General features: G+C 39.5%; 4 protein-coding genes and 1 long non-coding RNA gene across 8 annotated transcripts; 1 reads left to right on the forward strand and 4 right to left on the reverse strand.

The window, feature by feature from the left end:
- Window positions 1-1,581: 1,581 nt before the first annotated feature.
- LOC145431412 (uncharacterized) lies at window positions 1,582-2,160 on the reverse strand. Its single transcript, XR_013911719.1, has 3 exons — window positions 2,022-2,160; window positions 1,805-1,850; window positions 1,582-1,714 (listed from the first exon to the last, which is right to left on the reverse strand). It is a non-coding gene; the product is annotated as an uncharacterized LOC145431412 (long non-coding RNA).
- A 5,881-nt stretch (window positions 2,161-8,041) lies between these two features.
- On the reverse strand, window positions 8,042-19,852 carry nf2b (NF2, moesin-ezrin-radixin like (MERLIN) tumor suppressor b). The gene is made up of 17 exons (XM_026181736.2): window positions 19,493-19,852; window positions 19,128-19,241; window positions 18,328-18,453; window positions 17,422-17,544; window positions 17,181-17,264; window positions 16,784-16,852; window positions 16,544-16,626; window positions 16,321-16,396; window positions 16,083-16,220; window positions 14,322-14,396; window positions 14,113-14,226; window positions 13,882-14,004; window positions 13,556-13,773; window positions 12,689-12,791; window positions 10,929-11,068; window positions 10,669-10,840; window positions 8,042-9,320 (listed from the first exon to the last, which is right to left on the reverse strand). The coding sequence occupies exons 2-17, from the start codon at window positions 19,215-19,217 to the stop codon at window positions 9,273-9,275; spliced, it is 1,782 nt and encodes a 593-aa protein (XP_026037521.1). The 5' UTR covers window positions 19,218-19,241; window positions 19,493-19,852; the 3' UTR covers window positions 8,042-9,272.
- Window positions 19,853-19,899: 47 nt separating this feature from the next.
- On the forward strand, window positions 19,900-29,787 carry mettl27 (methyltransferase like 27). 4 transcript variants are annotated; one of them, XM_026181739.2, is made up of 6 exons: window positions 19,900-20,249; window positions 20,623-20,756; window positions 21,250-21,378; window positions 21,612-21,747; window positions 29,105-29,200; window positions 29,314-29,787. In XM_026181739.2, exons 2-6 carry the CDS (start codon window positions 20,637-20,639, stop codon window positions 29,514-29,516), a joined length of 684 nt encoding a protein of 227 aa, XP_026037524.1. In that variant the 5' UTR covers window positions 19,900-20,249; window positions 20,623-20,636; the 3' UTR covers window positions 29,517-29,787. The 4 variants fall into 4 exon arrangements, with proteins under 4 accessions (XP_026037524.1, XP_026037525.1, XP_026037526.1 ...); XM_026181740.2 differs by having other exon boundaries at window positions 20,626-20,756; XM_026181741.2 differs by having other exon boundaries at window positions 20,121-20,294; window positions 20,626-20,756.
- A 2,422-nt stretch (window positions 29,788-32,209) lies between these two features.
- LOC113030351 (claudin-4-like) lies at window positions 32,210-33,485 on the reverse strand. Its single transcript, XM_026181737.2, has one exon. The coding sequence runs from the start codon at window positions 33,331-33,333 to the stop codon at window positions 32,356-32,358; it is 978 nt and encodes a 325-aa protein (XP_026037522.1). The 5' UTR covers window positions 33,334-33,485; the 3' UTR covers window positions 32,210-32,355.
- A 2,377-nt stretch (window positions 33,486-35,862) lies between these two features.
- Window positions 35,863-36,773, reverse strand: LOC113031074 (claudin-4-like). The gene has a single exon (XM_026182955.2). It carries the CDS (start codon window positions 36,629-36,631, stop codon window positions 35,999-36,001), a length of 633 nt encoding a protein of 210 aa, XP_026038740.1. The 5' UTR covers window positions 36,632-36,773; the 3' UTR covers window positions 35,863-35,998.
- Between the last annotated feature and the right edge of the window lie 29,383 nt (window positions 36,774-66,156).

Here is a 66,156-nt window from a genome sequence, read left to right on the forward strand (position 1 = left end):
AGGAAGAATAATGACATGAAAGTGAAAACAATAAAGTAACATGATCTCTAACCAACTTTATTATAGTTAAACAAAACTAAACTAAAACTTAAACTGAAATTGAAAATGAAAATTTACTTAAGTTCAGCCATTGGATTACCCACTTCGGCTTAGACATTAAAACTGCTTGTTTAGGGTTTGTGAAAAACAGAGTTTCAAGTAAAATTCACCCTTTCACATCATTAAATCACGTCAGCAGGCTATTCAATTCAGGTTTATTTATATAGCACCAAATCACAACACCAGTTGCCTCAAGGTGTCCTATATTTAAGGTAAAGACTTTACAGTAATACAGTGAAAACAGAGAAAAGGACAACAATTCTTTGACTCCCTATGAGCAAGCATTTTAGCAACAGTGGGAAGGAAAAACTCAATTTTAACAGGAAGAAACTTTAGTGAGAACCAGGATCAGGGAGTGGAGGCCATCAGCTGAGGGGAGGAAGACAAGACAAAGTAACACTGAAGAGAGCCAGAGATTAATAATAGCTCATGATTAAATGCCAGAAGTAAAAAAGGTGAGTGAAGAAGAAACACTGAGTGCATCATGGGAATTCCCCAGCAGCCTGCACAAAGAACCATAAGAATGGCTAATCTTAAAAGTCCAGGCTAATGTCCCATTTCCAGTCAGCTTCTCCAACATTTCCTGCATTATCATAGCTAAACTTCCCCCATCTGTAATGACACCTGGAGTACAAAGCTGTGGTTGCAAAAAGACTTCAGGTATTGTAGAAGTCTATGGGAAAACGGTTCTCTGACTTGGCCTCTGTAAACACTTTTCCATTGAGTTTCTGCTGTCAGTCATTATTGGTCACACTGAAAAAAAAACAACATTAAGTCCATTTAGTAAATTTTGATCATATTACATGTCAAAAAGGCAGATTACCCAGGGTAGAGTCACTGGCTAATGACTTATAATTGATAATACATTAGCCAGTTAGCGTGGCGTTTCTCGGTAATACACACCCCTTGCTGGCACATCCTCATTACAAGGTTTCAAAATGGAACTTCAGGATTTCAAGGATTTTTTTTTTAATGGAATGACATGGGGAAAAGGGAAAAGAGGGGATTGTTCAGACTTTACAACATGCTGTTTTACAGATTTGTATCACAGCAATTACCATTATGTTGTCAAGTTTGGGCTAAAAGAAGACTCAAAGAGCAGACTGCACATACCCACTGCAGTTTTGAAATTTTAATTAAAAGTCAATAAAGATCTTGCAAACAGAGTCACTGCCAGAGAGGAGAAAAGTTAAAGGGTGCTAGGTGTAAGGATCCCGAGATCAGGTTTAGTGGCCTTACTTGGGTAGGGATTTCCTCTTTCAGGTTTGGAGTTCAGCAAGATGTTTCAGGTGAGTGTGACTAACATTGTTTACAAAATTCCTCATTAGAACAGGATTCTTGGGAAACTGGTTCAGCTTTTAGAGAAGTGAAGTTACAAACTAGTAAACTAACTTCAAAGAGAGCCTATTTATCAACTCTGGCAGAGAGCAACTGCACCATCCAGTCCTTAAATAGCAGGATCTTGATGGATTAACTCAGAATGGGTGCATAAGGGAAAATCCAGGAAGTCAGTCTCCACCCACAGGCAAACCAGCGAGAGACACTTGTGCACAACTCCACCTGCAACTCCAACTGGGAGCAAGAAACACCAAGCCTGCCAGGATCAAATTTACACCTAGAAGACATCAGGAGTTACCACACACAGTAAAAACAGAAATAGTAGAACCCTAATCCTAGTAATACTAATATTTCTTCCAATATTTACCTGTAGCTGGATTTTAAGCATTACCTACGGAAGAGGATTAGGGCCACTGGAAGAAAGAAAAAAAAAGCAGGAACGTCTTTTTTTTTTGTTTATCCATACTCTAACTTTAATCTCAGAATTCTGAGATTTAAGTCAGAATTTTTGAGATTTCAAAATTTGTTGACTTTCCCCCCCAGAATACTGGAAAAGGGAAACAAAAAAGCTCATCTCCACTTACCTTTTTTCCCCAGCGGCCCAAACCCTCCTCTGTAATCACCAGTGTTGATGAACCCCACATTGAATTTCAGGGTGATATCTGTTTTGTTGGGTTTAGTGTAAAAGTCATTTGTCAGAGTTGTATAGAAGGCCTCTCTAACACAAAAGGGAATGCATCATTTATCTTAAATCGGGTTAAATGAGTTATGTAACGTATCTGTGATGAATGAAGAGATGAAATCATCACCTGCATTTTCTCTCTCCAGCTGATCAATCATGGATTTGAAAATGAGAAATTCAATCTCACTTTGACTCAGTCTGTGCATATTAAATATAAATATATACAGACTCTAAAGTTTTGTAAATTTGATAGGGATTAATCATGGTTATTAAGATGAGTTCAATTTTGATTTTGGAATGAGAGCTGTTAGTCAGATTTTTTTATGCTTGATATCAGAGTTTAAGACCTCTGTTCATGGTATTGACCTAAAGATCTTACCAGATGGTCATCGTCCACTTGTAGTACAGTAGTGTCGGCAGTCCCAAAGTTATCCCTTCCTGGATCCTTTGCCTGTAGTTATGCATCTGTGCATTCCCCTCTGTAGAAAGATATTGGAAGCCAGCTACTAGACTTACCTCCTTTTCTGCCTGACCCACTCTCATCCCACCTACTACAGCACTGGAGCTCTGCTCTCAGGAGAAAAGAAGAAAGGAGCTGGTTTAGTTCCCTAGCATTACCTGTGTTTAATCCCAGTCCTAGAAAGACAAAGAGACTCTTTGGTAACCAACCTGAAATTGCTTACCTTGTTTTCATTCTTTCTTTTCATGAAACCTTTTAAGCATTTTCAAATATTACATGTCCTAGAGGCCTAAAGTATAATTTTATATAAAAGTGTAGTTGGTCATATGTTTCAGCTAAAATGAACTGAAGCTGTAGCTTAAATATCACCAATTTCTTTATATTAACGCTTAACAGAAAAATTTTCTCTTGTGTGGGTTTAATTTACCTTTTGATTAGTCGGCTCAGCTTTTAATACTTTCACCTTCTTGCCATTGTCCTTTAGTCTGTCCTCCATGTTCCCAAGCTCTAAACTGGACTCCACCACCCCATCTCTCAGTGCTCTGACTTCCTCCCATATGTCTGCTATAGATCAACTCTCCATGCCCTCTTCGATGTCTATGATACCAGGAAAGTTGTTATTTTTATGATTTCCAAACTGTCTTGTGAATAAATGACTGTGGAAGCAAGTGATTTAGTTCAGCAGTTAGGAAAAGATTCAAGGCCTGATCTCATATACAGTCATAGCTGTGCACATGTTTAACAACACACCATGAAAAGCAGTGAACCTGATACCTTTGCTAGTAACTGAGGGTTATCTGATTTAAGACTAAGAGAAGAACCCTTTTCTTTTGTCTCTCGTTCGAAATATAAAAACAGTGATAAACAATTTTTTAAAAAGTCTTTCCTTGGGTTTAATCAAGCTTTGTTTGATTTGGTTTGTCAGTCAAAAATAAACTCCGTCATGTAGCGCCCTCTGGTGCTGACAAAAATAATTATTTAGTTTACATCCAGGGATTCTTCAGATTAAGACAGACGTTTTTTTTCCTGCTCAACACAAAAACATTTTAAAATATTTGAACACCAAACTTTCACATGCATTCACTTCTACATGCACTAATGTGCACATGAAGTCTTTTACTGACAGAGCTATCATAAAAAACGCGTTCTGTCTGTGTGTTCCTTGATGTGGCTACCAACACAGCTGTGGTTTGTTTTTAAAATTCTAATTCTTATAAATAACACAAATTTAAAGGAACCCACCCGAGGGATTAATAAAGTTCTATCTTATCTTATCTTAGTAGGAGTGGCCAAGGTGAGTATGAAAGGTAATATTTGTGATTTGGTTCTGGAGTCTTAGTTGCTGGCTTCTTGGATTGGTATCCTAAGGTGTGACTGGCTGGCAGGTGGAATTCCAGAGCTGCAGCGAGTACAACGGTAAAGAGTGGACTTGAGTGAATTAATAGAAAGTATTTTTCATTTACAGGTACAGAGAACCAAGACCTGGGAGACCATGTTTTACAGCCAGGTTTCAGACAGATAACCTGGGTACAGATGGCACAAACAGGAAAGAAACTGCCAAACATGCCATCATGACATGATCTTTGCTTTCAAAGTGCTCTCATTTGGTCATAGATGTGCAAACATAAAGAAGCACACTTCTCATTTATCATGTTCAAGAGAATGTTTTTCACTCAGATGAAATTATGATAAATGGACAAACTGTTCTCTGTTAGTAGTGTTTTATTCATAAGCTTTAGGTTTTAGGATTTTTAATCACTATGGCCTTTAGAAAATTAATGTGTGTTGCCCTGCACCCTCTGCTGCTAACATACATATTTGAAATTAGTTTGGATTTTGATCACACATTTTTGTATTGTGACTAGATCTTACCATCAGTTCATCACCACTTACTGACTTTTGTCCAGGTACTGAATTTCTTTTCATATTTTCAAACAACTTTAGTATTAATTTCTAATGTGAGGAAGATTGATACCCTGAAATATGATACAAAAACATGACTTATATCTTGCTGCAAGTTTATAATAGCTTTATTATAGTCCCCAAAATTTAGGTATCAAAACAATTTGTTAGATTGATGAAATGTTCCTTATTTTTTGGATGTTTGTCACACTTAAATGTTTCAGATCATCAAACAAATTTAAATATTAGTCAAAGATACCACAAGTAAACACAAAATGTAGTTTTTAATGGAAGGTGTTTATTATTAAGGGGTAAAAAAATCCAAACCTACCTACATGGCCCTGTGTGGAAAAGCAATAAACTGACTGTGGTGTATCACATCTTTGGAAAGCTGTTCTTCTAACCACACCCAGGCCTGATTACTGCCACACCTGTTTCCAATCAAGAAATCACTCAAATAGGACCCGCCTGATAAAGCAGAGTAGATTGAAAGATTCTCAAAAGCCAGACATCAAGCTGTGATCCAAGGAAAATTAGGAACAAATAAGAAACAAAGTAAATGAGTCTGGAAACGGTTATAAAGCCATCTCTAAAGCTGTGAGACTCCTACTCTGTGGACTGACTAGACAAAAGTTTTTGGAACGTGCGTGTCCCATTACATCTGGCGTAAAAGTAACACAGCATTTCAGAAAAGGAACATCAAACAAAGAGTAAAATATGGTGGTGGTAGTATGATGATCTGGGACTGTTTTGCTGCCTCAGGACCTGCAGATGGATGGACCTGATGGTGGAAATGCAAAGGCTGCAAACCTGTAGACCAGGAGTTGTTTCTCCTACTGTTTAATTTATTTTTACTGCCAGTTTGATTAAGGGTGTGCAAAACTGTTGGTTAGGTTTAGAAGATTTTAGTTTGTCTCAAAATACAGGGATTATTAACACAAAACAGTCATGTCTTGGATTATTCTCACCTTCAAATCATCAAGTGTTGCTATACTGTTTCATTACATAAACATCTTTCCATTGTCTTAATTTTTTTTGCTAATATTTGATTGCTGTAATTATGACACTGACAATTTGTCAGTTTCTTTTAAATGCCTTTTTAATTTCATTTTAGCATGGTTTAGCTTTCTGTTTTAACTCGTTTCCAATAAACAAAATAACATAATGCACAGATAATTTCCACACCTGCATCATCAGATCTAGCAAACTTTCATTTATTGTATCACACAGCCTTAGCTGCTTTGAAAGCGCTTCCTCACGCTTAAATTGCTGTGTATATGCCTGACTCATAATCTATGAGAAGACAGATCAGACAGGACAGTCACACTGTTGTATTATCATTGTTATGAAATAATATACACAAAATAACTTGGTTACAAATCAGTGACAAAACTCATGAAACTGTAACATTTTGTCACTTCAAATTAAACATAACCCAACATTTTTTGATGTGAAATCATTCTTTAACACTGGATTTGAATCTCATTATAGAAAAATAAAAGACTAAATTACAAACACCCGCTCTCCCCCCAATAACAGATATCAAGCAAATGTGACGTTAATTGAGGACTTACAGCACAAATAAATAAGGTAAAAACAGAAAAAACAAAGCACTTAAGAACACTTCAAAGGAAAATACCATTTACACAATACCAAGGTTAGTGTAACGACCCCATGTTGAGCCCATAATTTAATCTCTCTGATAGGCTGGTCAAATAAACAAACACGATCAATGAGCACATCCAGCCGCTGCTTTTTTTCAGAATATAAAAGAAGTCTAAAGATCGCTGCATTAGTCTTCTACATGCGTATTATTATTAAACCTAATTTAAACGCTGTTAGATACCATACTGCATCTTTGGTGGTGGTGACGGTGAAGGCGTGGGGTGTTTAACACTAACCCTGAGAAGTGTGTGATGTGGGGGAAAAAAAAAAAAGCCATCCATCTGCCACTCTGTCAAGGAATTAAGAGAAAGATATCAAAGTCACCCTAATACTAAGATCAAAAAGCACAACGACACCAAATAAAATCTTAGTGTCTTAAAGTGTAACAGCAAAAAATAAAATAACATAAAATTAAGGCACATCAGCAGTAAAGTACAAAATATAAAACCTTGAAATGGCAGAGCTCAAGATTTTACAGCATTTCTATTAAACAATACAGGCTCCTGTGTGATGATTTCATTGAAGGCATTTCACAAACCAAGTAAAAGAAACACGTAGGACCACCAAAGGAGTCTCCTGACTTGTAATGCGGCTCAAAGTCTCTTCTGTACATAAATTTATATTTCTGTCCATTTCTTTGTGCTTCAGGTACACTCGGGCAGATTTTTCTTTTCTTAAGTACTTAGAAGTAGGGCTGGGCCATATCATACCGTTCACGGTAATACCGGTGTAATTTTGGGCAACGACAGGAAAATGAAATATCGCGATAGAATATGGGTAAAACGCGCATGCGCAGTGCCTTTGTTTACATACGCACATGGCGGCGACACAGAATGAGAAGAGCGAAAGTGGATCGTTAAATGAAACGGATGAACCAGAATTGGTTTGTAAAAATGCTGCAACTTCAGTGGTGTGGGACTGGTTTGGCTTTCATCCGTCAGATACATAACAAAGCACTATTTGCGGTAGAGCATGCTAGCGGGCCGTCGTTATTACCGTGTTGTTTGGAAAATACGGCACACTTAAAATCAATCCTTTGATTTTTCTGAAAATCGACAGCGCCCCTCATAATCCTGTGTGCCTTATGTATGAATTCTGGTTGTGTTTACTGACCTCGAAACGATTTTATGTGGTACACGGCGCTCAAAAATCTGTCAAATGTTTTAGTACGACTTTGCTAAGCTATGAACCCGCACTGCTTGATGGATTGTCGGAGCATTACGGCTATCGTAGGCAGGAGCCTCGCGGAGTGATACGTACTGTGCTTCAACATAATATTACCGTATTGTGTGTGTATAACCTCTTTTTAAGTTTTGTGGATATTATACATGGTCTGTTGCCGATATGTCGGCCAATTTCCACTGGAAATGCCTTTTGGTTAAACTGTCAGCAAGGAATTTGCATTTGCACTGTTACATTTTTATATAACTTTAATGATACTAACCCCATGTTTGCCTACTGGTGGTGGTCAGAGGGCCCGGTGGCGCCAGTGTCCGGCAGCCTCGCCTCTGTCAGTGCGCCCCAGCGCAGCTGTGGCTACAATGTAGCTTGCCATCGCCAGTGTGTGAATGGGTGTGTGAATGGGTGAATGACTGAATGTAGTGTGAAGCGCTTTGGGGTCCTTAGGGACTAGAAAAGCGCTATACAAATGCAGGCCATTTACCATTTAATGCACATAAAAAGCTGCTTGTTTAAGTGAAAATACATTGATGGGTTTTTTTTGCATTAATAAAGTTGTGGAGTTGTAAAGTGTTTTGTCTAGTGTCAATTATATCGTCAGTTATATCGTTATCGCAAATTTTCAAATGTATATCGTGATAAATATTTTTGGTCATATTGCCCTGCTCTACTTAGAAGTACCTAATAAGAACACATACAACAACAGTAGCCAAATATCATTCTCAGTTCAACTCTAATTTATTACATTAATAAAAACCTTTCCATTTTTTCCTCTTTAGCTAATATAACTTAATGTTAATAACAGCGACTGAACATTAAGTTAGCCTAAAGTCAGATTACTGATGTCGACATATCAAATTAAACATGTTTAAAAGACTAAAATAATGTGAAACAACTTTTCACTTGTGGAAAGTTTTTCTCTGTTGCCTTTGTTTTGGCATTTCTTTCACTAAAACATCAACAAAAGTGGACACAAGTCTGGCATTTTATGCATGAATAGGTCAGCGATCTTTGTCAGATCTCCTGAGCCAGACAGTAGGAGCAGAGAAGCATCCACTGGCAGCACCACCATGTATATATGTTCATGCCTTTTAAAACCAGGCATTTTAAGCAAGAGGAGGATCTGAGTGAGTGAGAAACCAGACGCACTACATCCTCGTATGACGGTATTTTGTCAGTCAGAAGGAAACCACACTGTAAATCACATGCATTTTATCATCTGTTACACTCTAAATGGGGACGTTATTTATAAAGCACAAAACAACCTTAGAAGCTAGAGTGAGACCATAACTTCATCACCAAAGTGTTTAGGTAATAAAATAAGATGAGCAGCAAGATTGTTTTTCATAGATTTCTATATATTGGGGCCAGAGCCTTTCGTTTACATACAGTCTACGTTCAGAGTGTTACTGAACAACAGTTGGTAAATCTGAACTCTAACCCATGCCTGAAGAATATCTTGCTTCTGTGGAAGGAACCCTGTTTACGACATTCATCGCAGCTGACATCACAACTGATCTGAACTTTGCCAACGTTGCAGCGTAATTTCTTTTTTAACACAATCCCAGTCTTAAAGTATTTTAAGGCACAAATGGATATCTCGACATTAAGCAGGCATAGTTCTGTATTTGACCACATTACAGCTAAGTATTCATTAAAACCAAACAAAAAGCATGAAATAAAAACTCCTCAGCAACATATCTTGAAGAAGCGCTCATCCAATAATGCACTCTTTCTAGATGCTGACATGCTGCAGGTGTTGCAGGTGGCAAAACTTAATCTAACAGTCTGCGCAGGAAGCCACACAAGTGTTATTAGTTCATTTCAAAGTCTTTCCAAAGAACATAGAGTTTCTGTCTGTTAGCTTCAGTCAGGTAAACGTTAACCAAACAGGCTGAGGAAGCAGAGCGTCACAGCAACTGCTCCCTCAATTTTAAAGGGCCAGGATCACACTTCTTCAAAGAAGGCCATCTGAGACATGTATGCAGAGTTTCTCTGCAAAACAAGAGAAGCATGAGCAATCATGGAGTAATCAGTAATTCTAAAAATACAAATGCAAACATTTTCAAGTATTTCATATTTGCCACATAAATGCTTTTGGCATTACAAAGTATTTACAACAGTAACTATTTACCAAGTCTGCTGATCCGGTATATCCTTAATTTAACTGAATCATCAGTATACGGCTGCATATTACATCCTGCTATCTTCAGGGCTAACTCGGTGAAACAGAAATGCGAGAATTCGAAGTGCAACGGTTTGTGTTACATGTTAAGATGCAATTTGAAATCATTTTCTTCTATGTGGTAAAATATTGACATAACAAAAGCAATTCCTTTGAAGATGTTTTCACATTAGTATAGTCAAAGGATTGAATTTAATATGAAAGAAAGCCAGGACGATGGATAACCTTTGAGTACAGTACCACTCCACTTTAAACCTTATTTGTCATCATTATAACATTTTCTTTAATCTAGACTTTTCTTAAATTCGTGTTCGAGAGATATTGTGGTGCTCTGGTTGTCCTTTGGATAATGAGATCTGAAATTCCAGCAGTGATTCAAGCTCAACAGGACAAACAGTAATTACCAGTGATGCAGTGAGTACACAGGCCAAATAAAAACTGAATTCAACTGAACTGATTGTGGTGGACTGCGTGTTTCTTGTAAACCTAGTTTATGCTGAAGAGTTTTTAAATTAGAACATTTATAAATGTGCTACAAATGAAAACAATCAATGACCTTAGGAGATAATATAAGATAAAAATAAATGATAAACACAATCTGCTTTTTGCATGTTAATGTTAATCTAGAATTTTTGAAATTTTAAGAAATATTACCCCAAAAAATTACATTTTGCACTTAAACTGTCCAAAATTTCATTTTGAATGAAAAGGTTATGTTTGGATATCAGATGTTTGTTCACAACCTGATTAACCTCCTAGGACCTGGCATCCACATATGTGGGCATCACGTTTTGGGTTATTTAGACCAAAATACTCAATTTTGCTCTACAAGGGCCTGGTATCCACTTACGAGGACATTATACTGCTACTGTTCTATCAAAATTTTAAACGAATATCCTCATATGTGGCTCTCATTTTTCTTAAAAACAAAAATAAGGTAAAAAAAAAAAAAAATCTGGTAATTCTTTGTTTTTACATTCATCAGGTCCCAATCAGCACAAATATCAAAGAAATTCAAAATGCATGCTGTGGAAGAGTTTGGGTCTTAGGATCATTAGTGGGCGTGAGCTGCAGTTACTGGTTTGGTTATACTAACACTCTGACACATAACTAAGCATCAATAAAACTAATGACATTACATGAATGGCTCATACGTACGTTGCTGTGAGCTATGTAGACGGGCTCTGGGATGTACCCCCTCGCCTCACTGTGCAGGTTGTAGAGACTGGCCTGTTGCTGCTGCTGCTCCTCCAGCTTCAGAGACTCGATCTCAGACTTGAGCTCCTTCAGCTGGTCCTGAAGATGTTTGCTCTTCTCCATGTACTCCAGCCTGTATTTATGCATGCCACAGTATCATCAACAAACAGCCAAACTGTCACTCTAAAGTGCCGTTGCAGGGGATTTAAACCCCGGCTTACCTCTCTCTCTCAATCTCCATAGAGAGCCGTTTCATGTCGGAGTCCTTGAAGTCGAGGCGTGCAGGTGGTGACTCGCAGGCAAAGTCGGCTGCTTCAGGAGGAGCAGGAGGAGCAGGGGGAGCAGAATAAGCTGCTATGAGCTGGAAGACAAGCACACAGATGTCATTTAAGTATAAATATTCACAAAGGTAAAGCACATTACACTTTTAAAATCTGGGGTCATATGAGGGCAAAAAACCAAAATAATTCACTGAATTATCATTATCAAATCAAATTCAAATTTTATTTGTCACGTACACAGTCATACACAGTACGATATGTAGTGAAATGCTTGGACAACTGCTTGTGACCTAAAGAAAACAAAAAAGGAAAGGCTATGAATAAGATAGGAAATAAATATGAAAAATTAAAAAGGGTAAATTTAACTAGGAAGGAATAAAATATAAATTAAGGTTAAAAATGAAATAACTGTACAACACAAATTAGAATGAAGGGTAAATTTAACTGGGAAAGAATAAGATAAAATATATAAATTAAAGTTGAAAATAAAATAACTGTACAACAAAATACACAATACACAATATAGAACTATATAAGAATGTATGAAGAAATCTAAATATAAATAAATATATACACAATAACAGCAGCTGTACAAGTATTAACTGGAAATGAAGAATATAGTGACCAGTGTTGTGCAAAAACAAAGTCCAGAAAGTCCAGTGTGTGTGTAAGAACCATATGTGGCTGTAGCTCAGGTGGCAGAGCAGGTCAGCCACTAATCAGAAGGTCGGTGGTTCGATCCCAGGCTGCCTCCTGGCTGCATGCCAAATATCCTTGGGCAAGATACTAACCCATGTTTGCCTACTGGTGGTGGTCAGAGGGCCCGGTGGCGCCTGTGTCCGGCAGCCTCGCCTCTGTCAGTGCGCCCCAGGGCAGCTGTGGCTACAATGTAGCTTGCCATCGCCAGTGTGTGAATGTGTGTGTGAATGGGTGGATGACTGAATGTAGTGTAAAGCGCTTTGGGGTCCTATGGACTAGAAAAGCGCTATATAAATGCAGGCCATTTACCATGTGTGGGTCAGTACTGTGTGGTGGTGTGATTGAGAGACCGTATCGCCTGCGGGAAGAAGCTCCTCCTCAGTCTCTCTGTGTTGGTCTTCAGGGAGCGGAATCGCTTTCCTGACCTCAACAGAGAGAACAGTCTGTTGTTGGGATGGCTGAGGTCCTTCACGATCTTCCTGGCCTTGGTCCAGAACATTCAGTTTTGTGTGTAATACCACTGCTATTTGAAATCCCTCATTTTGAGCAATAACACATAAAAGCATACAGCTTTCTCTAACTTGGTTACTAACAAAGTCCATTTATAGTGAATGATATAAAACACATTAATGTTTTGTGGGTTTTTTCTCGTCAATTATCCACACTAATAAATATAAATCTGCAATACTAGTAACACCCACAGATTTCGCACCTCTTCTCTTGCCATTAAAAACATTCTGGGAGACATGAAATCGCTAACTTCAAGAAATAAATGAGGGAAGTTATAGAACAATGATAATCCTCCCTAAAAAAATAACTTTGAAGATCTCAAATTGATGGTCCATATTAAGCTCATAAATTACCTAGAGCAGCTAATCAATGGCCTTTGCAGCGTAATAACACGGAGATCAGAGCTTTTATAATGAAAACAAACTCCTTCAATCTACAAAAGAAATCCAGGCATCACAGAGATCAGAGAAGCAGTAGTGTGATCAACGTACAGGGTAGGTTGTTTTGGTGATCTCCAGCAGCTTCTGCTTGGCTCTCCTCTCAGCATCCTTTGCCTCAGTCAGGTCCTGTTTCAGGTGATCAGCTTCCTTCAACCTGGAATCAAAGATTTAGTCAGTTCAACTAAGAGTAAAGTAAATACATGTGATTATTATCAGAGCAGTACTTTTTTCTTTTCTTTTTACAACTTATTCTGAAACAAAAGGAACACAAATGAAGCATTATAGGCTTCTTATCAAAGACATGAAGATCATCATGTGTCTCTCGATGACATGACAATTGGGGGGCTTTTATCCTCCTATCGAAGTGATTTGCAGACCTATTTATGCATAGCACAGTTAGCACATTTATATATAGCAGTTTAGGTTTAGGTTGAGTTTAGGTGATTTCAGTAATTAAGTTTAAGGGATCATGTGCCTTTGAGTTTAACAATGCATGTTTAAACCCAGCCTTAATGTTATAACAGAATCAAGATAATGACAGAGCAACAGACCCAGTTTTTCTAACACATTCATTTTAGAAGTGAACCCCAATGCTGTTGGTGGTTGAGGAGGAATGCTGGGTTTTGAGAGGGAAGAAAACTGGATGGAATCAAAAGCATATCTCGGGTTTCCTGCATCTTTTTTTTTACTCATTTTGAAAATAGAATAAGTGGAAAACTCTTTTTAAAATTACCACCACATGCCAGCTTCGGCTAAATCTTTGCAGGTTTATGTGAAATATTTTTAGAGGACTTTTATTAATAGTGTTTCATTTATTTAGTTACCAGTTGATAAATGTTATGCACGGACAAAAGTTATAAGGGGATTAAATTTTAACTAATGAAAATATCTCAAATAAAAACTCAAATGATTTCAGACCTCCGCTCAGACTGCTCCACCAGTTTTACAGCCAGCTGCTCCGCCTCCCTCATCTTCTGCTCCATGAGCCTCTTCTCCTCCTTGGTCTTCATGGCTGTGACCTCTAACCTCTGCCTCTCTTGCTCAGCTTCTGCAGCTTTGTGGGCCAACAGCTTCGCTTCTTCCTCAGCAATCTGAGCTTTCTCTGCCAGCAGGTCTGCTGTCTCCTCAGATCGCAGCTGGACAAAATTTATTTAACATTTAATCCAAATTTTTACAAAGTTGCATAAGATAAACTCTGAAAATCCAACAGTTATCTCAGGTACCGTAAATGACAATATTCTCACCAGTGCCTCATTAGCCAGTCGTGCCTCATCCTGCAGCTGGAACAGCCTTCTTTCCATTTCCTCTTTTGCCCGTTCCGCTTCCTCCCTCATCTGTTTCTCCCGTGCCAGGATCTGGCGCTCCATCTACATGGCGGACCATTTAAAGTTTGTTAACCACAATAAAAGATTTATGATGGATCACTGTGAGCATCCTATCTAATGTGATGTTCCAATGGAGTTGAGACCACAGACCTTCTTGCGGGCCTTTTCCTCTTTGGCTTGAGCTTTCATCTGCTGCACTTCAATTGAGTCCACCTTCCTCCTCCTCATAAACAAATCATGATTCCCAATGCACAACTGCAGGATCTAAGGAGTCAGGTGAAACATAATCAGCACAAACTTACGACATACAACATTTAACCTTTAAGTAGATGACATCACAAACACAGAGGCAAACCAACCAGCTTGTTGACACGCAGCTGAGATGAGTAGAACTTGAAAACATCTTTCTTCTTGTCCAGAGGTTTGATTGTGAACTGGAACAACATGAAAACAAAAAACAAAACAAAACATGCAGATTAACCGAGAGCACAGTTTACAACAGATCAATATGAAAGAAAATATGACACTGAAAGAAAGCAGTTTCCAATATACAGCTGTAAGGCTGTAATAATATAACTAAAAGGCAGTTCAAAATCAAAACCAAATGTCACACAGGCACGTTTGTTAACATACAACTTAAGATGTACATGGAAAATGTTACAAAAATATAAATAAGAAAAGTTAATTATCTGCATATATTAAATAACAATGCCCCTTAAATAAAATGTTATTTTCTTGCATACCAAAGACTCACATTTGTGCAATCAAGAAAATGCAACGCTTGCATGCAAAAGTATGAAATGGAATAAAACGAGGAAAATTCTATCCCTTTTTCTAGCCAGTGAGTTTCTTTGTAAAAACTGGGAATAATTATAAAGATATATACATATAGATATATAAAAAAAAAACAACAACAAAACAGAGCAAGATGCCCTGTGACAGGTTACATTGTTAAGCTGTAACTGAAAAGCTTTTCATAAGGGTGTCTGGTAGCTGACACACAAAGATCATTTTTGGCCAGGCAGTTCATTGCTGGATAGCCAACTTTATGTTCCTTCCACCATTTGAGAGAATCAGCATCACAGTCTATGTTCCAAGAAGCTTGCCAGTGATCTTTTCTTTTTAGTCGAATGTGCTACGGCTGCTCATCCGAGTATAATTTTAATGAAACATAAACAACATTGTCTCATCCCGCATCCTTTTTAATATGTCTTAAAAACTCAATATATTGTCCAGACTTACACTCAGCTAGTATTTAACGAGTGTTTCCAGGAAATCTGGTATATTTGCACAAACTATGGTTGAAAAGAAAAGGAAAATATTAAAATTAAGTGAATGTCTCTATTTAAAAAAATAAATAAATCATGATGTGATATTATAGAAATCTGTTCACTACTTTTATTACAAATTATAGCAGTAAGGAAGCTGACTAAATATTAACTGATAATTTATGGCAAAGGGGTGGGATTAAATAAGCGTTTACTTCTTCCCACTCCGTTTCAACATGTAAATTAATCAGAACGGTAGCTATATTGAAATGTATTGATTTTTTTTTGTATATTATTTTTTCTTTCTTATTTTCTTTTCTAAATGTACCTGTATATTGTTTACATGTTTGAAATAAATTATGAATCAAAGTGTCTGTTAGGACCCAAAACAAATTGCAAGAGAGTTTCTAGTGCAGCAAACCTTGTAACGGAATTCATATAGTAACAGCCAGCAACCCATGGAGGTTGCTGGCTGTTACTCACTGTTGATCACTTTCACTGTTACTGAATCTGTACTCACCAACTCTTCCCTAGGCCAGAATGACTGGATGACATTAAAATGTTGAAAATACAAATTTGTTGGAATAGGACCAAAGATGTGGAATACAATCCAAGCGTGCCCATGAATGCTGCATTTATGTTTTTAATGGATTCTCAGATACACAGACACAGTAATACAAAACAGCCATTTAAAAATACCCACAAGTGTTTCAATTCAGGTGGCAGGAACGTAATGAGAGGCAAAAAAATTGCAGACAAAATATATCAATCTAAGAGTATTTTAAGCATATTATTTTGGATGTGAGCATTATGCCCAGTTTGTCTGCAGGACAGCCCACTCCTTGCCCTTACCTCCTTTTCACTATAGGAGATATTACGGATGCCGCTCCAAGGAAAGGACTTGTTAGGGGCGAGTTTGCTGTTGGGGCTGTAGATGTGAAGACCCTGGGCATCAACTCCAAGTAGGAGGTTTGTGTCCCTCTTATTTTGCTGCCAATATATGTAGAAACACAAATGTTAACCCAAGAGACAGCAAAGTTAAATGTCAGATTCAAAAATGTGAAATCAAGTCATACTAATTCACACTCACAGTAATTTCAAAGTAGCTGACACCATACATCTCAAGATCCTGAGCAATCTTTAGGTATTCCATCTCAGCTTCATCTCTATATGGACGATGTGAAAATAAGAAAGGGGATCACACAATGATACACCGATTACACTTAAACTACATGATCTCGTGCAATCTTTTGCTAAAGGTGTTAATAAGTCTTCACATGCTGGTCTTCAGCAGCCCCCTGGGTCAGCTGTACCTGGCGAGGCCTCTGTGCTCGGCATACCAAGCTGTGATCTTCTCCTCCCACATGTCTGCTGTCATTTGGTACTGCATCACAACCTGGGATAAAGACACAGGATCACAGGGAAAATGTTAATACACTGAATGCACAGATGGTGTCTGACAAACTCGGCCAGAAATGACTGCTAACAAAAGAAAATAATTCTGGGAAGCACCAGTTTTCATAGGTCAAATCTGCAGAGACCTGTATACTTACTGTTTTTGGCAAAAGCTCATCTTGTGCCAGGAAGCCTGGTTTATGGAAGTTTGTATCAAAGTCTCCATACTGAAAGGGAAACAACAGTAAACAACAAATCAAACATTAATGACACACAGAGGAAAATATTTATTCAGAGTTTGGTTGAATAACAAAGGTCATTAGGATCTGTGCAGTAAATAAGTTGCCCTTTATCAAATTTTAGCCCTTTTGTATCTCATGAATGCACTGCTCTTCATGCTGTCCATATAACTAATCTGCATTATATTGATTTTGTTTCATATTTGCATGATGGTCTCCAGCAGCAAATGTACTCCAGGAGACTAATTATTTTCAGATAAAAGAAGGCCGAGCAACTGCTGGTTTAGTGAGAATTTGACCCTCCAAATTTTCTTACCTTAGCTTGGACGGCATATGATGCCAACAGAACTGAAGCTTCAGGGGAGCAGAATATCTCTTCATCTAATATCTGTTTTTTTACCTAAACAAGAGTTTGACAACATGTGTGAACATGTACTGAGCTACATAAAAGCTTCTTAGACGTGAGGTAAATGCTACACACAGGTCGAGTTAAAATTCAAAATAAACTAAAAGAAAGAAATTCACCTAAAGGTTTCACCACAAAGTTATCAGAGTACCTGTAAGAAGAAGAGGTGTTGAGTTATTTCTTGAACCAGCTCTTCTTCTACTTTTTCCGGGAAAAATTTAGCAAGGAAATTAAATGTTATGGGAGAGTCCTTAGGAACCTCCTGGTCCAAGACCTTGATGAAAGATGAAAAGGAAAAGTTATTATATTGTGTTTATACAACCATTCAAAAAAAGTTGGGGTATTGGGCAGAATACAGTGATCTGCAGATCCTATAAAGCCATATACGTTTTACAGAAGAACATAGAAAACATCATGTTCCATTCCACGGAAAACAAATTTCTCAACTCATTTAGAATTTCTCTCTTCCAGCATGAAGAAATATTTGCACGCTGAAATACAACGCTGACTGATCTAGCCAATATAAATGTCTTATTTAAGCAACCTGTATAACCTTCCAAATATCCAGGTGACCTCTTTTTCCGGGAAAGCCTTCCATAATTCCATACTTCATAGTAGAGTCCAGGTACTGCCTGGCTGCAGTTCACCAGCTGAAATCATTTGGTACTCCATGGTACAAAAAAATACGAAAAAGCTAGAATATTAACTAGAATATTAACTCTGACAAGAACGGGACAACATTCATCTCCCAGAAATCCAGCAGCGGCTCTCTTCCTTTTCCAGATTTTTACAGGCTGGTATTAAAAGAATAGTGCATGCTTCACAGTGGTAAACATGACCCTGTCCCAACTTTCCTAAAATGGGACATTTTTGCCGTTCAAAGATTTTATATGCATTTATAGTCTATTGTGAATAACATGTGGCTCTATGAGGTCTGTAAATTATTGCGCCATGTTTTTATTGACATTTTACACTCTTTTTTTTTTTTTAATTGGGGGTTTATTTGTTTATCTTTGGATCTCAGAGCCAATCTCCTTAGAATTATTCCTTCACTTACCCGCTTGTCTGGTTTTAGCCAGGCATAGGTATCCTTTACTGTGTACCTAAGTCCAAAAAACCAGGTCTCCCTCAAACCAACAGTTCGACATACCAGGTCAAAGAGGTCTTTACCTTTCCACTTGACCTGAAAAGAAAAGAGTTAGAAAGATATGAGCAAGTGAAAATGCTCAAAGCAAGGGTATTTGCAGCTGGAGCCCTTTAACTGTCCTGTCTCAATATAAAGAAAAATGTAAGAATAATTATTATAAGAATGTTTCAATCCTGGTGTACTGGCAGGGCTCCCTGCAGTGTGTTATAGTGTAGGTGGGACACATCCCCAAGAATCTAATGTATCCTGTGAAATGTAATCTTTCACAGGACAAAAATGAGCTGTGGTTTAAAAAGATAACATATCAATGTTTGTGGGGGGAAAGCAGCGGTATTATTTCACACAGCAGAGGCCCCACATGAGTATAGCCATTGTTGACTGTCATTTACTTGCTCAATCAATCACAAGATAACGTGTGTCAGGATCTATAACTGCTGCTGATAAACTATCTCCTGGGTAAACCCACACATGAGGTTGCATGACATGCGTCTTAGATTACAGCAGTGCCCTTCACGTTTAAAACCAGTGAAAGGCCTCGTACAATTTTGCCCAATTTAACTTTTGCAAGGTGTGATGCATGGACTTTTCAAGCAATTCTTTACTGTTAATCTGGGGGTTCATTTTAAATGAGCCAAAGATTATATATAAAAATGTAATCACAGTTAATTATTATACTTCGACATATCATACAGGCTCGCATATATCCATACCTCGCAGCTAAACTCCATTTCAGCATCCATAGTGATAACTTTGACTTTAAAAGTCTTTGGCTGCTTCTTCTTTAATCCCAGGATAGACATTTTGAAGACGTTTCGGTCAAAAAGCTGTGGAAAAAAATTAACACAACAGATTATAGAGCTACAAATTACATTTAACAAGTGATACGATGAACCAACTCATGACTTAAGTAGCATGTTTTTAATGTAATTTACGGTGTTAAGCGCATGGAAGGAACTGCTTCTTGATCATGTTCTCTTTAGCATCCAAACGATAATTTAGTTTTTCCAGCGGTTTTAGAGATACGAAAAAAATTAATCAAAACAACATGCATTAAAAAGTTAGATGGGGCCATTACCGCTTAATAAAGTTTGAAACTTCTGGTGTCCAACAACTCTGAGAAGAGGCAGGGCTTTTGTGTGGGGAGAGCAATGCTAGGCTAACATTTACTACAACAAACAGCAGTTAGCTTCCCAGCTATGCCACGAAAACCGAGCAGAAAAAGTTGTAGAAAGAGCAAAACTTTTGAGAAACTCCCATGATGAAATACATCTAATTAAGCGAAATTCAGATGTTAAAGCTGATTCAAATAACACTTGGGAACAACTGTGCTAACTCTCTCGGTTTTAGGTGGGTTAGCTTTCTGTTAAAATCTAGGACGACTTTCCAGAAGATTTTTGTTTTGATTCCCAAACACTCTACAGGTGGGAACACGAATAGCAACTGTGGATAACGCTACTGCGCATGAGCAAGCGTGAGTTCAAAGGCCTCCTTCGGTGGTTGTTGGGAAATACTGGTTCCAGGCGTGGTGTGTGGCCGTGAATGCAGCATATAGCAAAGATCACATACTATAAAATAAAATGTATAGGAAAGAAAATAATCTGAAAGAATGTAAACGCCTCTTTATGGCGGAAAAAGAGCAGAGAAAGCTGCCTCTTTACCTGAAAGACTTTACTGAGGGAATAGCCTGCCCGCCCTTTTATACAGTCATTGGTTGCTTCCTGGTGTTGCTGCACAGGCTCTCGGTGTCCCCGATTCAGTTTGCAGCAGTAATCCTGTCTTTATTGTTGGAGTGTGAACGGAGAAAGAAGAAAGATCCAGGGAGACGACCGCTGGTAAACTGGCACCCTGTCTCTGTATCTTGACACGTATACATATATGTATGTATGCAGCAGATTGTGTCTTCTGCAAGCCGAAAGAGCCCGTGTTATTTACTACATTGCAGAAGTTATAATAATACAATAAAAAATAATGATAATAATGTGCAGCTGTTGTGTTAATTGATTAATGATTCAGTCTGTTCAGACAAACGTATGCTGGTTTTAGTTTCCAAAATTGTTCATTTTTGCTCTTTAATTAGGCTAATGTGAAAGTAGTCAACAGATCTGTTGAGTAGACGAACAAATTAAAACTGTATCTGTAATGTGTATGCACACTTGGAGTCTCTGGTTGTTATGATTTTGCTTGACTATGTTTGTTTCTTCTCAGCAGGTGTGTATATAATGTCAGCTGTGGCTAACACATTTGAAAATGTGAAAGCAGTTATTCTATCAGCCCATAAAAACACAACATCAACGGACAAGGTCTCCTTTTACAACTCCTGGGCAGAGAACTATGATCAGGTGAGATAACCTTACCTTTTATATTTTACTAATACTTGCTGATTTTTATTATTAGCCACATCACTGCCTATATGGCTTGTTTTTCTATTCTAGTTCCTTGTAGTTTACATGCTTAAATGTTATCTGTATTGTTATAATTTTAGGCACTAGTGTTACATTTGTCACTCTGTTGTTTTGTATGGTATCACCTTTAGTCTACTGTAATTTTTTAGCAATGTTTGACACGTACTAATCTTTTGGATGGATATCTAATGGATAATAGTGAAAATATTGGTACTTTTTTCCAGGTCAATAAAATAAATTGTTAGCACAGTGCAATTTTATTATAAGAAGAATATGCATCTGAAAATACAATGTTGTGAAATTTATCGTTACATATGTAATATAAAGTAAAAGAGTACAAATTACAGTTCTATAGGATTTATCTGATGGAACAATGTTATGTATGTGTTTCATACATAATTAATGGGTAACTGTTCATGTTTTTGAGTAGGATGTGGCTGTCCTGGATTACCGTGCACCAACTCTGGCAGCAAACTGCATCTCTTCCCATTTCAGTGGAGATCGTGAAGGTGCCGTCGTATTGGATGTGGCCTGTGGTACAGGACTGGTGGCCACACAGGTAAAATAGAAAAAGAACACATGGCCTCAGGGAGAAACTGTAAATCTGCAGTCTTAATGAAGTGATTTGCAATTTAATATCTGACAAATCCTTTTTTGAAAACATTGTTGATATTTGATCTTTTTCAGTCTTAATAAATGTCTAGAAATTTCTTATAATGTAGTGACCTTTTCTTTCTTGATTCTACAACTTAATAACTATGTGTCTGATAACAACCTAAACATGTTGCACAGTTGAAGAAACTTGGATTTGGAAAGTTTGTGGGGGTAGATGGAAGCAAAGCTATGTTGGAGTTGGCAAGACAGAGCGGGTTGTACCAGGATTCGAAGCAGATCATGCTGGGAGAGGAGCCACTGCCTATCCAGTGGGGTATTTAAAGCTTTATTATTATTTTATCCAAGTCATTAATTACTGTGTAATTAAATTTTCGGTTCTCAGGTAAGATGCTTTTAATTAGTGCTTGTGTGTCTCTATTTTTCAGAGCTATTTTAAAATTATCGCATTTCAAGTGATTGTTTTCACGTTTTTTTATTGTTATGAAATCTAAAATCATAATTGTTAAGTCTAATTGTTGAATGTCGCCATTGTGTTTCTTAAATTTGTATAGTCTTAGTTTAAGCAGTAGGATCAAAGCCATTCCTTTGATCCTGACCACCTCTCCAGCCACTCTGTGCTGGGGGAGGTTTTATTGTAGATACATCCTAACTTGAAGATCTGTTTGATGTTTGGTAGAGCTTCCTACCCTTTGTATGGTTTCACTGTGTTATCTTTGGTAAACCATACATTGGGTGTGGGGGAAGACTACCCTCTTTATGACCAAGGATGTTGTTCCTGCTTTTAGGTTTTATGACCCTTTGACCAACACACACACACACACACATTCTCACATAACACACACATTCTCACACACACACACACACTCAGTGTATACATTTACATACAGTGCCTTGTCTTTGTAACCAAAGGGGGGTTGCAAGGGGAGGTGTTTTGTAAACTATTGTTTGAAGTTTGTCAATAAAAGGCAGCGAGAGGAGGCCACCAGTGTGGTCATTTCAACGTGCTGGTCACAGACGAGAGGCCTCCCTTGCGCAAGAAATCGATCGAACACTGTTGCCTTGCTTTTCTTTCATGGGAATAAGTCTTGGATACAGCGGGGTCTGAGTTTAGACCCAACATTTATTTGGTCCTTCGGAGCCGGAGCCTAACACATTGCATCCACCGAGGAGAGGGAGAGGACGCCACCGCAACGTCTGGGATGATTGACGTAAAGCCCTGGTGTTTTTGGCTTGCCACCAGGCCGGGAAGTTTGCGCCTGACCTCCCCTCGGGATGGATGACGATTGACGGGATCCAGAGACTCTTCCCATGAACGTAAACAAACAGTGAGTACAGAAGGCCTTAGAGAGCGTCTCTATAACCGCGTGAATGAATGTGGGATCCTATAAACGCGTCACCGTGATTCTGCGTGAAACGTTTGAGTCCCGGGGAGCGCTGGTCACGAGAGCGCACGTGGACCCAAAACAATAGAGAGCGGCTACGGGCTGTGCGTTAAACGTGAGTCCGGGAGCGCGCTAGCCGCGTGAGAGAGACGCAGGCTTCTCCGCCGTTTGGGGCGTAGAGAGTTCTCCGCCATTTGGGGCGTGGAGAGAACCTAGGTTCAGAGTCCGGAATCTCCGCCATTTGGGGCGTTGGAGAGTGTCCGAAGGTTGAATTCTCCGCCATATGGGGCGTTTGAGAGTTTTCAACAGAGAGCGCTAGCTGTGCGTGCAGACGCAAGCGATAGGCCTATGTTGTGTGTGTGTGCGGGCCAGACGTGGTCTGCGTGAGTGTGGCTGATTGTTGTCTTGTAATGGAGAATAAAATGTGTAAGTCTGCCTTAGAAGGAGATGTAAAATTTATGCAGAAAGTTTTACCAGGCAGCACGCAGTATGTAGGTTGTTGGTATAAGAAATGTGGATTTGAAGGGACATTAGTGGAAGTTAAGTGTAAAATGCTGGTAGAAAGAATAGCTGTAAGTGTAGCAGGTAAAACAGGTAAAGCGAAGCAGAGGAAGGAATTGCAGTTAGCAGTTGGTAAGTTGTGGCTGGAGCAGGCTCAGAAGAGGAGAGAAGCACAGAATGTTAAAAGAGCAATATTGCAAGAAGTAGTTGTGAAACCTGAGGATGAAACTACAGCTCAATCCACTGCAACTACTCTAGAACAACACCGTAGAAAAGCATTAGGAAGAGCAAGAATGTTAGCAGAAAGTAGAGTCAGAGAAGAGCGTGAGAGAGCAGAGGTAGAAGTGGAGGAGAGATTAAAGGCATATTAGGAGCAGCATTGAGTCCAAGACAGACTAGGCAAGAGAGGAGACAGAAAGGAAAGAAAGTGAACACAAACGTTACAACTACATATCCATCCCTGACACAACACAAAAAAAAAAACCATATGGTGTTTCTGTAACAGAGTGTGAAGATGAAGAAAGTTTTTCTCCTGATCAATTCCGCGAGTGTGAGAGTGTCTGACGTCATGGTGTGTGTGAAAGGTATCCAGCTGGGGCAGACGTGATTCTGCATGTCACCTGCCCAGTGGACAAAAAGAAATAAAATAGTTGTGTGGATGAATGATGGCACGAAGAGTGTTTGGTGTTTCTCAGTCTGAAACAGCTGTAATGCTATTTTCTGTTTTGGAGAAAAGTACAGTTAAAGAAAAAAAACAGAGAGAGATGTGTGTTGTTTTAAGCAGTGATGAGAATAATGGAAGTGTGGTGAGAGATGAACACAAAAACATACTGAAAATGCATTAACTATACTAACCCTACATGCATTTACACATAAATGATACTCATGAAGACCAGACAGCATCTTAAGCATGAGATTCTGTTTGTCATCTTGTCCAAGTCACTAGTAAGATGAAAGTGATACATAGACTAGTGGACTGAATATTATAGGAGGACAGATGGTTGCATCATAGAGGAGGAAACAGAATGCTGATGAGAGGTCTTAAATGAGTGAGTTGAGTGAGCTGATTGTGAGTTTCTGGTGTGTGAAGAAGTTTTACCATGGCACACATTTAGTTACATGAGAACTAAAACTTATTATGTGCTAAGACAACAGGGTTATGCTGTATGTTGTGTGTATGGCTGATTGGATGAATGTTTGAGATTAAACTGGCTGTTTGATTTGTCTTTATTACTAAAGTTGAACCTGCCAATTGGGTTGTTACGATTTATCCCCCTGGCATGAAGAACACGTGTCATGACTTAAACAAGGCCTTTCTTTCCATTATTTTCTTTGATTTCTTTTATTTTCTTTCTTTTATTTTGTTACTTTCATGGTGCACTGAAAGTTTTGTTTGATGATCTCTGTTGAGCAGATCTGCACGATTAGAATCGAAGCGTCGTCAAGAAAACTGTTGCAAAGTGAGCTTCTCCAAAATTAAAATGGGCTCTTATTTGGGACAATCAGGAAACAAATTCCTGTCCAAAAGGATTCAACGAGGAAATCCAGTCTAAATTATTTTTCTTTTTGAAATGACGTTGTTTTGCTGAGCGTGGAAACGGATGCGACGATAATTTCCACAATTAGCTAAAGAAGGAATCACTGAGTGAATGAGTAAGAATTTTAAAATAAATGGGGAACTGACTGACTGACTTAACACCATTGTGTGAAGTCAACCCCCGCTTGACAAAGGTGTGGATGTATCTCTGTGTGTGTCTCTGTTACAGGAGCAGAAAGATGATAGCAACATCTGAGGTTGCGTGATGGTTTAACCTTTTAAATGCCATTTTTATGTTTGTGAATCTATCAGAGGTGTGTTATTCATGGGCTTGTGGTACTCACAGAAGTTACTGTGAGAAAGTGTGTACACACCTGCGCAGCGCTAACATTTGCATTTTTTCTTACAGCATTGCAGTTTTTCATGTGATTTGATGATGTGGTTTTTAGCAGAACAACTGGTGGATGTTTGTTTCTTTATTTCAGGTTTTGTTTTCTTTAAGAGTGCATGTAGCATTCAGCAGAAGTGGACAAGTGACATGAGTAAAACAAATAAGAGATTACGATATTTATGGAATAGTTTATTATGGGCTCATTTGCTGGCCACTTTTGGACCCATAATAATATATGAGTGGAGTGACTTTGCTTAAGGGAAGTCACCGATTACATTAATGTTAACTGAGCACATGGGATGATCCATGTTTGAGGCGAATTATGGTAACAATAGTGATTTAATGATTTGAGAAAACCTGCACATGACACTTGTCTTGCTGATGCTGAATGCTTGTTATCCTTGTGATATACTTGTTTATAAGTGTGAAGTTTGATTTTACTTCCAGATCTTGTTTTCCAGGCCATGATGGTGAGTATGCAGGCTCCTGGTGGAGCCAGTTTTTAAGGCAGGGATCCAGGTTTGGTGAGTTGACGCATGAGAGTGTCCATGCGTCAAGAGGTGGGGTCCAGAAGTAACATTAAACAATGTTTACTATTATTGTTGCAGTGATTTGTGTGATTAGCTGTTTATTTACAAGTATTAAACCTATGCAAGTGGTGCATCCATGTTCAGATGAGGCTTTGATGGCCTATAAGTGAAGTTCACTGATTACAATGTGGAATAACATTGAGATGTTAAATAATTTGGAATAAATTATGGGAAAACGTAGGAGTTTAATGAGTTTAGAATAAACCTGCAATGATACTTGTCTCTGTGATGCTGAATACTTTATTACTCTTATGATCTACAGTTGGTTGCGAATGTGAAGTTGTTTTAAATTTAAGACTTTGTCTTCTGTGATACAGGAGCTGGGAGCTAAACAAGCTGAACATTTAAGTGCTGATTAATGTTTTTACACAGGGTTACAGCTTGGAGTGAAGCTGCTCCAAGGGACAAACCCTGGAGATTGTTTTAGGGAGACTGTGCAACATTCTTGTACATGTCTCATTGGGGAGTTGACACATGGCGAAAGCCGTGTGGCGAGAGGAGTGTCATTTTTTCAATTTGTAGATGTCGTGAGATGCCATGATGAGAAGGAGTGACTGAGAGGATCGCCCACAAAATGGAACCTGAGGGAGCGTGCCAAGCTCCAAAAAGTGACAGCGCAGAGGAGGTCCAGCGATGGACTTGTGGTTCTGTGAACAGCACAAATGCAAGGAGCAGAGCCTGAAGTCTGGAGATTGGATGATGATAAGGCCATGGAGAGGAAGTGCTGGTCCAGTCCATGGTGGGAAGGTCCATATCGGATGCTGCTGACGACGACCACAGCAGTGAAGATTGCCGGAAGGAACACTTGGATATATCAAGCGCACTGCAAGAAGGTGACACACATCCAGGCCAGCTCGGAGTAAGTGGCAGGAAGACCGGGAACAAAGGGGGGGGAAAGCCTCCAGGGCCCCTCGTCTCAATCCGGTGAAGAAACCAACTGAGCCACAGGTACTCATCAGAATGGCTGGGAATGTGCTGTGCATCTTCTTGTGCCTGTGGACCCTGAGTGGGATGACAGGAGCGCATTGGGACAGAGCAAATCACACCCAGTACCCGCATGGGTTTTCAACCAACTACTGGTGGCAGTTAAAGAACACAACCGGATAGCATCACTTGGAGCGAGACAGTTTGTTTGGTTGCTTTAGCAACACATCCAGGAACACTGCCAACTTTTCAACTGCTCTGAACCTGAATGGAAGGTTGATTCACCAGTAGCTGGGAAGGTGAACTGCTCTGGTGAGACAGACCTGCTCGTCTGACTCAAAGAATATGACTTGTTGCAGGACATTATACAGTTAAACGAACTGGAAACAGGCCAATTGCCTATGTGTACGAAGGACAATGGATTAGCCCAAGTTGGAGATTAACCATGGAACATGGCAACATCACTTATTCTTTTGTCTTTTGCAAGAAGGATGTAAACAGAGAAGCCTTTTGTCTACATTTACATCATGAACACTTGAGGTTTTGAGCCAAGAAGATCAAAACAGCTTGATCCAATTTCCTTTACAAAGCTTTTTCTGTGGTGACAACAGGACAGGAGAAGAGTTGTAAATGCAGATAATTCACCAGTTGACTCTAACCCCCACAGGATGCCTACAGTGAAAAGATTTGGGGGGTTGATAGGAGTCATAAAGAAGGGTGTTGACCAGGCTGCAGCTTTGAAGTTAGCTGAGAGCCATATGGACAAACAATAAAGTCAACTGATGCGTTTAAATACCTATGTCTGTATACAGTTGGATTGTAGAGACATATGATTTTTGAGAATGATGATTCTTCTTGTTTGACCTTTGACATTCAGTTGTGTACTTGAAGAAATACATAATGACACGACAGGAGTAGATCCGCCACAAGGCTGGATAGCTTGGTTACCGTCTGGTCCTTGGTGGCATCTTCTTTTGAAAATATTAATTCCTGTTTTTGGACTGTTGATACTGATTTGCTTATGTATAGGATGTAGTTTACTGTGCATGAATGAAATCTACACTGACACTGTCAAACAAAGGGTGCATAAGTTGAAATTTAAGTATACAATGACAAAAAGGAGGGAAATGTTAAGTCTAATTGTTGAATGTCGCCATTGTGTTTCTTAAATTTGTATAGTCTTAGTTTAAGCAGTAGGATCAAAGCCATTCCTTTGATCCTGACCACCTCTCCAGCCACTCTGTGCTGGGGGAGGTTTTATTGTAGATACATCCTAACTTGAAGATCTGTTTGATGTTTGGTAGAGCTTCCTACCCTTTGTATGGTTTCACTGTGTTATCTTTGGTAAACCATACATTGGGTGTGGGGGAAGACTACCCTCTTTATGACCAAGGATGTTGTTCCTGCTTTTAGGTTTTATGACCCTTTGACCAACACACACACACACACACATTCTCACATAACACACACATTCTCACACACACACACACACTCAGTGTATACATTTACATACAGTGCCTTGTCTTTGTAACCAAAGGGGGGTTGCAAGGGGAGGTGTTTTGTAAACTATTGTTTGAAGTTTGTCAATAAAAGGCAGCGAGAGGAGGCCACCAGTGTGGTCATTTCAACGTGCTGGTCACAGACGAGAGGCCTCCCTTGCGCAAGAAATCGATCGAACACTGTTGCCTTGCTTTTCTTTCATGGGAATAAGTCTTGGATACAGCGGGGTCTGAGTTTAGACCCAACAATAATTTTAAAAAGTAAAAGAATTACTGTTATTGTCATATGATATTATTTATCTTTATATTTTATACAACACTTACCTGTTATTGCTTTCCTATGTCATTGTCATTCTCTGTACTCATATTAGGAAATTGTCCTTATTTCTGCTCAAGGTAATTTTTATATGTTGTTAAATTATAAATTTAATTGGCTCAAGAGTTGGCAGTTCATCCTGTAATCGGAAGGTTGCCGGTAAGAAGCCCCGGCTCTGACAGTCTCGGTCGTTGTGTCCTTGGGCAAGACACTTCACCCGTTGCCTACTGGTGGTGGTCAGAGGGCCCAGTGGCACCAGTGTCCGGCAGCCTCGCTTCTGTCAGTGCGCCCCAGGGCAGCTGTGGCTACAATATAGCTTGTCATCACCAGTGTGTAAATGTGTGTGAATGGGTGGATGACTGAATGTAGTGTAAAGCGCTTTGGGGTCCATAGGGACTAAGTAAAGCGCTATACAAATACAGGCCATTTACCATTTATAAGGACATGCTTTCATGTTAAAAGATTATGCCCATGTTTTAAGTCCAAGCCTTATCCTTAAAGCACTAATTCCCCTTTTCTACCTTTTGCAGTAGATTCGTTTGATGTGGTTGTGATTGTTGGAGGACTAAGTTTTGGTCATGTCCCTCCTGCTGTGGTCAGAGATCTGTGCAAGTCCACCAAACCAGGTGTGAATATGTTTTTGTTGTTGTTGTTCCAGTGCTGTCTCACCTACAGTTTCCCATCACTTTACTGAAGATGAGCTCTCATCACTTACTGCACTATCATCTCTTTCCACCAGGTGGCTACATTTGCATGACTACCAGAAGTAACCAGGACAATCTGGAGTACAAAGGCTTTCTTGACTCTGAGCTCAGGCAGATGGAGAACGAGGGGCTTTGGACTTGTGTGGAGGTCACAGAGGTGGAAAACTGGGAGAGAGCTGTGTCGGAGCACGAGGATGGCTACATATCTGGCGCTGTATATCTCTACAAGAAACTATAATTATACATATATCACAAAAGTGTATGGTGGTTTAAAATCACACCAGCAAAGGTGCAAAATAGACTTATTAGAGAAGAAACAAAAACTGGATAAAATTGACGTAAGATTAAAAAGGAAGGCTTGATTTTTGCATTTGCAGAATTAAGTAGGCTCAAAGATGGAAAGCTGCTTTCAACCAAATGAGTATCTTGCAACTGAGTAACAGGTTTTTCCTTATTGAAAGTAAATGAACCATTTTCTAAATAAATGGTTGTATAACTTGCGTCTGTAACTGTGTCTCTTGTGCATTAATATCTGCCATCCACTAATAAGTGAGTTTATGTGGTTACATTTTCTAATTCAGTGATTTAGTTGGCTCAGATGTTAGGTTATCCCCTTTGTGCTTAAAACTTTATTAACTTTATTTGCTATTTGTTTTAAATTTTAAAACTAATCAAGTCGATGAGAAATTGGACAATTATGCTTCTGTACACCACCACAGTGGATTTTATGTTAAGCAACCAAGATGAAGTGTAGATGTTTTACCAGTGACAACCAGTGTTCATATCCTTGTGAGACCCAGCCTATCCATCTGTTCCATTCCATTCATCCAGTAGTGGACACAAATCACAAAAAAAGTTAAACTAAACCTTTTTTTTCCTCCTTTCCTCCTTTCTTTTTTATCCTCCTCCTCTGGAGGATAAAACATGGATTCTTCAGACCCGATTCTTAGTCTAGAAAGCTAGAAAGACTTAATTTCATTCACCCAAGGACTAACAATATATTTAAATGTTCTTTTCAAATGTTACATTGTATTAGACTAAAGACAAACAAAAGAATGCAATAAAAATGTAAGTGTGAAGGTGGGGGAGCCAGAGACGAAGAAAAGGACAACAGGTGGCAGTGTAAGCAAGCTCGAACCATACCGCATTTTGTGAAGGACAAAACAGCAATGTGTATGAAATTTAAAAAAAAAAAAAAAAAAACCACGTTTAAAGTGTCACTCAGTATTCCTGCTGGTCCATTTATGCAGAAAATTTCACATCTTTGTCTCTGATATAGCAGTGCTGCTCTGCATGCACTATCTGCGTGCACTATCCATCTGTAGGCTCTGGCTGGATGACTGCTTATCAGTCACCCATTTTGTTATTGGTCATATTTCTCTCTGGGTTTATCGCAGTGCATTATGAGCTGAAGAGATCTTTGGAATAAAAAGAAAATAACATATAAGTCATTTGCTACCTTTTGCCCTAATAGTAAGTCCTAATTTTGCTCTTTCTCTTGGGTGTGTGGATGTTTAATTGTTCGACAATGTCAAGGCTGTGAAATTGTCTGCTGGCTGTCAGGTTTTGCATGATGCAAAGTTGATTTAAGGTCAGTTTACATATGTAGATTATCTTGTTTTCAATCACACTTTCCTTCACCTCTGCAGAATTTTGTGATGTGGTTAAGATTTCTTGAGCTCTTAGTTTTAGTCACATTTCTGTTGCTGTCATGAGAAAGCTGTGCAATGTCAACAGACCTGGTAAAATCCAGTTTAGCCACTTTTTGTTTTTTGTTTTAATCATACTGAATTTTCAGCACTTTCATGCAAATGTTGCTTGAGGGAAAATCTGTAATACAAAATATGATCACTCCTAATCATGTTTCCTGCTTTCTGCAGAAAAAGGTTACCAGGTTACCTTCCGTTACCACCAGATAGATACATTTGCATGGCCTACTGAAATCACCATGACAATCGTCAATGCAAAACCATGTGAGCTGAAGCTGAGGAGTAAGAAGAGCTCTGGGAAGGCAAGAGGATGGGTGCTTATCTGGTGATGTGTAGAGTAGTGCAATGCTTTTGTAGTACAGTGTAGATTATACAAGTGAAGTCATATCAGGTCTTAAAACATGCTTTAAGACATGCTTGCAACAGGCATAACCTTAGAGAAAGCTTTTGTACATGACACAACATGACAGATGCATATTTCTATTTAAGGAACTGCATTTTGGGCAGCTCAAACAACATGCATGATCACATGATACGAGCATGATTCACTGAAACTAAATGTTGAATCCTCAACAAACACACAATGCTTCCTCTTTTAACACTGCACACCTGCCTGTAACTTTACTTTCTGCCAAACCAGTTTGTCCTGTGGCTTTTAATTGCCAGGAACAGGACTGAGAGTCCATGGGGATTCTAAAAGGCCCTTTTCCACCTCGTGCCTCACATTATGTAAAAATTAGCTGGATACTTTTCAGATCAGCTCACAGTCATTTATTGAACAGCAAATGCAAAAGTATCAGCCAACATAGTGCAATGACATTTCACTGTGCCAAATGGCATGATCATTAAAATAACAAAATAACAAAACTTTGTATTTTCAATAATTGAATTTCTTCATAGAGATATTCACCAAAGAGCACATTTAATAATGTAATGCTTTCAATTAATGTATAATATATAATGTGTATGTGTCTAATAAAATATGTGTCTACTCGAAGGTAAAACCCTGCTGCCCATTTTAAACGAGAACTTTAAAAGTCTGAGGTAAACACCAAAAAAAAAAAAAAAATATATATATATATATCTGGTAGCAAATTAATGTTTCACATTTACAGTAACAGAGTTTAAATAGGAATTTGTTAGAAGTTAATTTGTCGCATTCTTCACACATTTCTTTGGCATGTTGATAAATGTACTCCTGAACTTTTCTATCTCATCCTTTAAAAAGGAAGCATCATGGAGTATATTTATACCCAAATAAAGTCAGTACACACTCACAAACAAAGAAAAGGCAACTTATAAATAGCAGTATAGTAAACTGTCTTTTGTGCCAACATAAGTACACATATTTAATTATATGTAATTATATTATAAGTATGTCTTTGGTGGATTTGAGGATAAATCTTCCCCGTCACTCTTAACTGATAAGGTGTCCATTTCTGCTTCTTTCAGCTGAGACTTTGTAGATGGTACATCACTGTGTTTCGATTTTGTCGAGTCTGCCTTTTTCAGTTGTGACTTTGTTGAAGGTGCCCATGATTTCTCTGACTCCTCTTTTGAGCCCTGCTCAGACATATACTGATAGGATGGAGGCCTTGGGTACTGCTGGGGCTTTGAAGTCACTCCCTCATAGCCATGAGGCCTGGGGTAGTCCACTCCAACAGGCAGTGACTTTGCTGATGGCGCCCTGCTGCGATGAGAACCCCCCAGGTTGGACCCGTTGTAGGAGCGAACCACCTGGTAACGCACAGACGTCCTCTTCTCTGTGTCATGGGCTTTTATGGGGCGTGCGGAGCTGATGAATAAACCGCCTCCCAGAACAAGCAAAACAGATGCTCCCCAGCCAATGTAAAGACAGGCACCAATCTCCCTCTTCTGAGCATCACTGTAGGCACTGTAGAAGTTCTTCACTAAAGCCCCAGCCACCCAAGATGTAGGAATCAAACAGAACAGACCTGCAGCCATCAACACTGCTCCTGCCACAACAGCCACCTTGCCCTTTGCCCCATTTCCAGTTTCATCCAAGAAGCGGGTGCACTTTCCTCCAACAAAGGCCATAATAAGTCCTGCTGCACCTACAGTGATTGAAATGACAGTGAGAGCTCTGGCAGCCTGCATGTCACCACTGAGGGCAAGGAGGGACTCGTAAGGTTTACACTGCATCTGACCTGTGCTTTGGACCACGCAGGCCATCCAAATACCCTCCCAGAAAATCTGGGAGGTGACGATGGAGGTGCCCACAAAGGACGAGACCCTCCACATTGGCAGTAAGCAGATGACAATGACCCCTGCCCAACCGAGGAGGCAGAGGCCACTAGCAAACATCTGCATCCCCATCGAGGCCATAATGTAGGTCTGGAGAAAAAAAAATCTTTTTTGTAAAATCCTTGCAGAGTTTTAAAAGGTGACTTGCTGCGTTTCTTGATTTCTGCTGAGTCTCTTTTGCATTTGCTTGTCTTTTCCTCTGGTTGCTCTTCTCTTGTATCTTTCTGTGAGTGTTTCTTTGTCAGTCCTTCTCAACATGTGCGTACTGTGCGTACTTTTTCTTGCTACTGTTGCAGTGTTGTAAACTATGTATGTCAGGAGAGCCTAGTCTGTTGCAGTTGTTGTCCTGCCTACAGTTTTTTGCTACTGGGATTGAGGCGTGTCTTACTTAAGCCTCACTTCATTTGTTTACAGCATATGTCCCTCCCCTTTTGTACCATGCCTTTCTGCCTCTTCCTTCTTTACTTTTTACTTAAGCACCTGAGAGCATTCGTTCTTTTTTGTCACCTGAGCAGATGCCTATGTGGTACTGAACAGGTGTAGACAGTGCCACACCTACTCTGTAGAAAAAATAAAGAACTGGAAGTTGACAGAGAGAGAGAGAGAGAGAGAGAAAGAAAATGAATAGGCAATGACATCACCCTCGCTCATTATCTTTGCCTCATGAGAACATTTTGTAAACAACAGCTATGAAGTAGGCAGAAGAGACAGGTATAAACCAACGCCTACCAATGGTCTGTTCTGATGTTAATCTGTCACATACAATACCTCTGCGAAAATGCTGCATTTGATTACCAGGTGATTTAATTTGATTAAGAACTTAATACATGTGTTAGGTCAGAGGCCTCTTCACGCAGCTAATGTATTTGAATAATGTGCGCATGCAGAGTATGTGAAACAGAAGGAGGGTGGAAAGTTTCCTGGGAGAGGACAGGACAGAAGTTTCACTTGAATAGCACACAGTGCAGAAAAACCTGTTCGAAATATGCAAAACCCCCGTACCACACAAGAGAACACACACTTATGTAAACTTGTGTGGCAGAAAATGAAACCTTTTTATCAAGATCGAAATCATTTTTAATCTCTATGACTTATAAAGGTTAGACTTTACAGGGGCTATAAATTATTTTCGGAATTAATTTTATGGTTAAGCCTGATACAACACAGTGCATTTAATTTGAAATCTTTTTAAGGTTTACCTATTTGAACAGAGATATTTTGTGTAGATAAGCTCATGTATTGTAATTTGTACCACTGTGAATGACTTTTCCCCCCTTGTTTCCTCAGAAACAGAAACTATGCACGGTTTTAATGATTAAGCTGATTCAGGAAAACACATTTGAACATTCTTTGAGTCTAACTGTCCTGGCCTTGCCAGTCCCCTAGACATCATAGAGGACGCGGGTAAGAGCTTGATGATGCCCAAGCTAATGTACATTATGGACAACACCTTTCACCCCCTGCATACAACTGTGGAGTCCCTGTGCAGCTCCTTCAGCAGTAGATTGTTACTACCGTGGTGTAAGATGAAGAGCTATCACAGGTGCTTCAACAGAGCGCACAATACCCACACAGGATAAGTACTGTTTAAGTGTATTACATGTGTATTACTATCGGTCCCACTGCACATTATGTACATATAAAAAATTGGGGTATATGTTACTGTATATACTACATATCTACATAGTATAGTAGTTTTTGCAAATTTGCAAATTAAAAAAAAAAATTCTAGTATATTTTTAATTCACTTTTTCTTTCTGTCCCTTGTGCTACTGTAACAAGGAAATTTCCTTCGTGTGGGACTAAATAAAGTCTCTTCCTATGTATAATTAGCTCAACTTTATATCTACTGTCTGAGACAATAAGGATTTTAAAGGAACTGAAACACTGGTTTAATGTGCGTTCACTAAAAATGCTACACATTATTTTTTTTATGTTTTTTAACATCAGATACAAAGAGCCAAGTTTTCAGTGCTGTATTTAAGAATATTTTTTATCCTGATTTTGGTGTTTAATTCAGAAATCCACAAAACTAAATAAAGAAATGAACACATACTAAATAGCATTACATAAATGCTAGCATCCAGTGTCTGTTTTTCAGGCTCTTTGATGAGAAGGAAATGTCCCAAAACCAGTTTGTAAAGATTCTTTCAAGGACACTCGCAAAACCAGATCTTCTGTTTTAATTTCTTTACTGTTTGTCACTAGTGTGACTCATGATGAAATTAAAAAAAAAAAACACAAGCAATGTCACATGCACATTTAATACAATTTTATTGACATACAGTCATCCATAATACATATATATATGTACATATATATATATATATATATATATATATATATATATATATATATATATATATATGTATCCATCAGTATTCCACTAGTTTAACAGAGAAAGCAGTCAAAAAATGAGGTCTAGAGTTACAAGGGTGTTAATACGGATTTACAATGGTTTTAATTAAACAAGCATCAGATTTCAGACATAACCCTGAAAGAAAGTATCCCATATTGATATAAAAAAGAACAGAAAATAAAAATGTAAAAAAATCTCTGGTGGTAGAAAACATAAAAACAACAGATATATTCAAAAACAGGCTGAAAATACTGTATGTGTGTATATTTTGAAGAAAAAAAGCTTAAGTTACACAGTCTCACTCTAAACATTTCGACTTATTTTAATCACAGACATTGTAATTCTAAAAGGTGGACTCTTTAAGATATCCAGCAGAATGCTCGCTATCTAAACATATTCCTTATGACTATCAATAGAGCGAGCCTTGGAGTACCTAACGTCATAATCAGTGGCATTGTTGGGGGGACAAGAGCTACAGAGCAGGCCCCCTCCCAGGATCAGAACCCCTGCAGTTCCCCAGCCGATGTACAGAGATGCTCCCAGCTCTCTCTTCTGTGCAGCAATCAGGGTAGGGTTGTAGAAATCACGAATGACGGTGTTAGCGGTCCAGCAGACTGGAATAAGCACCAAGAGGCCGGCAATGATGAAGACAATTCCAGCAGCTACTGCCACTCTGCTCTTTTGCACTTCGTCTTCGACAAAATTTGTGCACTTGCCTCCAACCACCGCAAGCAGAATCCCAAAAACTCCAGCGATGATGGCGATGACAGTGAGTGCTCTGGCAGCCTGCAGGTCTTGAGCTAATTCTAGCATAGAATCATAGACCTTGCACTGCATCTGGCCTGTACTCTGGGTCACACAGCTCATCCACAGACCCTCCCAGATGACCTGAGAAGTGACGATGTTGGCACCAATGAAAGCGGTGACTCGCCATTGTGGGAGTCCACAGGTGATGATCGACCCAAGAAAGCCGATGACTCCCAAAAATAAACCAACAAGCTGTCCACAACCAGCAACCATGTTGATCCTGTCAAAGAAAAAAGATTGAGCGTCCTTGAGAGCTTTGTGTGTGAAACAAAAGTTCAGCAGGTAGTTGTTTCAGCTGATCACTCAGAGAAGAAGCTGACTGTGAGTTCCTTGCTCAGTGGTTAAAATTTTAAAGGAGGTGACAGAGGAGGTGTTTTTCTAGTGCTGTATGCAAGGTCAAACAGGTTTGTGAAGAAATGTCACCCAACCAGCTTTTTTCAACACTTGTAGAAAAGATAGCAGTTTCATGTACATAACAAAGGCCAATATAATGGGAAAAAAACACCAAAAAACACCAAAACGAGTTACACAGAAATACAGACTGCCACCAATGTCATCAATTTATTATTTTCTGTGAAACAATAAAATGAATATTTTGAACTGGCATATTTATGAGAACACTATTCACTTGGGTGATACTAAATACCAAACAGGGATTTACCAAATGAACAATGCTAGAAAAATGATGCACATGACTTTCAGAGTGAGCTCATTGTCAACCGATACCTGTAGCTCATAGGTTAATAGATGTCAATAGATGTAGGTGTTTCTACACTGAAACTGTCTGTTCTTGTGACTGAGTGAGATGAAAAATTGCATTTATCGAGCTCAGCTGTGCTTTAAAGAGTGCTTTAAAGTGTATCTGTGAATCACACACACTTACAGCCGAATCCCTTAGGGTTGCCATACAAGGTCCTGACCTCCTTAGGTTGGAGGACCCAAAACACCCCCAAAAAACAAATGTCATACAGTACCAAATCTACATTTGTGGAAAGAAAATTAGAAGCTTTTGATTTCCCTTTATGGAATTGTATGAAAAATAGACTTGCTAATTAGTAAGGAAAAATAGATGGTTTGAATGCCATTTCATTCTTTTCTTTTTTTTCTTAATACATTTATAATATAATATTTTGTCATGAAATCAATATCCTTAGTATCCTTATTTTCCTATTATATTGTTTTATGTACTTTAATAATGAAGGCTTGTGGAGCAAGGCCACTATTGACTCACAAAGTGCTCACCCAGACTAAAAAACAGGAAGTTTTAGTGCACAGGCATATTAATAGATAAAGACACAGAAAAGAGAAACTTTCCATATAAGCAATGTTTGAAACAGTGTGTGACGTGTGTCACGTCTGAAGTACAGAAATAATACCATATAAGACAAATGTTGAGCTAAAAATGTTAGAGCTCTTGCAACTGGCGTTTGAGCTGTGCAGGGGTCTCTCTTCCGGAAGATGATTGAATAAAAAGAAATATAAATGTTTTAACACACTATGAGTCAGTTTTCTCTGTTCTATCATGGGGACAAAAGAATCTGGGTTAATATTTGGTGTTTCCGCTCGGTTCGTCATGCAACAGAGAGAACAAATGTGGCCGAAGGTTGGATCTGATATGAGGCGAACAGGAGACCAGTCTAAAAAGATTTAAAGGTAGGCACAAACCTGTTAAATAAGCAAATTTGTGCAAATGGGCTGAATTATAAATTATCTGGTCGCTGAGTAGGTGATCTTAACTATCAAATTGGCTCAGTAGTGGTAAAACTGAATTCTTGAGAATAAAGTAAAATTTTGAAGTAATGAAAAGCTTTGACGTAAGAATAATGAAACTTTGAGAAAAAGACAGTACTGAGATAAAAGTAACATGAGATGTTATGAGGAAATAAGAGAGAAAAGAGACCAATGTGTGATTAAAGAATAAGAGAATATAAGAGTTATTGGTCAGTTTATGGTTCAACAAGCGTTAGTCATGGAGTTGAAGAACTTCCCCCTTTGTAAAGACGTTTACTAAGATTTTACTCAGGTGTCGCTGCTGAGATTTGTGGCCTCAGGATCAGAAGATCATTTTAAGATACACTTATTTGTGAGTAAAAAGAGTAATTTTGGACGAGGAAGCCCGACAGAAAACACCTGGTTCTGTCAGGATGTTTAAGTGACACAGAATTTCAGAAAATCGAGTCAGAAATGGTTTTGTGGCTCTTGGTAAACTGATTTTGAAGGAAAATCAGTGTTTATTGTGCTGAAGTAACAGATCCAGTGCAGTCTGAAGGGAAGAATCAGCTGTACAATTCTGAGTGTGCAGCGTTGTTGATATTAACCCAACTATGAACATGTGGATGAACATCACAATGGACATTTACAGAATGCAGAAAATGACAGCAGATGTGAACTACAAGAGGGACCTGTTTGTATCACGATGGAAGAAATGGAAAAAACGCAGGCAAGTTTTTGCTTTTGCTTTAGATTTTGACTTTGTTAACTACTAGAAGACTAGAGGAAATATTAGTTACATTAATGGAAACAAAAACGCACTCCCTACATTTATTTATTTACTTTTCTTTCCTTTTTCTTTTTCCTTATGTATTTTTTATTTATTTGTTTGTTGTTTCCTGTTTTGCTTCTTTTTCTTTTCTTCTTCTTCTTTCATTCTTATTGTATGGATATTTCAGTTGTTTAAATATAGAAAAAAAAAAGAAAAAATATATGTACTGACAGATAGCTGAAGTTGATGGTATTATATAGTGATTCCAAAAATGTCAATAAAAAAATAAAAAATAACAGATCTGGCGTGGTCTGAGGAAAAGAAATAAATCGGTGAATGGTTGATATACTTACATGAATTTTGGTGGATCTGCTGAGGTCCAGAAGAATAATCAATGCGGACTGTGTTGGTTTGGATGTTGATAAATGATCCAGGAAGAATTGCACTGGGTCTGTGTGTGTGTTGTTGCTGAGTAACAACATGTGCAGTTAAAAATTGGGCGCTGTTCCTTCCTCTTTTTAGTTTCAAAACACGAAGGGTTTTGGTTTCATTTTAAGGTTGGATTATGAATTACTGTGTGAGGAACGGTTTCACTTTTGACTAGGGAAATAATATGCTTACTTTTGGGTCTATGAAAATTGAATTACAGAGGGAAGGGGATCTTCTGAAGGCGCAGGTTGTTTGCTACTGTGAGACAGTGGAGAGAACTTACGAAGTTACCTTTTTTCACCAAGTAAGAGTGGAAGATCTCGTAACATTCTGCTGGAGATGCCGGGGTAAAAAGAGTGAGCTCGGACGAGGAAGTCCGAGAAAAAGACACCTTGAGTTGAGCAATGTGTTTAACTGACTCAGGATTTCAGAGAATCGAGTCAGTTGTGGTCTTGAGTTTTAATGGTAAATTAAATTTGAAGGAATTGATTTTAAAGGAAAATCAATATTTACCATGTTGAAGTAATTCTGAAGATATTACTAGATGTGCTGTGACACAAGTGAAGAATCAGTTGTGTACATGAGGATACACAATTGTGTTGATATTGATGGATCGGCTGCGGTCCATCTGATAAGTTTATGCTGGGTGCACTGAGACAAGAAACTGTTTTTAAATCATCACTGGCAGCAGTGATATGTGCTGAAGATTACTGGACCCGTTGAGGTCCATTTGATGAAGTTCTTGGGCAGATAAATGACAGAAACAGTTTTCAAGTGTGCAGAGAATTAAAAAAAAACCCCGAACTTGCAGGTTCTCCGTAGTCGGCGCACTGTGTGGACTTATATCAGAGTTATAAGACCAAAGGTTACACACACAGTTCTTGGGTGTGAGTTACTTCCTCTTTTAATTTTAAACTGTGACACAGGTGTTCATTGAACTAGAACTTCAGCACTGAATGAGACAGGATTTAGATTAGGTCTAGTTCTGGTAAAGTAAAAGATTATGTTCAAAGTTTTATGCCCTGGAGGCCAAGAGTTGTATATAGGGAAGAACATGACTTAGAAAAGGACATTTAAGGTCACATTTTGTCTAAGATGGGGAGAATTGTCCCATATGAGTTTATTTCTCTTCTCTTTTAAGAGGACATACGCACTTAACTGGGTGCGGTCTACTTCCTCTTTCTGATTCTAAAAAGCATGTTTGATAAAATACTCTTAGGAAAGCGTATTTTGAGTGATTCTAAGTGTGTGAATGTTGTGAGTACTGGATTTGAGTGATTCTGTGTGATTTGTACAAAATAATAAATAAGTAATAATAACACTACATAGGTTCATAGCAGAGTGCGGGAAAAAGAGTCTGAGAGAAGAGAGTGTGTGTGCGTCAAACAGCAAGTCTGAATATAGCTTGTGAGCTGGTGAGATACGTTGCAACATGAAAACAGAGGAATTAGAGACTGAATGTCTTAAGAAAAAGTAATAAAATGATATTAATTACATGTTTTAGTGTGTCAATACAGGTGGACTCTTCTCAACCTAAACACATGGGAACAGCGGCAAAAGGATAGATTAACAGAATTGGGATGAGAAACAGGCAAGGCTTTGGCTTAAAATTTTTACAGTTTGATCTCTCAAACCATTCTGAATTGAGCTGTTAGGAGAAGATCTCTGTCTGTTTTTATGCTTATATCTTATATCTTACCCTGGGTGTGTTTAATAAAATTAAAAGTGTTGCGCACACACATAAAGAGGATTGAGATTAAGTAAATAAAGATTAAGTAAAGTCAATATAAAGACTAGAGCCCAGAACATGATATGGTGAAACAACTTTGAATGATTAAAGGAACATTAGATGAACATAGTAGATTAGCGGGTTGTGTAGCAGAGAGAGGCTTTTTGTTTTCTATCCTTTACAGGTGAAAATTTCAGGACCACAGCGACCACAGGGGTCGCGAGAATCCTGGAAGCCCGAGAACGAATGGAACCAACCAGAGAAAGGAGAAGAACAGAGCACAAAGACACCTAGTTGTTTACATTGCAAAGAATATCAAAAGCTTGTTAGACACAGGTTATAATGGGAGCATGAAAGTAATGAGAGGGACTTTAGGAATAGTTGCAGGATTTTTATGTTATGTAAATTGCCCAAACACAGTGTTCAGGCTGGATATGTGCTACCCGTTAAAGGGGGCGAAGAAACCAGGCCTAAGTTTTAAAGATGAAACTGGTTAACTCTATAGAGGATGTTTCCAAAGGTTGACAAAATAATCTAGGACCTTTTACCAGAAAAGCTAATTGTATCTTTTGGAGTTTACAGTGTGCACTGAGGGAAGTCAGGAGTGGTTTTAAACTAGTTGAAAAGGGGGTGTAGGAAGTAGATTTAGGGCAGCTCACAGCCCGGCGTAAATGCAAGGTGCTGTCACACAGCTTGATTTATTTGTTTGATTTATTTTTATGACAAAAATAATAAGGAAACATTGAAAACATACAACCCGTTGAGGGGACAGATAGAGTTGGGCAATTGAAAGATTTTGTTTTGTTTAGCATAATTTCTTTTGTTATATTTTAGCTTTTAACATGGAACACGCCTCTCTGGAGCTTCTCTCCTGATGCTACCCCGCCAAAAACCCCTCTTTTTTTTTTATTTATTTATTTTTTTTTAAAAACCCATCTCCATAGAGACTGTGTCAGCTCCCAAACAGACAAATACAAACTAAAAGCGAGCAAACAAGCAAACAAACCATCACAGCTCTTCACAACTTAAACATAAACAATCACAAAGAAAGAGCAATACATACATCTGAACTAAAGAGTAAAACAGTGAAATGTGGATTATTAAATATTAGGTTTCTCTCCTCAAAGTCTCTGTTATCTCACCCCAACTGGTCGCAGCAGATGGCCCCGCCCCTCCCTGAGCCTGGTTCTGCCGGAGGTTTCTTCCTGTTAAAAGGGAGTTTTTCCTTCCCGCTGTCGCCAAAGTGCTTGCTCACAGGGGGTCATATGATTGTTGGGTTTTTCTCTGTACCTATTAAGCTCCTTGAGGCGACTTTTGTTGTGATGTGGCGCTATATAAATAAAATTGAATTGGATTGAATTGAAGTAAACTTAATGGGATAAATTACAAAGGAGCTGAAAGGTCAAATAAAATGCAACTTAAGAAAACAACAGCAAATAGAAAAAAACGATGCAATAGAATAGAAAACACAACTTAACCGAATAGAATATCATAGAAATTGTAAAAAAAACAATCTCACAAAACACAATAGCTGTTAGTCATCATATTGGAAGAGTAGAGAAACCATTTGATGTGAATGAACTTGCTGCTTGTGGAATCGAAACGTCTGACCCCACAAATGATCCCTTGCACCACATATGCAGGTTACATAACAAAATAATTCCTACAATGTAAATATAGTCTTCAAAGATGTTGCTTTTGAGCCATCTGTAAATAGAAATGAATATCCAAATGCTTCTAAGCTACAAATGGAAATGGACTATATAGAGTGTGCAGTGTCTGAGAAAAACTTATGTTCTCTAATTTAAACTTTAAGAAAATAATGAAGAATAGAAATAAATTCTGGACTCATCACAGAAAGTACAAATATGCAGTGAATATATCAGTTTCTTAAGATAGAATATACCTTTTAAAGTTGTATCCTGCGTATCTAAGGCCTCACTAAATCGGCTCCAAGCGGTTCAAAATGCTGCAGCAAGGCTTTTAACCCACAGCAATAAATTTTCCCATATCACTCCTATACTAAAATCCCTGCATTGGCTTCCGGTTGAGTATAGATATAAGTTTAAAATCCTCACCTTTACGTTTATGTCTCTACAAGGTGAGGCCCCCATCTATATCTCGGAGCTTCTCCAGCCCTATTCTCCAAAGCGGACTCTTAGATCCACTGATAGCGGTCGTCTATCTATTCCACGGACTCGTCTGAAAACAAAGGGGGATCACGCTTTTCAAACCCTGGCTCCAATACTGTGGAACGGTTTACCCTCCTCACTACGCACCATCGACACGGTGGCCTCTTTTAAAAAACAGCTTAAAACTCATCTGTTTAGACAGGCATTTGGGTAATGTTAATGCGTAATATGTTGTTTTATTTTATATTTATATTGTACTATTGCTTGTTTGATATGCTTTTATACTTCCTTTATGTTGCTATATTGTTTGTTTGACATGTCTTCTTGTGAAGCACTTTGTAACAGCGTTTTTGTCTTAAAAAGTGCTATATAAATAAATTTTACTTACTTACTTACTTACTTACCTCTTTAAATTTCTGCTCTGCATGAATATATTCTTTTCTTTTTGTTACATCTACTAATTATCTCATGCAACTAGTACCCCAGGCATTCTCTTGCTTAACCCCTGCAAAACATAAAGGCAGACTATGGACTACACAGTTAAATGTGCTAAACATTTTAGAGGAGTTGTAGCCAAAAATTTCAGTTGAGTGCAATTAACTGTTGACATATATGATGAAAATAGAGCTTCAAAGGATGAAATCACCAAGACTGAATGTTGTGGGCCGGAGAAAGCATCCAAAATGAAACGTCTTTAAGAAACACTTTTCTTTCCTAGCTCCTTATATAAACGCAACACCTTTGTTACTGCTCCCATTCCCCATGGGATGGACGTAGAGACCTAAAATTCATTCCAGATACACAATATAACCATCCCTCCCAAACAGTGGTCACAAATCAGTCCAAATGTGTGGTAGTGGGCACATCTGCCATATTGAGATAATCCATCCCACCTCACAGGTGTGCCACATCAGGATGCTGATCTGACATCATGAGTAGTGCACAGGTGTACCTCAGACTGCCCACAACAAAAGGCCACCCTGGAATGTGCAATTTTTTGGCGCTATTGGGGGTCTGGGGACCCAGAACCGGTCAGTATCTGGTGTGACCACCATTTGCCTCATGCAGTGCAACACATCGTCGCATGGAGTCTATCAGATTGTCAATTGTGGCCTGTGGAATGTTGGTCCACTCCACTTCAATGGCTGTGCGAGGTTGTTGGATATTCGTGGGAACTGGTACACGCTGTCGTATACGCCGGTCACGCACATCCCGAACATGCTCAATGGGTGACATGTCCGGTGAGTATGCTGGCCATGCAAGAACTGGGACATTCTCAGCTGCCATCTGCCCTGAACAATGTGAACCATGATTCATCCGTGAAGCGCACACCTCTCCAACATGCCAGACGCCATCGAATGTGAGCATTTGCCCACACAAGTCTGTTACGGCGACGAGCTGGAGTCAGGTCAAGACCCCGATGAGGACGACGGGCATGCAGTTGAGCGTCCCTGAGACGGTTTCTGACAGTTTGTGCAGAAATTGTTTGGTTGTGCAAACCAATTGTTCCAGCAGCTGTCTGGGTGGCTGGTCTCAGACGATCTTGGAGGTGAACCTGCTGGATGTGGAGGTCCTGGGCTGGTGTGGTTACACGAGGTCTGCGGTTGTGAGGCCGGTTGGATGTGCTGCCATATTCTCTGAAACGCCTGTGGAGACGGCTTATGGTTGAGAAATGAACATTCAATGCACGGGCGACAGATCTGGTTGACATTCCTGCTGTCAGCATGCCAATTGCACGCTCCCTCATTGCTTGTGGCATCTGTGGCATTTTGCTGTGAGACAAAACTGCACATTCCAGGGTGGCCTTTTGTTGTGGGCAGTCTGAGGTACACCTGTGCACTACTCATGATGTCAGATCAGCATCATGATGTGGCACACCTGTGAGGTGGGATGGATTATCTCAATATAGCAGATGTGCCCACTACCACACATTTGGACTGATTTGTGACCACTGTTTGGGAGGGATGGTTATATTGTGTATCTGGAATGAATTTTAGGTCTCTACGTCCATCCCATGGGGAATGGGAGCAGTAACAAAGGTGTTGCGTTTATATTTTTGTTGAGTGTATAATGTAGAACTATTTTAGAGTACCCCTCCCCCACTTGAGCTGTGAAAGTAAAACAGAGAAGAGTTAATGCTGAGTGGAAATTCCCCAGAGGATGTATGGGTGGGGGTCTCAACATTGTAACTGGATACCTGTGGTCTGGAAGTGAGAGGGGTTTTATGACCTCTAGGGAGTTACCTACACCCACAGTGTTTTAACGGTCACGCACACACATCCACACGCACACTTACTCATGAGCACTCACATAGACACAGACACAGAGTTTGCAGCACACCGTAGGGTTTTTTTTAATGATGGGGTCACTTCTATAAAGCTGGCTGTAACTAACAAAGGGGTGAAGATTTTTGCAGAGGGGCACCGGCCTCGTCTTCCCTTCTAGAAGTGCATGCTTAAATGAAGATGAGTAAATGAAGATGAATAAAGATGAATAAAGTTTTGTGAAAATGACTACTGAGTCCGGTGCCATCTCTGGATGCTCGAGGAATAAAAAGAACCGGGGTAAAACTGATTTCTAACATACCACAGGCCTTCAAGCTAGCTGTAGTTAAACCTTTACTCAAAAAGCCATCTCTAGACCCAGCAGTCTTAGCTAATTATAGGCCAATCTCCAACCTTCCTTTCATATCAAAAATCCTTGAAAGAGTAGTTGTCAAACAGCTAACAGATCATCTGCAGAGGAATGGTTTATTTGAAGAGTTTCAGTAAGGTTTCAGAGCTCAGCACAGCACAGAAACAGCTTTAGTGAAGGTTACAAATGATCTTCTTATGGCCTCTGACAGTGGACTCATCTCTGTGCTTGTCCTGCTAGACCTTAGTGCAGCATTCGATACTGTCGACCATAATATCCTATTAGAGCGATTAGAACATGTTGTAGGTATTACAGGTACTGCACTGCAGTGGTTTGTATCATATCTGTCTAATAGACTCCAATTTGTGCATGTAAATGGAGAGTCCTCTTCACACACTGAGGTTAATTATGGAGTTCCACAGGGTTCAGTGCTAGGACCAATTCTGTTTACATTATACATGCTTTCCTTAGGCAGCATCATTAGAAGACATAGCATACATTTTCACTGCTATGCAGATGACACCCAGCTCTATCTGTCCATGAAGCCAGATAACACACACCAATTAGTTAAACTGCAGGAATGTCTTAAAGACATAAAGACCTGGATGGCCGCTAACTTTCTGCTTCTTAATTCAGATAAAACTGAGGTTATTGTACTCGGCCCTGAAAAGCTTAGAAATATGGTATCTAACCAGATTCTTACTCTGGATGGCATTACCTTGGCCTCCAGTAACGCTGTGAGGAACCTTGGAGTCATTTTTGACCAGGATATGTCCTTCAACGCACATATTAAACAAATATGTAAGACTGCGTTCTTCCATTTGCGCAACATCTCTAAAATTAGAAATATCCTGTCTCAGAGTGACGCTGAAAAACTAGTTCATACATTTATTACTTCCAGGCTGGACTACTGTAATCCATTATTATCAGGATGTCCAAAAAACTCACTGAAAAGCCTTCAGCTAATCCAAAATGCTGCAGCAAGAGTACTGACAGGGACTAGAAAGAGAGAGCATATTTCTCCTGTTTTGGCTTCCCTTCATTGGCTTCCTGTTAAATCCAGAATTGAATTCAAAATCCTGCTCCTCACATACAAGGTCTTAAATAATAAGGCCCCATCTTATCTTAATGACCTTGTAGTACCATATCACCCTATTAGAGCACTTCGCTCTCGCTCTGCAGGCCTACTTGTTGTTCCTAAAATATTTAAAAGTAGAATGGGAGGGAGAGCCTTCAGTTTTCAGGCCCCTCTTCTGTGGAACCAGCTTCCAGTTTGGATTCGGGAGACAGACACTATCTCTAACTTAAGATTAGGCTTAAAACTTTCCTTTTTGCTAAAGCATATAGTTAGGGCTGGACCAGGTGACCCTGAATCCTCCCTTAGTTATGCTGCAATAGACATAGGCTGCCGGGGGATTCCCATGATGCATTGAGTTTTTCCTTTCCAGTCACCTTTCTCACTCACTATGTATTAATAGACCTCTCTGCATTGAATCATATCTGTTATTAACCTCTGTCTCTCTTCCACAGCATGTCTTTTATCCTGTCTTCCTTCTCTCACCCCAACCGGTCGCAGCAGATGGCCGCCCCTCCCTGCGCCTGGTTCTGCCGGAGGTTTCTTCCTGTTAAAAGGGAGTTTTTCCTTCCCACTGTTGCCAGAGTGCTTGCTCATAGGGGGTCATATGATTGTTGGGTTTTTCTCTGTATCTATGAAGCGCCTTGAGGCGACTTTTGTTGTGATTTGGCGCTATACAGGGAGTGCAGAATAGTGATGGGATTTCCGGCTCTTTTTAGAGAGCCGGCTCTTTCGGCTCGGCTCACTAAAAAGAGCCGGCTCTTTCGGCTCCGAACCGGCTCTTCAGGTTGTTTTGTTGCTTTAATTAATTTATTATTCACAATAATATAAAATTATGCACAAAAGGAATTACTAACGTAAAAAAGTGGTTTTATTTATATATGTTTATATATAAATATATGCGGTGGCCCCTAGAGACAAAATCCTCTATGCTGTTGCATGCTGGGGGAGCAGGCTGAGGGTCGCAGATGCCAACAGACTTAATAAACTAATCCGTAAGGCCAGCAATGTTGTGGGGATGGAGCTGGACACCCTCAAGGTGGTGTCGGAGAGGCGGATGCTGTCCAAGATAAAGACAATGTTGGATAACACCTCCCACCCTCTCCATGACATGCTGGTCAGTCACAGGAGCTCGTTCAGTGAGAGACTGAGATTACCGAAAAGCACCACTGAACGACACAGGAAATCTTTCCTGCCTGTGGCCATCTCCCTGTACAACGCATCCACTTAACACACTGTTTACTGCTACAACTACACATGTTTCTTTTCCGACTATTTATTTATGAGTGACTTATGTATGTATGTATATATATGTATATATTGTACTATTCTTAGTGTATTGTCTGTCTTGTCTTAATGTTGGTTTAAAATGGAGCACTGTAACAAAAAATAATTTCCCCCAGGGATCAATAAAGTATTCTGATTCTGATTGATTCTGAAAACACGTACAAACTCCAAAACACATTTCTAGCATGAACTGAACTTCCAAAGCAGAGCTACTAGATCACTTAAATTACACAATTGAAAGCATGTGTGTATTGTTTGTGTATTTATACACAGGCACTCAAATATATTCAAATAATTTAAAAAAAAGTTCATCTACCTGTTACTATCACACACCAAATCCGGTCGTTTGGTACTTGCTGGATTGTGTAGCCACAAGATAACAAAAGCTAAACACTGCGCCCAGCATCCTGGAGCACTTCTGTTGTCTTTTGTAAGTGTTTTGAGTTTTTACGTGCTTCGGAGTTTGTACGTGTTTTTACGTGTTTTGGAGTTTTTACGTGTTTTGGAGTTTGTACATGCTTCAGAGTTCGTACGTGATTTGAAGTTTGTATGTGCTTTGTCTCTAGGGACCACTGTAAATATACTTTTATTTATTCACGCCACATAAAATGTAATAAATAAATCATATAATACAAAAATCAACTATTCACATTTCAACTTTTAACTATTTAAATTTTCAGCTGTTTCCTTTTACAAATTTAAAGTGAAAACAACACAAAACACTGCAAAACACAATTAAATATAAATTATAATATGAAAACAAAAATAACATGCACATTCTGTCATATGGGCCCGCATGAATCCGCACTTTCTGAATCCTTTATCATCTGCAACCGAAAATAGTTGTGGATGATTACTATACCTTTCTAATGTGACGTTGTTGTCCCTGGCTCTCTTTCTCTCTCTCTGGCTCTGTTCTTGTGCTACTGAGTGTAACTACCGCCCCTCCCCCCTCTGCCCAGCGTAAAGCACAAGGCTCGCGTGCAGAGTGAAGCGGAAAAAAGTGCGAGACAGAGGCTGAGAGAAAAAAAAAAAAAAACCACGAGCCGTCACGGCTCGCGATAAGGAGCCGGCTCTCGTCGTTCACGTCAAAGAGCCGGCTCTAAGAGCCATTTCGTTCGCGAACGACCCATCACTAGTGCAGAATTATTAAGCAAATGAGTATTTTGTCCACATCATCCTCTTCATGCATGTTGTCTTACTCCAAGCTGTACAGGCTCGAAAGCCTACTACCAATTAAGCATATTAGGTGATGTGCATCTCTGTAATGAGAAGGGGTGTGGTCTAATGACATCAACACCCTATATCAGGTGTGCATAATTATTAGGCAACGTCCTTTCCTTTGGCAAAATGGGTCAAAAGAAGGACTTGACAGGCTCAGAAAAGTCAAAAATAGTGAGATTTCTTGCAGAGGGATGCAGCAGTCTCAAAATTGCAAAGCTTCTGAAGAGTGATCATCGAACAATCAAGCGTTTCATTCAAAATAGTCAACAGGGTCGCAAGAAGCGTGTGGAAAAACCAAGGCGCAAAATAACTGCCCATGAACTGAGAAAAGTCAAGCGTGCAGCTACCAAGATGCCACTTGCCACCAGTTTGGCCATATTTCAGAGCTGCAACATCACTGGAGTGCCCAAAAGCACAAGGCGTGCAATACTCCGAGACATGGCCAAGGTAAGAAAGGCTGAAAGCCGACCACCACTGAACAAGACACACAAGCTGAAACGTCGAGACTGGGCCAAGAAATATCTCAAGACTGATTTTTCTAAGGTTTTATGGACTGATGAAATGAGAGTGAGTCTTGATGGGGCAGATGGATGGGCCCGCCCATATGGAAAAGATATATATAAATCTTATAAAGTTTGTATCTGTCTTGTGTGAAACTTGTATGAAAAGCATATAAGTGTGAAAACAGATATAAGGTCCCTTGAAAAATTATATAATGAAACTTGTAGGTTTTGGATACTTACTAAAACAATGTATGAAAGTAATGAGAAAGTGGCCACTTTCATGAGTAAATCATGTAAGCCTTATATGATTTACTCATGAAAGTGGCCACTTTCATGAGTAATCACATATAAGTTTTTATTATTTATTTTCCGTATGGGCGTGGCTGGATTGGTAAAGGGCAGAGAGCTCCAGTCCGACTCAGACGCCAGCAAGGTGGAGGTGGAGTACTGGTTTGGGCTGGTATCATCAAAGATGAGCTTGTGGGGCCTTTTCGGGTTGAGGATGGAGTCAAGCTCAACTCCCAGTCCTACTGCCAGTTTCTGGAAGACACCTTCTTCAAGCAGTGGTACAGGAAGAAGTCTGCATCCTTCAAGAAAAACATGATTTTCATGCTGGAAAATGCTCCATCACACGCGTCCAAGTACTCCACAGCGTGGCTGGCAAGAAAGGGTATAAAAGAAGAAAAACTAATGACATGGCCACCTTGTTCACCTGATCTGAACCCCATTGAGAACCTGTGGTCCATCATCAAATGTGAGATTTACAAGGAGGGAAAACAGTACACCTCTCTGAACAGTGTCTGGGAGGCTGTGGTTGCTGCTGCACGCAATGTTGATGGTGAACAGATCAAAACACTGACAGAATCCATGGATGGCAGGCTTTTGAGTGTCCTTGCAAAGAAAGGTGGCTATATTGGTCACTGATTTGTTTTTGTTTTGTTTATGAATGTAAGAAATGTATATTTGTGAATGTGGAGATGTTATATTGGTGTCACTGGTAAAAATAAATAATTGAAATGGGTATATATTTGTTTTTTGTTAAGTTGCCTAATAATTATGCAGAGTAATAGTCACCTGCACACACAGATATCCCCCTAAAATAGCTAAAACTAAAAACAAACTACTTCCAAAAACATTCAGCTTTGATATTAATGAGTTTTTTGGGTTCATTGAGAACATGGTTGTTGTTCAATAATAAACTTATTCCTCAAAAATACAACTTGCCTAATAATTCTGCACTCCCTGTATAAATAAAATTGAATTGAAAACAATGTTTTTATCATTTGGCCTTGTTTAAAAAAAAATTTCTTTTTATTTGGCTTTTTATTGTGCTTTTCTTTCACGGGACTCGGGTTTCTCCTCTCCTCGTCCATGTCTTTTTCTCCAGTCTCTCTCTCTTTCAGTTCAGGTTCTGTTTGATTTTTGAAGGTTGGTTAATCAGCTCGTGTTGCTGTGTTTTGGTGTTTAGCTTGTGTCTGCACCCTTAGTCTCAAGCCTACGTGTCCTTGTCTAAATCTCGGTGTTCATGCTGCTTGTAGTTTAATTTTGATAACCTTTGTCTCATATGGATGGTGTTCAATTTTTATTCCTGACGTATTCCCTTGTGTTTCCACTTCCCTAATCACCCTTCAGTGAATTTATTGTCTCTTTTATCTCTGTCCTTTGACAGAACGTCTGTTCTCCTACACTTATGTCTGCAAGTTCCTAATAGTTCAGGTTTCTAGTGTTTTACCAAGTTTAGGTTTTCTGTTTAGTTGCTTATTTCAGTTTTGTGTTCTTATTATTGCACCTTTTTTTTTTTTTTTTTTTGACAACCAGCCTGAATAAACGGCTGGTCTTCAGTTAACTCCTTCCTGCCTGCAGACGTCAGCATTTGGGTTCTCTCTCTGCCCCACATGACTGGACTTATAGACAAAGGTATTTCCTCATACCTTTTGCACCGAGTTAGAAGTACACTGGAGGTTGTTGCACAGAACTTCCATATACCCTGAAAGAACATCTGAGACACAGTGACATTGGATTCAAAGGGATCCACTTCATACAATAATTCAGTGGCTCTTGTTAAGGTTCAAAAATTGAGGAAGGGTACAAGAGGTGCTCGAAGAATAACCACACTGGTCCGGCCGGGTGAAGTCAAACGAAGATTTTAATTCACACGTGGGAAGATCACTAGACACAGCAATTGATCTTCAACTTACTCAAAGCATTAAACAGATATTTATACCGTCAGGGCTTAAATTTAATGACGCCCCTTCAACGTCACAGATACATTTTATACATAGATCAAATCAAAACCACAATGACTTTTGACACCGTTTAAAAGAACAATTGTCTTCTATCTTCACAACAGGTGCTTCCTGTCACTGCCGGATGCTCGCTTGTCATCCTGACACCTCAGCAGCAGTTCTGCGACAAACTGCTCTTTTTGCAACCCCAGCAAAACATGATTAAACTTTCACCTATAAATGATTCTCTAACTAAGTGTGTGTGTGTCTGTGTGCTAACCACAATTGCACCCTGTTTCACCTCGCGACTAGCTCCTAACCTCTAACCAGACAGAGAGACAGAAGCCACTCTGATATGTAACAACTGAGACTATGTATGTGTCCTCTACTAAATAAATGTTTTAATCAAGAACCCCTACTAAAAGCTTAATACAAGAATATGAACATATAAAAGATATTAAAATGAACTGTTGTGTAAGCATGTACTGCAATTCCTTCTATGTTCTAGTTTTCCCTCAGCATGGATCATCTAGACACTCTCACTAGATGAAGCTCAAAACCATTAATGAACCTGAACATCAACTCAAATAAGCGCAGATATGCAATATGTATAAAATAGTTATAACTGCACCTGGAATACAAAGTTAACATCATCATAAACATCTTAAGGCCATCTTAAAGCTATCCGTTACATTGTTAAAGCAATGATCATACTGCAGATTATATTATGCTGGTAAAATACTTTTTGTTCATCCCCACACTCTCCACTGTGGGAGAGCATAGATGAGGATGTTCCCCACAAAGCTGATAGTGGCCAAGGCCAAGCCTAGAAGCGGCATTAGACCAGTAGTCATGATGAAACTCTGTCGATCAATTCAAAGTGGAAAGCTTGTGTTCTCTTGAGTACTGTAATTCAGAGGTGTGGACTCGAGTCACATGACTTGGACTCGAGTCAGACTCGAGTCATTAATTTTATGACTTTAGACTTGACTTGAAAAAATGTTGTAAGACTTGTGACTTGACTTGGACTTTTACACCAATGACTTGGGACTTGAATTGGACTTGAACCGGTTTACTTGAAAAGACTTGATATTTTACCCCAAATATAAAATTTAACATGCATATTATATGGAGATTGAAAATGTGACGTCATTCACGGGTAGAACCGCAAAGGATTCTGGGAACTCGTGGCAAGCGGTACTAGCGCACGCAGGCTTTCAATTAAAATCAGTCACACAGCGATAAAAAGAAACACAAAAATGTCAAGAAGCTGTTGTATTATTAACTGCAATAGCCGGTCGCATGACAGCCACGGGAAGCCGACGGGTAAAGAGATCGGTTGTTATCGGATTACGTCGTTGAAGAGAAATTGTTCGAGCCATGTTTCCGAAGTAACAAAGAGGCGACTGGATTGCAGCCATTCAAAGATCAAATATAACGTCCTAGAACACTCCAGCTCACAGGTTAGTCTGCTCCAAGCATTTACACAAAGGTCAGTCTGCTGTTGTAGTTAATGCGTCATTTTTCTTAACATAATTGGTGATATAGGTTACAAGCAAGTCTGGCGCTGAACAGAAATTGTCGCGCTATGCTCCTTTATTTATTGTGCATAAATAGTAAATTATCCTGACACAATATTGCGTTTCGCTTCTGTTATTATGGTACACTGACAAAAACACATACTTTTATTCACAGGATAAAACAGGTTTTTTGTATCACTAATTGTCCAGTACGATTACAGCATACAATATTATTGTCACTGCTACATTTCTGTGATGCTACCAGAAATTATTTCCACTACTAATTAATTACCGTTGAGCTCAAAGGTTATATTAATAAACGGTTAACGAATGTGTATTTATGAAGACGATTTGTGAGACTGGTAAACTTATGATACGTACGATGGTCTTTCGTTCTACACGGTGCATTTCAAGGTCCTGCACCCATCCGTCGGTAAACTGTACCTGGGCTTGTTGCAGTGACCGGAAGTTACTAAACTTCATGAGTGTATGCACTCACTCCAAGAACCGTATAATTATAAATATGCATATAAATATGCTAAGATGAGATAGCTGACTTCATCTAACTAGCAAATGTTTTCCAGGCTACGTTGGTGATACAGTTTTTTTTAATGTGTATGATATTTTTGTCATGCGATTTTAAAGCTGGTCCTACAACCGCATCCAAGAATAACATGCAGCGTATCTCAGAACTGTCGGTGAAAATTATTCTTGGAGCTAAGTTTAATTGAGCTGCATTTTAAAGAGGTGCAATTTCACAATTTGTGTATATTTTCTAAGTTCACTATTTTGTATGTGTTGAGAAAAACACAGATTTTAAAATTACATGGTCTAATATTTACATTTAGCATATAACTGCAACATTATTTTTTCGTTTGTTTTTTTTAAAGACTCGAAAGGACTTGAAATTCAAAGTTTCAGACTTGTGACTTGACTCGGACTTTTACACCAGTGACTTGAGACTCAACTCTGACTTGCCTGACATTACTTGAGACTTGACTTGAGACTTGAGGATAAAGACTTGAGACTTACTTGAGACTTGCAAAACAATGACTTGGTCCCACCTCTGCTGTAATTTAATTATGAGGAAAGTGCTAAGCAGGAAGTGATCTATATATGTGCGGGCGTTTTTTTGTTCTTAAAGGAGAAGCTCACACACACACACACACACACACACACTTATTCTAAAATTTAAAGGTACTACATTTATTTTTCTTTTGCTTTTTTTTAAATAATTTTATGTGTGCTTGCACTAATTAGTACATTATAGATTTGGTGGTAATATATTTTTTGAGGAACTTTTCATACAGCAATAGTGTAATTTCTGTAGTAAATTATCATATTGGAAAACATGCTTAAAAGCCAGCAAAAACTGCAGAAAAATATTTTAAAAAGCAAAAACTAATAACTTAACAACACCAGTTTATATGGCAGACATAGACTACTACAGTATGTAAACTGAGGAAGAATAACCTGGACCAGAAGTTGCTGCTGGCCTTTTACGACTCCTCATTGGAGAGCATGCTCTCCTACTGCCTGGGACTGAGAACAGGAAGGCTGCACAGTGGGTAATTAACACTGCCCAAAAAAATCATTAACTGCCCTATGCCACCCCTGGCGGCCGGCGCCAGGACCTCTTGTCTCAGGAAAACCAGGGCAATCACAGGTGACCTCTTGCACCCTGCTCACCATGTGTTTAACCTGCTGCGCTCTGGTCGGTGCCTCAGGTAAATCTGGTCCCACACCTCTAGTGTGATGGCTGTGTGCAAGCAGGCAGGAAGAGAGGACCCAAAATGCACGTCAAAATACTCAGCATTATTGCTGGGAAGAAACTGATCAAAAAACTAACTAAACAGGTTGGCAGGCTGGCAAACAGAACACAGTGGAAGTGAGGGTACGACGTGACAACGAGCAGGGGAAGATGCAGACACTAAATACAAGAGGTGAACGGAGCTAAGAGGAAACAGCTGGGAGACATGGCTGATGCTGATTACACTGACGAGACAGGGAGAGCACAAAGCTAAACGCACACACACAGACAGAGAGATCCAGACAAGACACAGAACTAAACAGACGCAGACTCATGAGCAGACAAAATAACACCATGGACAGACAGAAGAAGTAATCACAATTACTTTCATATTTACATATGTCAGGCTATACTCTTCAAATAAGTACCCAACTTTGCTTTGCTGTGAGCTATCTGCATTTTGATAACTGATAATTAGCATTTCATGGGGAAATAATTATTAATGTTCCCTATAGGTTTTTCTTAATATTTGCACACTTAACCCAAACTGTTTTTGCCTCTGATATCCCTGCCAGCTGGTTCAAAATCTCATTTCTTTGTGCATACTCAAATACCCTGAATGGCTTTATAAAGAGTGCTAGTGCCTTTAAATGATCTGCCAACTCTTTCTCCATATGTTTGTCAAAGTCTTGATTGGCAAGTCCAGATCTTTTATATCCCTTTATCAGAGGCGGAGCCAGACATTTGAAACACCCGGGGCTTATGCATGTGGGATTTTTTTTTTTTTTTTGGGGGGGGGAGAAATGACTGAAAGATTAATTGGCCCTGTTTTGAGTTTTGTTCAAAAAAGAATGAGTTCATATAGGGAAAAATATATATCACATGTGCAGGACACCTTAAACTAGTTTTTTAATTAAGCAGCAAGACAGAACAAAGTCGGGGCTGTATCAAGACACAGGGACTGAACCCCAATTCAACCAGACCCAGAACTGATCCAGAATTAAAACAGGACTACTGTAAGAAACTCCATTCCGGGTTTCTCTGAGGCGTGGGCTTTCATCATCAGAGTTCATCCTTTAACCTATAACAATTAAAATATTCTCAAGTATGATCAACGGTTAATTACGGCACCGGCCGGGGTACCGGGAGCAGTTTGGAAGAACAAAAAGAAGCGGAGACTGTTCTAAATTGTCATCCCAAACTAACTCAAAGTTTATTCTTTGTGCAGCAGTTTTTATAGGCAGACAACAAGTTTCAGTTCAGACCCTGCCCACTGGGTGGGGTGGTGTCCTTCGACAGTTGGAATCCTTTGTTCAGCAAGGGCAATAAAGATGCACTCACAAGGCCTATAAATCTTACACAGAAGTCTTCTACATCCGTGAGTTCTGACACAACCCAGAAACATCTGCAAGGGAGTGATAAGTAAGAGTGATTTGTTGGTGTTTTCCCTCCAACCTTAGTATCTAGTTTCACACCATAAAATCTTCAGTTGACACAGCAAGAGGAGATGAGGTTCAAACAAAGGGCATTGCAGAAACAGGGTCCTTTGTATAATATCATCAAAAACAATACTCAGCAAATGCTACCATGGTATCAAAATGTCACAACAGTCCTCTCCTTTTATCATAAAATGATAACATAGTATAAAGGCAGAATGTAATAACATAATCTAAAGGAAAATCATAAATGTAACTTGTCCTCCAAGCAAGCTTAATATCAAAAATTCTGAGAGCGTATACATGGTATCATACAACAGGCAATAATCATCAGAAACAAAATAATACCTGCTACAACTGTTACAAAGGCTGCAATTATTTTCTTCAGGATTACCTTTTTAACAGACATAACAATTATTGTTTCCTAAGTCTCGGACAGCTAATCTGGCATTCTCATATCAGGAGTTGGCTCCTGCTCTAATGGGTGCATAAACTAATTTGCTAGTGTGTATGTGTTACTATCTACTGATTTTAGGGAACGTTAAAAGCGTACTAAGTAGGTGTCTTGCCAAGTGGAACATAAGGTATTGTCAGCAAAATATGACCTGCAGAAATGTGAACATGGTTGCAGTCAACAATATAAAATAGCAAAGAAAAAATCCTAAGGTTAATACGATAGATATGATAAATAACCTAAATATATAAAAAAAAACACAGTTCTTCAGTCGTCTCCTGGCCTGGTCCCAGGTTCGAGAGACATTGAATAAGCGTCGTATGATGACAATGGGCATTTCATTTTCTCCATTATCAGGATGGAACGAGTCTAGCTTTATCAGATTAGACATCATGTGGTACTCTCGGCTTTCTGTTCCTGCTGGATGTTCGAGTACCTTGTTGTTGTTCATGTGGAGGATCAAAGAGCTCTCTGAGTCTTGGCTCTTTCAGGAGTTGTGTGTTAATCAGTGATTGCGTGTGTGTATATATATTGGCTCCGGGCGCTGGCTCGCCTGAGTCGTCGTCTGCTTGATCCGACGCCTGTGATGGTCCAGTGGCGCTGCTCTTAACCCTGCTGGCGTGTATCCACTGCGGTTGTCCGTCTGTAAGGATGCTGGTTCTCGTCACTGCAAGCACAGTCTGGGGGCTGGAAAACGCGGCCTCCCCGAGTGTCCTTGGTTTTAGCGACTTCACCAACACCGCGTCTCCTGGTTTCCACGGATGGGTTGGATCTGTAGAAGGGAGAGGCTGAGAGAGACAAACTTTCTGATAGTTATTATTCAGCGTTTCTACCAAATTGTAAACATAGTCGGACAATCGCTTTCAGTAACGCTGTTCCCCTTTGGATCTTTGTGTGTGTGTGTGTGTGTGTGTGTGTATGTGTGTGTTCAGAGTGTGACCCCATAAACGACTTCCCTAAACCTGCCAAGAGTTCGCCTAAACAAATGGCACTTAAGTCCTACCATTAAAACAATAAAACAAGGTACGACCTACCCCATGCTCCAGAGTGCTGTCTAATACACACAAAGTTTGCAGACTATCAAGGATCAAACCTCTACCAATCTACAACTAATTACAAAACTCAAAGCGCATATAAGTAAATATTTCTAAGCATAAATGACAATAAACAGTACAAAACCTAACATTCCTCTCACTTATAGGCCATCAAAGCCTAAAAAAAAAAAACTTCTCTGCTGTTATTTGATCATTTCTTAACCAATGTGCTATAAGTCCACTGGTCTTTGCATCACGCGAGGTGACTTGGACAAGATGATAAACAGACTCACACGCTTAAAATGTCTAATCTTCATGAGCTCTCTTGTGTTTGTGTTAGTAGGGTTAATGCATGTTCTGTGTGATTTTGTATATGTTTGTATAGGTTTCTTTTTTTGCAGTGTTTCAGACTCCTTCTCAATTTTCCCACTTAAGCAGTCAGTTTTCTTTTCCCAGGTTTTTTTTTACCCCAAATTTTAATTTACCACATTAAATAACAAAATTTGTGTTCTCACCACTCTCACTCTATTGTCCTCTCCCACTTCAATAGTCCAATAGCAGGCAGTTTCTCCTTCAGCTTTGTCCTGGTGGCTGAAGTGCTGCTGCTGCCTTCTTGGGCGACTTCTTAGCAGCTGCTGCCGGTTTCTTGGCTTTGGCCGCGGCGGGCGTCTTGGCTTTGGTCTCAGTAGCCTTGTTCATCTTGAAGGATCCGGAGGCCCCGGTTCCCTTCGCCACCAGGCTCTTGATGGCGGTCTTGACACGGGCCTTGTTCTTGTCCACATCGTAGCCTCCGGCAGCCAGAGCCTGCTTTGAGAGCGGCCGCGGACATGCCGTTGCGCTCCTTGGAAGCGGGCACGGCTTTCACAATCAGCTCGCCCACGCTGGGGCCGACCTTCTTGGGCTTGGAAGTCGTCGTCTTCTTCTTCTTGGCCTGAACCTCTGCACAGGACGCAGGGCGTGTTTATGATGGAGCCTTTCCCACCACAGCGCCGGCACGTTGAGCGCATCATGAAGGGTCCATTTCTTTCATGTAGCTATGGTCGCTAGCCAGCATGCTAGCCGCATGTGGCTTGCCCGAGTCACTCAGTCCTTTCTGAGCATTTCGAAATGCTGCCGCCACAGAACCTGGCCTCAGATCCAGCAAGCTTAGCGCGCTGATCTCCAAAAGAGTCCCGAAAGCCAGAAAGATGTCAAATAAGTGTCTCGTGCTAAGTGCTCGAACAAAAACTCCTCTTCACGCCGCCATCTTGCTCGCCCCTCCGTGGAATTCATCCAATCAGATAGGAAAATGGGTTTGCTTTCTTCTTCTGCTGCTTTTTTTTTTTTTTTTTTTTTGCTTCTGCAGCCTCTGCTCCGACACTGCCGCTGCTGATCAGGTTTTTTTAGGTAAGAGTGAGAGTTTTGAGACAGATCATGCTGTAAATAAGTCAGCCAGAAACTTGGCTTGAATGTTTCCAATTGTTAAACTATAACTTTTCGTCCGACCGCTGCATGTGGAAAATTGATTCAGGTCTGCTTTTCACCTGAAAGTGACAAACTAAGACATTTTCGTTATTATCGTCACTGCTTAATCAACACACATCTCTCTCTCTCTGTGTTTTTGTAAACAATCCTTTCTTAAACGCATAAAATGACATTGTAGTTGTTTTTCGGCTGATCAACACGAAACCTTTTTCCTATGATTATTTTTCGTCTACAATGTAAATTTGTCTCTTTACAATAGCTGGTGATCTGCAGAATCACCGCTCACACACATCAAACACATTCACACTCACTTTTTCATCTACGTAGAGTTTACACACTTGAAGGATGGCACATCTGAGGTTCATTTAATTATTTGCTAGCTCTCTGAGTGAGCAACTTCTCACTTTTTTAACGTACGTTTCAAGACAACAGGCAACTTCCTGTGTCTGTTTTGGTGAGCAACTTCTCACTTAACGAGCAACTTCTCGCTTTTTTAGCATGCGTTTTCAAAACAACAGGCAACTTCCTGTGTCTTTTTTGGTGAGCAACTTCTCACTTAACGAGCAACTTCTCGCTTTCTTAGCATGCGTTTTCAGAACAGCAGGCAACTTCCTGTGTCTTTCTATTTTAATTTACTTAGTAACAGGCTTTATACGGGGACTAAGGAAGATTCGTCAGTGTATCCCATTTATAATTTGGGCTACTAAGGAAAGCTCGTCAGCATATCCCATTTCTTAATATATCGGTCACTGAGAAAGGTATAATACAGTCTTATAAAATAAAAAAGACACGTATTTACTAGGGGTGCAACGATATTCGTATCGATATTGAACCGTTCGATACAGTGCTTTCAGTTCGGTACGCATATGTATCGAACAATACAAAATTTGTAATTTATTTGATCAACTTTCCTTCTGACGATGCTGTCTGTGTTGAGCGCTCAGTGAATCTGCGTTCGACTACTCCGCCTAGGCTCGAGAGTGCAGCCTAGGCGGAGTAGTCAAACGCAGATTCACTGAGCGCTCAACACAGACAGCATCGTCAGAAGGAAGAGCGCAGGGCAAGCTAGCGAGACAGAAGTGGACCTCCCCCACCCTCATTCAGATCTGGCGTTTGGAATTATTTTAGTTTTCATGTGACGTATGACCCTGAAGGTAAGCGAGTCATGGACTAAAGTAAAACAGTATGTTGGATGTGCCATGCAATGCTCAATTACGTGGGTGGGAACTAGTGTGTTAGCGCAGTTAGCTCGTTAACGTGTTGGCCGTCTAGCCCCATGCACGGGGCGATCGGCGGTAGCTCGTTAACGGAGATTTGCCGTGTTGTGGCGTTAAGGTCATTTCAACGAGATTAACCTGAAAGCACTAGTGGGAACACAACGAATATGACTGCACATTTATGCCGACATCATCCTAGTGCAAAGACAAGTGGAAGCAGACAAAAACAACAAGCACGCATGCTACAAACTTTAGCCGAGTCATTTAGACAGCTGTTAGCACAGGATTCTCCTTATGGAGACCTGATATGTTTAATATGCTGCTGAGAATATAGCCCAGAAGAAGCGGATAGTATAGCTTTTATTTTGGAAAGAGACATTTATCTGTAATAAACTCTCTTTTCCAAGATGAGTGATTCCTCAATCAGATACAGGGCTCGCAATATCGGGCTAGCGATTTTTTTCAGTCGGGCTACCAAAATCTATCTCTGCCCTGCCTGTCGGGCTATTGTAGGAAGGAAAAATATATGTCAATGCTTTTGCATTCTTTCATAAATGTAGCTGGGTAATTATGTCATTGGCATCGGTGAGCCACTGTCAATATGTGACATATTGAAATCGCGTTTGAATTTGCGCTTGTTTTTTTGCTTTCACTTTGCAATCGCGCGAACTGTGTATAGAGAGCGACAGAACTGATCTGTGAGTGATGATAATTTGTGCACCAATTCCTCTGACATCGTCTTATTAATTGTTAGCTTACTATGCAAACATGACAAGTGAAATCTCCCGCAGCAAGCTTAAACATGTGAGAGGTTGATCGCGCAGAGAATCGCTGAGCTTATGTGAGTGCGTGTGTAAAAGCAGCAGGATATATATTTGACTACGATGACCTGGATGACTGAGAACCTTCACAGACAGATATATATTTTAGTTCTGCTGAGCCAAATAAGACAGGTCAGGGTGAAGAAGTGACAGCCAAAGAAAAGCTTACCACAAAACGGAGAAGTTATGACAAATCAGACTATAAGGCAAAAAGAAAGTGCAGCTTTATGGTTTCATGGACAAAAGAATTTCTGTGGCTGCAATATGACGAGCTAAATAACCAGGGCTGCACATAAGTGGTCCGCAGGTGCGTATTCGCTGTCAAAATAAAAAACACGCACAAGGGTTAGGGTTAAATTTAAAAACTGTACTTTTGAGTTAAAATATATATTTATAATTTTAATAAATGACAAATTAAAAAGGCATGAACATTTCTTTTGTATCGAAAAAATATCGAACCGTGACACCAAAGTATCGAACCGTGAATTTTGTGTATCGTTGCACCCCTAGTATTTACCTTTGTCAGCGGATCCCACTTCTGACACCAAATTGTAAGAAACTCCATTCCGGGTTTCTCTGAGGCGTGGGCTTTCATCATCAGAGTTCATCCTTTAACCTATAACAATTAAAATATTCTCAAGTATGATCAACGGTTAATTACGGCACCGGCCGGGGTACCGGGAGCAGTTTGGATGAACAAAAAGACGCGGAGACTGTTCTAAATTGTCATCCCAAACTAACTCAAAGTTTATTCTTTGTGCAGCAGTTTTTATAGGCAGACAACAAGTTTCAGTTCAGACCCTGCCCACTGGGTGGGGTGGTGTCCTTCGACAGTTGGAATCCTTTGTTCAGCAAGGGCAATAAAGATGCACTCACAAGGCCTATAAATCTTACACAGAAGTCTTCTACATCCGTGAGTTCTGACACAACCCAGAAACATCTGCAAGGGAGTGATAAGTAAGAGTGATTTGTTGGTGTTTTCCCTCCAACCTTAGTATCTAGTTTCACACCATAAAATCTTCAGTTGACACAGCAAGAGGAGATGAGGTTCAAACAAAGGGCATTGCAGAAACAGGGTCCTTTGTATAATATCATCAAAAACAATACTCAGCAAATGCTACCATGGTATCAAAATATCACAACAACTACAACAGTTCAAAATCAGGACTACTTGGGATTTAACCAAGACAGAACCAGAATCAATGTCATCCTGAATATGTTCATCTTCCTCAACACCTGACGAATGGACTTCTCCACCTTGTTCACTGGTCTGTCCATGTCCTCTAAAGGAGTGGAAGCCCTGCCTGTCCTCCTTATTATAACTCTGGTCTATTTATATTTCTGGTCTTAAGTTAATAATGCCACAGTGATAAATTGTAAAAATACAATATACAATTACAATAAAATAATATATTTAAAACATTCATAAGTTGGGTGTCAGCCGGTGATCAGCTGATGATGGGGCCGGGTTTAAAAGAGAGACGTCACCCACCTGTTCGCCGCTCAGACATCGTTCTCTTCATGTCAGGAGCTCCGAAACCTTGCCGACGTCAGTTGCCGCCTGATTCACCAACTGTGAGTGTTTTTCCTCTCGACTCTTTTTCTCATCCCGGCTCCGCTCGCTCTCCGTCTGTAATGCCAGTTCCGAAGCTCCACTTCGTGCACTGATCGTTACTAGAATAACTGCTTGTCTGTTCCAACCCACCGCTAGCCAGCACGCCACACGGGCACGCCGGATTACTGTGTGTAATCCGCCCGACCGTGACATTGGGTTAGGTTGTGTCACTGGCACTTGTTACTTGGAACTCTCAAAGTTACATACACCAGTAGCTTGGTGCCATCTACTGGTTGTGAGATGTATAACACACATTTAGGTACCTAACACCAATAGGATACACATAATTAGTGTTAGCTTTACTTTGGTACATTTTAAATATGTATTTTTTACACCACTGCAATGCAGTACATTTGGTGGCCTGCAATTTTAAAGAAAAAATACTTCAAAAACAGAGATGACTGAGGATTGCAGGAAACAGAAGTTTCCCATCTGTGTTGAAAACTAAAAAAAAAGAGAAACAGAAAAAAAAATTGTCTTAATTATTTGTTCTGAAAATAGCATTTTGTACAGAATTACACTGCCTTAGTGGCAGCAGTGGGGTCAGATGCTAAACCTGTGTCAGCACAAAATGTGGCAAACACACACTTTCTTAATTGCATTAATGTATTTCATGTACTACAAATGTTTTTGGACAATAAATATAAGAATAAAAGTTCATCCACCCTGGGTCTAAAACATACATAAGAAATACACTATACATATAGTTATATTTTATTGTTATTATTTAATCAAACAATCAACATAGTTTTTCACCCAACAAAATACATGTTAAAGCACCACAGCAGTAGCTCGATATCAGACAGAACTGCCGCATGATATTAAACATCTTGTGTTTTTATCATGAGTTATAATGAGGTAGTTGAAGTTTCAAGCTGTTCTTAATATTTTTCACCGCCAGATGTCACTAAAGAGAACTGTATTGAAAAGCTTTGAGTAATTCGGTTTTCAGTACAAGAGTCAATTCTTCAGAGAACTTCATTAGCCCATCACTACTTAACTTTCTCTGACATCATCACCAAAAACAGTCATAATGCTCGGGTCTTATTTTCTACAGTTCACAGGCTAACAAACCCTCCTGTGTCAGTGGCAGCTGAACTTCAATCGACCATGGCCTGCAATGACTTTGCCAAATTCTTCACAGAAAAAATCCAAAAGATTAGACAAGCAATTGGTACATCAACAGCAGATTCACACCATAAACACCATCAAACAGTTTCACTATTAACAGCAAAGACCTGGAGGACATCTTAGATCAACTGAACTCCTCCTCTTGCTGTTTAGATGTCCTGCAAACAAGTTTTTCAAAAAGGCCTCAAAGACTTTGGAGTCAGACCTGTTACAGATCGTCAACTTTTCTTTAATGTCAGGTGTGTTTCCAGAACCACTAAAAACTGCTGTAATTAAACCTATACTGAAAAACGACAATCTTGACAAGACACAAATGAACAACTACAGGCCGATCTCAAATCTCCCAGTTTTAAGTAAGATCATTGAAAAAGCAGTTTCTCAACAGCTCAATTACTTCTTAAAACAGAATAACTGGCATGATGCCTTCCAGTCAGGTTTTAGACAGAACCACAGCACTGAAACCGCTCTGAACAAAGTGTTTAATGACATATGTCTGAATACAGACAGTGGAAAAATGTCAGTTTTAGTTTTACTGGATCTCAGTTCAGCATTTGATACAGTTGACCACAACATATTACTCAAACTGGGCAGGTCTTGTACTAAACTGGTTCAAAACATACTTAGAAAACAGGAAATATTTTGTATCAATACGTAACTTCACATCTGAGCAGACAAGTATCACATGTGGAGTTCCCCGAGGTTCCATCTTGGGACCCCTTCTGTTTAACATTTACATGCTCCCACTGGCACAGATTATAAAGAACAACAAAATAAACTATCATAGCTATGCAGATGACACACAAATATATATCACAATGTCACCAGGAGACCGAGGTCCTGTACAGGCTCTTGGTAAATGCATTGAGGAAATTAATGACTGGTTGTGCCACAATTTTCTCCAGCTAAACAAAAAAATAAACTGAAGTAATAGTCTTTGGTGCCAAAAAAAAGATTACAGGTCACCAGAGAACTTCAATCTATACTATATTCTAAACTAGTCCATGCATTCATCTTTAGTAGGCTTGATTACTGTAACAGCATCTTTACAGGTCTACCTAAAAAAATCAGTCCGACAACTACAGCTCATTCAGAACTCTGCTGCTCGAGTCCTCACTAAGACCAAAAAAGTGGACCACATCAGTCCAGCTCTGAGGTCTTTACACTGGCTGCCTGTCCGTCAGAGGTTAGACTTTAAAGTTCTGATGCTGGTCTATAAAGCTCTGAATGGTTTAGGACCAAAATACATCAGTGACCTCCAGACCCAGTATGAACCTTCCAGATCCCTCAGGTCATCTGGATCTGTTTTTTTTATCAGTTCCCAGAGTCAGAACCAGACACGGAGAAGCTGCATTCAGCTTTTATGCTCCATATATCTGGAACAAACTCCCAGAAAGTTGAAAAAAAAAGTGAAATAAGACAAAACACTGCAAACCACAACACAATAAAATATCAATTAAAATATGAAAACAAAAAGAACATGCACATTCTCTGTCATATAGGCCTGCATGAATAAACTTACTGAATCCTTTATCATCCGCACCTGAATATAGTTGTGGATTATTACTATACCTTTCTA

Source organism: Astatotilapia calliptera, chromosome 10, assembly GCF_964374335.1.
Source record: "Astatotilapia calliptera chromosome 10, fAstCal68.1, whole genome shotgun sequence".
NCBI lineage: Eukaryota > Metazoa > Chordata > Actinopteri > Cichliformes > Cichlidae > Astatotilapia > Astatotilapia calliptera.

Coding starts and splice junctions, on each gene's coding strand:
- nf2b (XM_026181736.2), bottom strand. CDS start 19,217: ATGTCTATCCTGGGATTAAAGAAGAAGCAGCCAAAGACTTTTAAAGTC. Junction 16,397..16,543: donor GAGCACAGAGGCCTCGCCAG/GTACAGCTGACC, acceptor TCGTCCATATAG/AGATGAAGCTGAGATGGAAT. Junction 12,792..13,555: donor GTGGAGCAGTCTGAGCGGAG/GTCTGAAATCAT, acceptor CTTTGATTCCAG/GTTGAAGGAAGCTGATCACC.
- mettl27 (XM_026181739.2), top strand. CDS start 20,637: ATGTCAGCTGTGGCTAACACATTTGAAAATGTGAAAGCAGTTATTCTA. Junction 20,757..21,249: donor GGGCAGAGAACTATGATCAG/GTGAGATAACCT, acceptor GTTTTTGAGTAG/GATGTGGCTGTCCTGGATTA. Junction 21,379..21,611: donor CAGGACTGGTGGCCACACAG/GTAAAATAGAAA, acceptor CATGTTGCACAG/TTGAAGAAACTTGGATTTGG.
- LOC113030351 (XM_026181737.2), bottom strand. CDS start 33,333: ATGGCCTCGATGGGGATGCAGATGTTTGCTAGTGGCCTCTGCCTCCTC.
- LOC113031074 (XM_026182955.2), bottom strand. CDS start 36,631: ATGGTTGCTGGTTGTGGACAGCTTGTTGGTTTATTTTTGGGAGTCATC.